We start from the raw sequence: 72089 nt of genomic DNA on the forward strand, positions 1-72089 counted from the left end.
TGAGATAGCCAAGATGATGTCTATGAAATGATGGTAGTCTCACGTTCAAAGCTGTAGTAGATGGTGAGATATGGAACCTGAAAGTCAAAAGTTTAAAACATTGTAAACCTTTTGCTTGTCAGTGTAGGACAGAAAGGGAGCCTAGCAAAGGCGACTCCATCATGAACCCGCACTAGCAATAGGGCCCAATTTTGAATTAGCTATGGGCCCTATTTGTTCTATATATGTCTCTAGCTTGGTGCTCACTATAGGCATAAACAACCAATCAATATTTCCCTTTTTACTTACTATATCAGTGACCTAATATCACTAATGTTTGAACCAATACTCAGATATATAGATCATAACTTAATCACAAATCATTTAAAGATCAATATTATTTACAATTGCGCGGGGTGGCGATGGGTGCGACATGCGCACCTTCGTATGCGAACTTGTTTTTGGGCAACTGGGAGCGACAGTGTGTACAGGCATCCATGGATGAAGTGGCTGGGGAGGTAATTTCATGGATGCGATTTATTGACGATGTTTTGTTTATATGGCAGGGGTCCCGGGAGTCTTTGAATTTATTTTTGGATAAACTGAATGAGAACAATTGGAATATCATCTTAACCAAAACGGTGAGTCAAAAGGAAATTGAATTCCTGGATATTAATATTAAAGTAACAATGACTGGTGACCTAGAAACGTCGGTACATAGAAAATCTACTGCTGTCAACTCACTGCTCCATGCCACCTCTTTCCACCCCAAACATCAGAAAAGCTCAATACCTATTGGTCAATTCCTAAGGGCAAAGCGTATTTGTACATCTAGAGAAGACTTCGAAAGGGAGTCTGATACCCTGAAAAATCGATTTGCACAACAGGGTTATAACCAATCTGACATACAGCATGGTTATACGCGTGCGATTAATACACCAAGAAAGTCTCTACTATCCTCAAAGATTCGAGATGAATCATCAGCACTATCTACTGTACGGATGATAACCAATTATAACACACAGTGGTAGAACATGAGAGGCATTTTCAAGAAGTTTTGGCCCATTTTAAAATCAGATGTTGACTTGGAGAAAGTATTGACACCTACTCCCATGTTTGTGGCCAAACGTAGTAGGAATCTTAAGGATATGCTAGTGAGGAGCCATCACATACCACCAAGATCCATACCGTGTGGACACTGTACAACATGTAGGGCCATCGTCAAAACCAACACGTTTGAGGATTCCTCTAATAGAGCGAGTTACAACATTGTGCACTTTATCAATTGTAGTACCACAGGCGTTATATATCATGCCACATGTTCATGTGGCTTGATATATATCGGTATGACGACCCGTGAACTACGGATTCGCATACAGGAACATCAGAAGGACATCCGGGCGGCAGCCAAGATAGGGGATGAAGATAGGGACAAACTTTTAAAGTTAAAACAGATTGCCAGACATTTTCGTCAGAAACATAACAACTGCTGGCAGGAATTCAGGGGGATAGACAAGATCTCCCTGGGTGCGCGAGGTGGAAATCTGTTTAGACGGTTGGAGCAGATTGAAAGCAAGTGGATTGTAAAATTGAATACGCAAGTGCCACATGGCTTAAATGACAAGATTCCATTTGCTTCGTTTCTGTAGGTTGCAGCATCATCCTTGAATTGTTGTTGTTTTAAACAGTTTAACCAATAAAGATGTATTGTATTTTAGTATTTTCCAGCCGGAGTATTATGGTCATGGTTGCTTGATAGCTACTAATGTATTTTCTTTTTATCTCAATATGTAGGGTATATGTTCATTGGGCCATGGAACATGAATATTGGAAGTCCATTCTTCCTATGAGACTATCATCAATACCAGCCTTGTGTGGGACTCGTGATAGATATAATAACACTAATCAATTTATGTAATTACACATTTTCTGGGTATAACACACATTTGCCCCCCCTTTTTTTTGGTATTTGCTATCACTTATTTGTTGATATGTTGGGGGTGGGGATGGATGTGCTCCGAATTTACTTATATAGATTCTTTATATATTTTTTCTTTAATTTTTCTCACTTGCATTTTTGTTTTATTTTTACACATTTGGATTGTGCTGGACTTTTATTATGTGTTCAGCATAATGGCACACCAACTGATGGAGGTGTGAATTCACTGTTTAACAATGTATTGTCATCTTAAGAAGAACAAAATAATGTATTGTCATCTTAAGAAGAACAAAATAATTTGGATATAATTTGCACTGCACATTATGTTACCACATACACATATACGTATATACATATGATAATTTGTAGAGTTTTATGGTCACTAAAGTTTTTTATGAAAAAAATTCTTTCCCCTATATATACTATGTATACTTATTTTCATTACACAATAATTGTGTGGTATTGTTATCACTTATTATTTGCATATTTCTTTATGATCACTAAAGTCCTCTATGCAAGAGAAGTATATTCTTTTATATATAATGTATATAGTCACTGTTACTATATGCACAATCTGTATTTGACGGAGAAACGTGCCGAACACTTTGCATACATCTGTGTAATGATTTGATGAAATAACATGCTGTATCTTAGGCATATTTTTATGCAATGAATGTAAAATCTACCTTGGGTCCCTTGATATGATGTACATAGATGACGAGCATGTACACTATATGTTTGGGTTGGGTGACACCTATTCCCTCATCAAAGATGGGGCTCGCAGAGCGCGCGTCCTTCTGCGCAGCCGCGGGCGTGCTGACATGGTCGAGGCTCTGACGCGGGACGCTCTGTGCTCTAAGGAGCGCGGCCGTCTTTCGTCATCGCTGCGACCGCGTACGCAGGCATCGACGGTGCGCGGCGAGTCGCGCGCCACATACATAGCGATGCCAACTATTTAAATCGAAACAGGTGAGGACGTGTGTCATCCAGCCCACTTTTTAGCCTAGCTATCATTTATTGGTTCAATATAAGATACTCCGCCTACTCTCCAGGCCATATATACCCGGCTGTTTGATTGATATTATAACCCCTTGAAAAAGCTGACGGCGAAACGCGCGTCGGGGCACAGTCTGACAGTGGTGGGGTAGATACTTGGGTCAGTATGCTAGGTTTTATGCAAACTATATGATATTGATTTATGGCAATGTGCTTTGTAATGCTCATGTGATCCAGGGTCGGAAGTCTGACTCTGTGACCTCTATACTTTGTGGACAGGACAGCACTTTCTGTATGCACTGCTCCTATTATCCCTTATGTATTATTGCACTTGCACTTTTATATGTATGAATTGTAACTACCATACACCCAAAGTCTGAGAAGGATTTTAAATGTTCTTAATTTATGTGAGGCCAGATTTTTGTAACTCCAGTAGTACCTAATAAAATTGATGATTATTTAAATACAATTGTTTGTGGAGTTATGATTTGTGATTAAGTTATGATCTCACTATAGGCATAGTTCCCTTATATAGGTGTATCAAGGAATTGTTATCTACCTTAGGGCAGGTTTGCATTTGCGTTATGGAATTCCGTTATAACAGTTATTTGGCCCCATAGACATGCATTAGGATGGAGCAAATCATAAAGATACCCAAAGGCTTCCGTTTTACATTCTGTCTTAAATTCCCGTTATATTCCATTATAACGCTGGACTTCCTGGTCAGCCAGGCATTGGGTTAGTGGGCTGCCCAAGCAACATGCAAATACTATCTTCTCACACTGCGGCAGCAAGATGCTTCAATATGATTATTATAGGAAAAGTCCCAGGGGAAAAAGGAAACTGGCTGTCCAGCCTTTGTGCCTAGAAATCACCTCTGCCACTGATGCATCTATAATTATAAACTAGGTACTTTTTAAAATAATCTGCCCATTATTTTATTTTTTATATGATCACATAAGTTGCCTTAGTGTATTGTGGCCTGTGCCACTTGTGCAGAGGTTTGGGGATTAGGGGCCCACCTTGCTCAGGGGGCCCGCCGGGGGATTCACCAGTTTCCCTGTGAGCCAGTCACAGCCTGGACCAAGCCATTTCCTGTTTGTCATGCCCCAGACCAGGAAGTGGAGAGCAGTGGGTACTGGGGCAGTTACTGGAACAGCAATGGTGGAGGATCGGTAAGTAAAGATTATTTTGTTATGTTTTAACCCTTACGACCCCACTTTACCAATTTAATTGCTGATATGATTCTAAAGCAATAGACTTATCTATGTGGCTTTATGGCAGTCAATAAAACATAAAAGAAGGTTAATATGTGATGTAAAATATTTAATCTACCCATAGGCAGCAACCACTACTGGCACCCATTTTTCCACAGACCCGGAAAGACACATCTATTTTTATAGAATGTTACGCAGATTAACAATATGGCACTCAATGTTTGGGCAAAGATGGACGTCTAGATATTACCATGAAGAAATACACAGGATAGTACCCATTTATAGACTGTCAATGGGGGACGGATCCGTTTTCTATTGTGCCAGATTGTGTCAGAGAAAACAGATCCATCCCCATTGACTTACATTGTGTGCCAGGACGGATCCGTTTAGTTCAGTTTCGTCAGACGGACACCAAAACGCTGCAAGCATCGTTTTGGTGTCCGCCTCCAGAGCGGAATGGAGATGGAACGGAGGCAAAGTGATGGATTCTGAGCGAATCCTTTTCCATTCAGAATGCACTAGGGCAAAACTGATCAGTTTTGGACCGATTGTGAGAGCCCTGAGCGGATCTCACAAACGGAAAGCCAAAACGCTAGTGTGAAAGTAGCCTAATACAAGGCATTGCGCAAAGACAAGAGTGACGCTGCTTCTGGGAGTAAATCGGACCCCTTTTTATAATCTCCGAAAATCCCTTTAAATGGGTTGACTGATTTGGATAATCCTTACCTGCTAAAAGGGTCCCTTAAGAAAAGATGATTACAAAGTGACCCACTGCTGTGACCTCCGGATATCAGCTGTAATCTGTGGGAGTACCTGCAGTAAAGCTTATATTATACTGGCAGATTGTCTGCCAGATCATCGCTAATGGGCGTTCATAGGAACGCTCGTTAGCGATGATCTGGCAGTGTAATGCTACCTCCAATTACCAGATGAACAGGCAATTGTGATTTTTAAAGGGGTTGTCCGGGTTCAGAGCTGAACCCGGACATACCCTTATTTTCACCCAGGCAGCCCCCCTAATGTTGGCATCGGAGTATCTCATGCTCCGATGCGCTCCCTTGCCCTGCGCTGGACTTGCCCTGCGCTGGATCACGCAGGGCACGGGCTCTTTTGTTTACAATAACACACTGCCAGGCGGAAGCTTCCGCCCGGCAGTGTTTTCGGTGACGTCACTGGCTCAGATGGGCGTGGTTTAGTGCTGCTCTATCCATTTTACTAGCTAGGGCAGCGCTAAAGCCCGCCCATCAGTGCCAGTGACATCAACGGGCTTCCTGGCAGCCCCATGGAGAGCCCGATACGTCACCGGAACTCTTGAAAATGCCTTTTCCCTGCGTGATCTAGCGCAGGGAAAAGGAGAGCATCGGAGCATGAACTGCTCCCATGCTCAAGTCAGGGGGGCTGCCTGGGTGAAACTAAAGGTATGTCCGGGTTCAGCTCTGAACCCAGACAACCCCTTTAAGCATGCTTAAAAATCTGCTACTATGGTTGCTGAACATGATGTGGTCCTGTAACATAGTTAAGTCAATGAGCACAGATAGGAGAACGGAATTTGAAATAGAGCATCCTGTCAGTGGCAATAGACATAGTGGATGTAGAACATACAAATAGGATTATTTGATATAGTCTGTGACTCTCTGCTTCTGACCCAGAGTTTCTGACTACTTGAGACTTGAGAGTGACCACTTTTTTGTTGAATATAAGCCGATCATAGGCAATCCAGTTGCTTAGATCAGCAGTGATCAGCTGTAACCAGTAGGAGACCCTGGCAGCACCGCAGAGGATTTGGATAAATGCAGTCCAATCTGAAGGCACTGTTATACATTGTAAGGGATCGTTGTACTTGGGGGGTCATTCTCACAAGAATCGTCGTCCACCGCAGCTTTCGGGGCCAAACATTGCATTTATTGGGACATTTTTCATACACGGAACAGTCCAGTTAATAATCACTGGGTGTGGTGAGGTTCCCACATACATCAAAACAAAACAAATACCTGCCCGGCTGGGCTCTCACTACACCTGTTAACGTGGCCCTGACTCAGCTAAAGAACCCTGTTCACACACGGAACCCATATGCAGCTTTTTCTCAGCCCGTCGTTGCCCAGCCTCTCCGGCTGTAATCAGTCCCATACCTGTATGGGGACGTGTGGCCCAACAGTCCTCCCGACTCCGGCCTTGTGACCCTTAAATCCCGGCATCATGGCGTTCCCCAAACTTCGGGCTGTCACAGTGTCCCGGGGTCTCTCAGCCTGGCGAGCTGAGACCACACACAGAAACTCTGCTCTGGGTCTCTGTATCTCACAGCGTATCTCTCCCCAGACTGACCTACTCTGAGGCGCTTTATGCCAGCCTGATAACAGCAGGCCTCACCTGCGATCACCTCAGGTAGAAAGGAAAACCCGTACTGGAAGGGTGTGGACTGGCAACTCCCTCTACCAAGCCTAATCACCAGTCCAAGTAAAATCCAGCCCAGAAAACGAGCCACTCTCTGGATTTTATCTGTCTCACCCATCTGAGGTACCTGAAGTGGGACAACACACCTTCCAGCACTGTTCACATTACCACAACATATACAGATATACATATTTGTGGTAAATGATTCAGCATAACTACTAAGTTATTCATTTAAACCTCTGCTCATTTTGGGCCAATGGGTGGTCCAACTCAGTGATTGATGGCTAGTATTATTGATTTACATGTATTTAGGCCTAAAAAATGTTTGTAGCTTTTTATTAAAGTTTTTGTACTGTTAAGCTAGTGGCAAGAGTGTCAGAAAGGGGGAAAAGTCCAACATTTTGGTGCAAACAGGGACCTGCGCCAAGATTAGCGACTTTTCTACTCCATAAAATTGGAACAGAGGTTTGAACTCCCTCTAAGTACAGTATTTTCAATACATGCAACTGTCCGGGATGAGACAACATCGTTACATAGACATTCCTGACTCATCTTCTTAAAGGGACACTGCCATCAACTTTTTTGTCTCACATAATTACAGCCTACATGTAAATTGTGTATGCGATGATTTTCTTGATATAATATTTGAAGTCACTCTATGTATTTTAGTTGTTGTCCTGACTTGTTAACCTTCTCCTTTGTTTGGGCTTTTAGTATGGTAGACAGCCTCTCTAAAAGGGAATGTGTCATCAGAAAATGATCTATTATTTAAATCATGTTTTTATTTATTAACATATTTTTTTAAAAAAATTGGTGATGATATTTTTAATTTTCCATGTCTTTATCTAAACAATAACCATAAAATCCTACCGTTTTTGCACTGGCCACTAAGTATAATAATTGGCGTCACTTCTTGGTCTGTACAGATTGCTTTACTGCACTAACCTGCTTAGCTATACACAGAGGTGATATCATTACAGGCAGGGTTAGAATGACAGATAAGACAGGATCTGCCATTCACAATAGGTGATATCACAGCTTATCTGCTCCCCCCGACCTCTGCACAGGTCACAGAGCATGCCCAGAAAACTCTCCCATAAAAGTCACTGTAGTCCCCCCCCTGACCATTGTGTCTACAGACCATGTGGCTGCCGTAAAGCAATCTTCTTAATGCTTTCTAAATGCTGTTATGAACAGCTAAGGCAGAATGGCTGCCCTCATAATCATGAGCAGGAAATGGAATACAAAAATCTGCAATCAGAAAATAAAAAAAGATTAGAAGAAAAGGATATGTGCTGCTATCTGGTTTTAACTGTCAGATAATATTTTTGCTGACACATTTCCTTTAAACTCCTCAGTCACTGCAGCTAGAGAGGGAGGGAAGATAAGTGACGAAATTAGAGCACCACACATTACACCAAGTGCACTGCTCTTCTGTGGGCATCTCTATTTAGGCCTATCAAGAGAATAATAGAGCTGTCCTACTGTTATCCTAATTCTACTAATCAACTATTAAACTAGTGTAACACCCCAGAGTTGTGTTATGAAACTCTTTACCCCCGCTACAACCTGTTAAGTGTATTTACCTTGCCATCTAATGTAATTTCATATAATGTTCTCACAAATGTGCATAGTAAAGCCTTGTAAATATATATTGCTGTAATTTCTATGTTCACCAGCAGGTGGCAGCAATGTGTTCAGCAAGGACTTAGCCAGTTTAGTGTTTCTGAACTGGAATAGTTCATTCCAGTTCAGCTCCCCCTTCTGTGAGCAGAAATGGGCTGCGCCCATTTCCTGCCTCATTGGGAGAGAAGGAAGTTAAGTTAGTGTGCCAGCCACCCCGGCTTGGGGAAGGCTATGCGTGTAGGAGCTCCCAGATATAGGGATCCAAAGCCAGGATCTTGTCTCGGCTGAGACAATTGATCATCATCCCCAGCCTGAGCCTTGCAGCCTCAGCTGGAAGAAAGCAAGCAGCCACCTCCAGTTACAGGAAGAAGCATACCCTGAGACAATAACTGTGAGTACCATCCAGAGACCCCAGGAGAAGCCAAATTCCTCCTCAGCAAGTCAGTCCCCAAGACAGCAGAAGATAGACAGAGCAGAAGCCAAATTCCTGCCACATTACCGAGCTACTAAGCAGACATCCCTTCCTGTAAAAGCTCCAGGCACATGATAGAGTAGAAGATATATTCCTGCCACACATTGCCAATACCTGCTGGGACCAAAGACTAATGCTGTATCTCGTTTCGATGAAAGCTGCAACTAGTAAAGACAAGTTTGAACTTTATCAAAGGTCTGGATCTCAATTACTGCTGCAAAATTTCTCTATTACTCCTACTAGCACCACACTCATTTTATTGCAAGTGAGCCAGGATTCAGGAGTCCAGCCGCACCCAGGAAAGAAACACCGTTGTCACCATTACCACTACCATACAGAGACATTACACCACTCTGGCATTCCTAACCTGGTACGTGAGTTACAACATCCTTAAAGGGCCCTGTGTTAGTACCCTGTGCACGCTGCAATTGGCGTCACAAGCAAACTATAGACTATTATACCCATATCCTGACCCACTGCATAATTTGGCGTCCGTGGAACCGTACCACGGTCCGGCTCATTGCACTAGCAAATAGCAGAAAACTATTATACTAACAGATAATTAGCAGCGGTAAAATAACATTGGGATCCCTAAGTATTTATCCAGTGGCGTAGCTAGAAATGACCGGGCCCCATAGTGAATTATTAAATGGAGCCCTACCTCAGCAACTTCTTTGCAACTCCCTCCTCCTGTGCAACCCCCACTCTTGTGGCAAGTCAAAATCACTCTCTGAGGCGAGGTGCGGCAGCTGCTCCATCTGTTTCCTACAGTGTCCCCGTATATAATTTAATTTTATAATACTGTTGAGGAGGCCCTGACAATAAAATCTTTTAGTCCTCCTCCTGGATGGGCCCCTTCTGAGTTCGAACCCCAAAACAGCTGCTTCCCCTGCTTCCCTATAGCTATGCCTCTATCTATCTATCTATCTATCTATCTATCTATCTATCTATCTATCTATCTATCTATCTATCTTTCTATCTAGAAAGGCAAATGATGAGGAAGCACTCCAATGTAGTGAAGGGTGTTAGACCCTTCACTACATTGGAGTGCTGCCTCATCATTTGCCTTTCTGGATATCATTTACGGATTTATTGCCTGAAATCCCTGAGGATTTGCACCCACTTACATCGCTGCTGTGCTGCTGTTTTTTCTCTGTTTATTGTATCTATCTATATATCTGGGGCGTAGCTATAGGGGGTGCAGAGGTAGCAGTTGCCACCTGGCCCAGGAGCCTGAGGGGGCCCAAAGACCCTTGTGCATAAAAAGGTATTATAGAAAGTGCATGCAGGTCAAGTTATACCTCTGGCTGGAGGGAAGGGGTTAGCTCAAGAATTTGGCATGGTGGGGGGAGGGGTGGGGATGCCGTTTCAAGTTTTGCCTCAGGCAGCACGAAGGCTATGTGCTTCCCTGCCCCTGGGAACAAAGCACTAAGGGAAGGGGGGCCCAAGCTGAACTCTTGGACCAGGACCCAACGAGCCTTTTAGCTACGTCCGTGCTATCTATCTATTTATCTATCTCATATCCATATATTTATCTATCTTTTATCGCTGAGTTCTACAGATGGACTTTTTTGTATTTAATTATTAATAGCATAATACTGCCAAAATAAAGAAAAACAGTTTACTGTGAATATTGAATAACAAAATGCTTTCTGACAGACATGTTCCTTTAATAATGACGGAAACTGAGCATTACCACATATGTTGCACAATCTCTGGACTGTAAATCCAGCTAAGCTAAGTTGTGTTGCAGCTTGACTATAACAATCAGATTTTTGCATGAACTATTCCGTGAAACATACTGGGACGCTAATTTTCAGTAAAAGGGATTTCCGGGGTCTTAATATTGATGACCTATCCTTAAAGGGGTATTCTGGGAACTTCAAGACATCCACTGGATAGGACATACCTAACTGATCAGTGATGGGTCCTAGCAGACCCGAGAACATACCCCTGTCTTGATGTAGTGGCGGGTCAACCATACGTCCTGGCATTCCATTCACTCTCTATAGAACAAGCAGAAATAGCAGAGTAGAGTACTTGGTTATTTCCCATAGAGAATGAATGGAACGACAGGGAGCATGCTCAACCTGCCGCCTTATCAGAATAGGGATATCGGAACACTTTTCTTGGGATCAGTGGGGTCTCAGTGGTCAGACCCCAAAAGATCAGTTAGTTTTAGAATATCCAGTATAGTATATATGTTATCTTTCTAATCGGTCAATTTTATGCGGTTGCCTTCATGCTGTTCCATTAAGAAAAACTTATTAGACAAACCTATGGATGTCATAGAGGGGGTTCTCCTGATTACTACTCCCTCCCCTCTATTAGAACCTCTGTAACTTGCTTTGGATTTTACCTGTAGAAATACTTTGGCAGACATTACTACTGGGGGACACTGTGGTGAACATTACTGGCAGCACTATAGGAGGAGATATTGGGGGCACTAAATGGGAATTTTTAATACTGGGGAAAGTATAAGGGGCACTACTGGGGGCACTGGGGACTTTTAATGCTGGGGGAGATTATCAGGGCATTTTTTTTATACGGAGGCACTATAGGAGCATTTTTTGTAATGTGGACAGTATTACTGGGGACACTATAATGGGCACTACAATGGAATTTTTACTGGGGGTACAATAGGGGGATATTATTGCTGGAGGCAATGAAAGGACTGTAAGGACATTTCTATAAATAGGGGCATTTTGGAGGACATTATTTCTGGGTGCAATACACAGACATTATTATTAATGGAAACACAATGGGGGTATTATTATTACTGGGGCATTTTTACGGGACATTATTACTGGGGGCATTATTGCTGGAAGTACTATATAGGTATTATTACTATGAAGGGCGCTGTATAGGTATTTTTAATGGAAGCATTTTACGGGCATAATTATACTGGGGGTACTATTTTTTCAACAGTAAAGAAGTTGGGGGCACTGGGGAGCACAGTGGACTCAGTATTGGGGGTGGCTCTAGGATGACACTGTTGGGGCACCAGAATGGGGAGTTTGTGTTTAGAAGGTGGGGAGGATGATAGAAAGTGAGGAATCTAAGATATCTGTGTGGCAAACTCTGCAGAGACAAGACGTGGCTGATAAAAGTTTTAATGGTGGCCTGGGCTGAATGGAGAAGATGAAATAAGAGTATGTCTACATTAGAGGAGGCATTATTAGATGTAAGAGGTATGCAGCACTGTATTCTCTTGTATGTTTGGTAGGTAATATGCTGTTGGTAGAGTTGGCTCACTGTTGTGACCCACGTCTCACTTCTTCAGCTTCCTTCTCCAACTGGAGGAGGAGGATAGAATGTGGTAGCTGATGCTGGCCACCAAAGAGGGGGAGCTTCTGTGGAGGTATGCTTTGCTTCTGGAACAGTATTTTGTGCTGTATTGCGGCATTTGTTTCTGCTGGGGCAGTATTTTGGCCTGCACTGTGGTATTTGGTTCTGCAGCAGAACCAAATACCATAGAGCAGCACAATATACTTCCTCAGCAGAACCAAATACCACAGTGCAGAACAAAATACTAACCGAACTAAATACTACTATACAACAAGAAGATCTGCTGATGTGCTGTACTGTGGTATTTGGTTCTGCTGGGGTAGTATTTTGTGCTGCACTCTGCTATTTGGTTGTCCTTGGGGCGGTATATTATTCAGCGCTGTGGTATTTGGTGCTGCTGGGGCACTATATTGTGTTATATTTTCTGCAGAAACAAATATCAGAATGTAGCATAATATACTGCCCATCTATAGTATTGCTGGCCCCCTACTTGAGTTGACACCACCTACCCATGTTGGCCCCATCTACTGTCTATTTGGGCCCTGATAGGAAGAATTCAGAATTGGTGCCTATTGCGGCACTAGCTATTAATACAACCCTGGTTATCACAGGTTTCAGTATTGAAGGGGTCACCATTACTAATGGGATAACACAGGGGTCAGTATTGGAGAGGTCACTGTTACTAGTGGGATGCCACAGGGGTCAGTATTGGAGATGTCACCGTTACTACTGGGGTGCCACAGGGTTCAGTATTGAAGTAGTCACAGTTACTTGTTGAGTACCAAAGGGGTCAGTATTGGAGTGCTTACTGTTATTAGTGGGATAACACAGGGGACTATATTGGAGGGGTCACTGTTACTTGTAGACTACCATAATGGACAGATTTGGAGGGGTGACCATTACTAGTGGGGGTACCACAAAACCAATTTTGGAGGGGTTAACATTACTAGTGGGGTACCATAGGGTTCAGTATAGTAGGATTACAATTACTAGTGGGTTTCCACAGGAGACAGTATTGGAGGGGGTCATCATTACTAGTGGGGGTACCACAGAACCAGTATTGGAGGGGTTACCATTACTAGTGGGGTACCATAGGGTTCAGTATTGGAGGCATCACATTTACTAGTGGGGTACCACAATGTTCAGATTTGGAAGGGGTCACCAGTACAAGTGGGATACCACACACAGGGAGAAGTCACCGTTAATAGTGGCATAACACAGAGGTCATTTTGGAGTGGTCACTGTTACTAATAGGGTGCCACATGGGTCAGTATTGGAGGAGTCACCATTACAAGTAGAGTGCCACAGGGTTTAGTATTGGAGGGGTCACATTACTAGTGGGGCACCACAGGGGTCCTATTCTCTTTAATATATTTATTTTGTTGTTTATTTATTTAGTTAGGGTATTTACGATCTTGTAAAGATGTCCATGTAAACAGTGATGTCACAATAGAAGGATGATGTACACATTGGTGTCACAATAGAAGAATAATGCACACTGTGATGTCACAGAACATTAATAATACAAGCAGTGATGTCACCATAGATGATTGAGGTTTGCCGTGATGTCATGGTACATGAAAAATATAAGTGGTGATGTCACAACTGAAGAATAATTTTCAGTGATGTTATGGTACAGGAATAATGCACACAGTGATGTCACAGCACAGGAAATCAAATAAAAAAGTTACATGCAGGCATAATGCACTTATGATGTCATAGTGCAGGGATAATTCTGTGTCATTTTAACACAGGAATAATTCTAGGTAATGGATAAGGCACTCAACAGGAGTAATCATGGGGCACAGCCATACTCATCCCTAACGGATCTTATGTATGAATGGAAATGGGTCCTCTTAGTAGTTGGTCCCTTGGAACACCTGCTATACCTGCTACCCTGGCACTTGCACTCATGGTGAAATCCTAGGAAGCGTAAAAGCCATTAAAATTCACATCTGCAATTGGTTACATATCATAATTTTTTCAGGAAATGAGAAAGTCTTCCTGCGTGAGAAGCACTTTATTGATCACATACTTCAAGGAACTAGTAATCCTTATTTTTCATGGTATAAGAGCGACACATCATGATTCAGATAACGTGCCATGCATATTATTCAGGGTATATAAGTTGACACATGTCCCAGGGTTATCATTCAGGTCTGAGACCAAGAGATCTCAGCTCCAGCACCAGAATGTCTCTTATCACATCCGCGCTGATCTGCTTTGCTGCATCAATTTTGGCCTTCCCTGCCAAGCAAAAAGAAGGCCTGGAACTTGCAAAGGTACAGCGACCTTCTATATACTGACCTTTCCTAATATACCCAGACTTTACCTGGGAAATGCCTCTCCCTCTTTTTGTGTATCTCTAGGATTAAGATTGTATATGTATGTATGTTTCTATAAAATTTAAATAACAGATTTCTGGTAACCACCACTAGGTGGGGCTAACTACACAGCAGTATGTACAACTACTATTGTGAACAATATAAATTCTGTCAGCACTTAGCTCCCTCTAGTAGTGGATAACAAGTTGACTGAGCGGCATGCTGTATTTTTTTGTTTTATGAGAAACCAATAAATGTCTGCATTTTATACTATTATTTTTTATACTATCAGCAGTTTTGATCATGCAGTACGGTGGGCAGCACTATGTAGGGTTTAGGGAGAGCAAGACAAACGTATCTATTGTGGTGCTTTATAATCAGGAGTAGTGAGAATATCAACTTTTATTCTGTAATATTCTGCTCCCGCAAGTACCCTGGTGGAGCTTCACTGCGAAGTGCTCTTTACATTGAATTGCTTCCCCTCTTCACTGAGTAACAGCTGTAGTTTTCTCCTGGTTGGATGATACAGTTGTCATTCAGAGCTGAGGGGGAGAGGCTGTGAAGCAGCTCAATGCAGAGACCAGGTCACACAAAACCTCTGCCTCCAGAGCACCTGCAGGTGCAGAATCTGGCAGAATAAAAGTTCATATTCACACCACTCCTGATCATAAGAGCTCCACAAAGGGTATGTTCCTACGGCTTTCCCCACTCCTGCCTAATGCTGTCAGCAATTTTGTATGATCAAAACAGCTAACACTCCCTTTTTTAGAATGTTAAAACCTCTGAAGCATCTGCTGCCACTGGAAGGATCATCAGGCCTGTTCCAGATCCAAAACCATTTGTCTATCTGAAGAAAAAAATTGAAATGGATCCAGATATTACGTTAAACCAAACTAAACGTGATGCTGTCCAGGAGTCACAAATACGTGTATGGAAAAACACCAGCCTAACATACAGGTAAATCTCTGTACAGTATGTTCTCTTTGGATGGAGAAGCAGATCAGTCATTTTTATAAGTGCCCCTGCCGTGGTGAGGACATAGCAGTCACATGACTATCAATAACTGTTTGGTAAAGCTATCATTTACTGGTGCTAGAAATTAAGAAATTAATTGCTAGATGTTTGCAGCGAAGCTGAAGGTCCATCTGTCTGTGAAGGTTCTCATTTATCCAGGTCATGGTATATCTGTAAATAATAAATTAAGGCAACTGCACTTACTGTAGATTTCATGAAAACGTTTCACTCGTTCTTCTAACGAGCTTTCTCAATTCTGAGATTTGAGAAAGAATTGAGAAAGCTCGTTGGAAGAACGAGTGAAACGTTTTCACGAAATCTACAGTAAGTCCAGTTGCCTTGATTTATTCTTTACAGATGAAGGTCCATCTGTATGTTACCAGCTTGGGGAGGGGAGGGGGGGTTCCTTCAGCACTGATTCTATAGTGTCAGGGATTATGAACTGATAACACCGAGATGGACCTTAATAGTAAATTGCTAACAATTAGTGTTGAGCAAACCCAAACTGTAAAGTTCGGGTCCGTACTGAACTTTGCGAGTTCGGGTACCCGGACCCGAACCCGAACTTTGCCAGAAAAGTTAATCCGTCTGTTAGTTAGATTGGTGGGTGACATATACCCATTTTTTGTCTGAGGTACACCTGCGTTGCATACGTGACAGTGAAATTGATATAGTTAATTTGTCTGTTAGTTCGGTGGGTGAAATATACAAAATTTTTGTGTGAGGTACACCTGCATTGCATATGTGACAGGGAAATTAATATAGTTAATCTGTCTGTTAGTTCGGTGGGTGACCTCAAAGAATGAGAAGATCATCAAATAAGGGACGTGGCCCTGGTCGTGGTGCTGCTGGTGTTGGTGGAGCTCCTGTTGCAGGGAAAGGACGTGGTCAATCTGTGCCAGCTACAAGCCCAAATTATACACCTTCCTCAGGTGCACATAGACGACAAAAACGTCAGCGTTATTTGGTAGGCCAGAATACCGGTGTACGAATGGTGAGGCCAGAACAAGTAGAGGCGGTAGTAGATTGGGTTGCTGACAGTGCCTCCAGTTCATTCACATTATCTCCTACCCGGTCCCCTGCTGAAAGCACAGAGTTGACACCTGCAGCTCATGGGCATCTGTCTTTCATCTCACCCCCTTGCAAATCAGCCAAGCAGTCTAAGCCCAAAGTCATGGAGCAGTCTCTTCTGCTTTTTGATTACTTTGCTGGCGGAGTTTCCGTTGACCATCCACCTAGCCCTGCCCCAGAAGTGGAAGAGATTGAGTGCACCGATGCCCAACCACTAATGTTTCAGGATGTGGAAATGGGAGCACCACTGCAGCACGTCTCTGATGACGAAACACAGGTGACAACTGCTGCGGCTTTCTGCAGTGTGCAGACCGGCAAGGAGGGCAGGGGTGAAGAGTGGGTGGAAGATGATATGGAGGATGATGAGGTCCTAGACCCCACATGGAATCAAGGTCATGCGAGTAACGTGTACAGTTCGGAGGAAGAGGTGGTGGTCACACAGTACCAGCCACATAGCAAAAGAGGGAGCAGGGTGCAAAAGCAGAGTGGCTGTCCCCTAGCCAGTACATCTTCTACTGCCCACCACACCTAGGGACTGAGCACACCAAAGTCAGCTCTAAGGAGTTCCCTGATGTTGCAGTTCGGAGGAAGAGGTGGTAGTCACACAGCGCCAGCCGCATAGCAAAAGAGGGAGCAGGGTGCAAAAGCATAGTCGCCGTCCCCTAGCCAGTACACCTTCTACTGCCCACCACACCCAGGGAGTGAGCACACCAAAACCAGCTTCAAGGAGTTCCCTGACGTGGCAGTTCTTCAGACAATGTGCTGACGACAAGACGCGACGCTGTGCAATCAGAGCGAGGCATAAATGTTCTAAACCTGAGCACAACCTGCATGACCAGGCATCTAAATGCAAAGCACGAGCTGCAGTGGAGTAAACACCTTTAAAAACCACAAAAGATCTCAGGCTCCTCCTGCTCCCTCTTCTGCTGCAGTCTCGGCCTCTTCCTCTTCCTCTGGAGTGACAGTGGCACCTGCCATACCACAAACAGAGGATGTCGCAGCAACGCCACCACCTGGGTCACCATCACCAAGCATCTCCACACTGTCCCATGGAAGCGTTCAGCTGTCCATCTCCCAAACACTGGAGAGAAAGAGGAAGTACCTGTAGCGGTCAGAGGAGGGAGAGACCGCAAAGCAGGATTCAAGTACAGTACAGCGGACAAAGAGACTGAAGCAAAAGCCGGCTTTATTAAGGAGCAAAATGAAACTGCCGGAAAAGCTGAGTAACAATACAGTACCACCGCACCAGAGGCACAATGGGTCAATGACAGGAATTGTATGAACAGGTGAACATACAACATTGTCAACAACAACAGTGGTAATTAGATTTTGCATAGACACAGAAGGAGCTAAACAGTAAGCAGTCAGCTTGCAGGCTACTCTCAACACTTATTCTCTATCTAGCCCTGCTACCCAGGGGACGCTTCTACAGCACACTGACTAAGTCCCTGACTCTATAACCTATCACAGGAAAGCACCGGTGCCACTCACAGTTCTGCAGATTCTCTTGGATCCCATAAGATGCAGTCTGAATCCAGGTCCGGTCGCTTGCTTGTCTGTCTTTCTCTCTCTGGTCACAACAGATGCAGCTCTCCACCTCTGGCAGGAAGGATCCGGCTGGTACTCGTCTTGTACGGGTCTCTACACGGTCCCACTTCTTCTGGAACACACAGTGAAGTCTCTTTCTCTGGGTCACAGCTGCAGCACTTCAGTTCAGAGTCTATCTTGGCCTGTCTCCAGCACAGCCAGCTTCTCAGGACTCCATCAGTCAGGCTCCATGTCCCATCACTAGCCTTTACTTGGCTCCTAACATGGCAGCCATCCTCTCACAGCTCCCTTGACACCTCCACCTCCAGCCAGGACTCCAACCCCCGGGAACTTCTGGCTCCTCCTACCTCTTGTGCATCTCAGCAACAGTTCAGCTTCCTCATTCTCAGAGCCACAGTGGCCTCTAGTGGCTGAAATAAGTCATTACAGTCTATGTAGCACCATATTGTAGATATCTGTGCAAAGAACAGTATTCTAGGGGCTGACCCTTACATGCCCCTCCACTTTAAAGGCGGCCGTCCTCGGCCTCGCTATATAGTCCATGGAAAACAAAGGGGTTAATGGAACATTTAAACGGCAGTACAACATTGTCCACCATACCTACAGGCGGACCAAATAAACTCGTCAGCAGCGTACCCGTTTGGTGGAACCCCTGCAGTAGACCTACTGGATCTCCGGAGTTCTTGACTATCTGCTAGGACCTTTCTCCACTGGTAGCTGTTAACCTGGGTTCTTCCTAGACAGGAGATCTGGATGTGGTCGCGGGTTCTTCGGACCGGCATGGCCGTGGCATATTCCTATGTAGAGTCCGTAAGGCAAACTCCTCCTTTTCAACCTTCACTTTGTAAGCCGGACCATCGGGATACACTCCCTTGCTCACTTTGTATGGCCGTACCTCCCAACACTCGCTCAAATCGCCTCTGGGACGTTTCTCTCGCGGAATTACCACAGATTGGTGTGCTGGGACTCTCTTCCGGGTCCCACAAAATCGGATCCGCTGTTGAAATGCTGTCTGGGTAGGTTTGTGTGGAGTGGCTTGCTCCCAATAATCCAGAGGTTCTGGGTGTCCAGGCGGCTTACTCCAACACTCTCTGGCGAAATGTCCTATATTTCCACACCGCCAACACTGTACTCTTCGAGGGCCCCCTCTCCGCCTGCGTGCGGGCGGTGCCCCTAGAACTTGGTGGGGAGGCAACTTAAGGTGAGGACATTCTGGTGTAGGAACCTGCAGGGTCGCCTGATAGGCTTGTTGTCGGGCCGGACAGGCCGCCTCAGGGAGATAACACGACTCCATCCGTTTTTCGAGGTGCGTCAACTTTTCCTGCATAGCACACAGGGAGCTCTGCAAGTCTTGTACCACTTTGACTAGGACCTCTTCGCTCTTTGTAACCCCGAGGGGTGTGACAGTCTGGGTACGTATCAGTCCGGATGCATAACTTTCCTCTTTACTCCGTGCCACAGCCTCTGCCAATATTTGTCGGAAGGTTAGGGCAGGGTCCACCCTGACTCGTTCCCGCAGGGCCTGTCTCAGGGGAGTGCTGTAGAGTCCCAGAATGAATTGTTCCCGCAGTATCCGGTCTACGGGCCCCAGGCCGGTTACTCCGTCTGACTCTTTTTTCTGTATCTCGGCCAATATTCCCTGTAACGCCATCGCATATTGTGAGACCCCTTCCTCTTCTCACTGAATCCGGTAAAAAAACGTTGCCCGGAGATGCCCCGCACTAGTCGTCTCACCGTATATTTCTTCTAGAAATTGCACAATCTCTTCCAACGTTCTACGGGTGGCTTCTGGTTGTAGGAAAACAGTCTTCCGGGCCTCACCCTCTAAGGCGGCCAACGCGATTTCCACCTGGAGTTCTGGGCCGACATTGTAAATCCTAGCAGAGCTCCGTAACCTTATCACTCAGTCCGACAGTGACATATTCTGGCCATCAAATTTGGGTAGCAAGTTAAACAACATGCCCATAGGGAGGGCCCTTGCAGGGGTTCCACCATTGCCTGAGGTGCTTACATTAGCATTATGCACATTACCTTCAGCCGCCTCCATCTCTGTGACTGTACCCTGCTCGCAGCGCCACATGTAGCGGTCAGAGGAGGGAGAGACCGCAAAGCAGGATTCAAGTACAGTACAGCGGACAAGGAGACTGAAGCAAAAGCCGGCTTTATTAAGGAGCAAAATGAAACTGCCGGAAAAGCTGAGTAACAATACAGTACCACCGCACCATAGGCACAATGGGTCAATGACAGGAATTGTATGAACAGGTGAACATAAAACAACAACAGTGGTAATGAGATTTTGCATAGACACAGAATGAGCTAAACAGTAAGCAGTCAGCTTGCAGGCTACTCTCAACACTTATTCTCTATCTAGCCCTGCTACCCAGGGGACGCTTCTACAGCGCACTGACTAAGTCCCTGACTCTATAACCTATCACAGGAAAGCACCGGTGCCACTCACAGTTCTGCAGATTCTCTTGGATCCCATAAGATGCAGTCTGGATCCAGGTCCGGTCGCTTGCTTGTCTGTCTTTCTCTCTCTGGTCACAACAGATGCAGCTCTCCACCTCTGGCAGGAAGGATCCGGCTGGTACTCGTCTGGTACGGGTCTCTACACGGTCCCACTTCTTCTGGAACACACAGTGAAGTCTCTTTCTCTGGGTCACAGCTGCAGCACTTTAGTTCAGAGTCTATCTTGGCCTGTCTCCAGCACAGCCAGCTTCTCAGGACTCCATCAGTCAGGCTCCATGTCCCATCACTAGCCTTTACTTGGCTCCTAACATGGCAGCCATCCTCTCACAGCTCCCTGGACACCCCCACCTCCAGCCAGGACTCCAACCCCGGGAACTTCTGGCTCCTCCTACCTCTTGTGCATCTCAGCAACAGTTCAGCTTCCTCATTCTCAGAGCCACAGTGGCCTCTAGTGGCTGAAATAAGTCATTACAGTCTATGTAGCACCATATTGTAGATATCTGTGCAAAGAACAGTATTCTAGGGGCTGACCCTTACATACCCCCTACCCACACGCGATCCCTGGCCCTGAATGCCAGCATTTCAAAATTCCTGGCCTTTGAAAAGCTGTAATTCTGTCTGGTGGAGACTTTTAAAAACCCTATGGCGGTGGCTGTCCAACAGTAAGTGGTTCCCAGCCGCCACTACTTTTCCAGGCGAGCCATCCCTGCACGACCAAGTGGCGGACAAAATTAGGTGTGCACTGCGCAACGCCATCTGTGGCAAGGTCCACATAACCACTGATACGTGGACCAGTAAGTACGGGCAGGGACGTTATATCTCCCTAACTGCACACTGGGTAAATGCAGTGGCGGCTGGCCTGAGGCGGATAGCAGTTTGGCACATGTCCTTCCGCCACCGAGGATTGCAGGACGTTTCTCTTTGCCTCCTGTTGCCTCCTACTCCACTTCCTCCTCTACTACCTTCTCATCCGGTCAGTATAACACCTTCACCACCAACTTCAGCACAGCCAGGGGTAAACGACAGCAGTCATTTTTGAAACTCTGTTTGGGGGAAAAACCCCACACCACGCAGGAGCTATGGACAGGCATGGAACAACAGATTGATGAGTGGTTGGTGCCACTGAGCCTCAAGCCCGGCCTGGTGGTGTGCGATAACGGGCGATATCTCGTAGCAGCTCTGGGCCTAGCCAGTTTGACGCACATCCCTTGCCTGGCGCATGTGCTGAATTTGGTGGTGTAGAGGTTCCTGCTGATATGTCAGAGCTGCTGCAGAAAGTGCGGGCCGTTACTGCGCTCTTTCTGCGTTCTTACCCTGCTGCAGGTGATAGTGGAGTTTCAGCTGCAGCACGCACATGTGAGTCCCTCTGGGGATCAGCACCACTTTAACACCAAGTGGGCCTCCATGCGGGACGTGTGTGCCGTGTTGCGCTGTTTCGAGTTCTCCACCAACATAGCCAGTGCCGATGATGCCGTCCTCAGCGTTACTATCCCACTTCTATGTGTCCTTGAAAAAACACTTCTGGCGATGATGGAAGAGGATGTGGAGGAGGAGGATGATGATGAGGAGGAGGAACCGTGTTCACAGCAGGGTGGCACCCAAAGCAGCTCATGGGCATCACTGTAGCGTGGCTAGGGGGATACAGAGGACACAGACAATACAGCTCACACAGAAGACAGCTTGTCGTTGCCTCTGGGCAGCCTGGCACAAATGAACGACTACATGCTGCAGTGCCTGTGCATGCCGAGTTGCCCACATTCTTACCAGTGCTGATTACTGGGTGGCCACTTTGCTGGATCACCGCTACAAGGACAACGTGCCATCCTTAATTCCATCACTGGAGCGTGATAAGGAAATTGCGCGAGTACAAGCGCATGCTGGTAGACGCGCTGCTGGTGGCATTCCCACCTGACAGCGGGGGCACAGTGGAAGGACAAGGCAAAGGCAGAGGAGGAGGAAGAAGTCGTCAACGCAGGCTTGGGCATCGCTAGCACCTCAGAAGGCAGGGTTAGCATGGCCGAAATGTGGAAAAGCTTTGTCAGCCCGTCACAACAACCAGCACCACCATCTGATATCGAACGTCTTAGCAGGAGGCATCTTCCCAGATTTATAAAAATAATAATAATAAAAAATAAATAAATAAAGGAAAAAAATTCAAATAAAAACAAAACAAAAACAGTGTTAAAGGGAACCTGTCACCAGTTTTATGGTGTCCTAACTAAGGGAAACATAAATAAGTGACTGATTCTCTTAGCAAAATGCTGGGTCACTTTCTTTAATTGACCCAGTCAATCTGCCAACATCATGTATTGAAAAGCTCCAGCTCATAATGATGAGTCCTGAATATTCATGAGCTCCTGACTCTCCCCGCCTCCCTGCTGCTGATTGACATTTATTTTCCATATGAATCAGCAGCAGGTGGGCAGGGGAGTGGCTATAGCTCTGAATTAAATAAACGCTGGACTCAATGACATCACGCTGGACTCAAATCAGCTCATTAGCATGCGGCATGTGGCATCTTTGTGTGTATATTATGAGGTAACCATCTGTCACACCAGTAAGTGAATACATCTAAGGCACTTTTTAGTAGTTAATGATTGTATATAATTAGTTAGATTATAATCAAATATCCACATGACAGGTTCCCTTTAACTACCTCCACCTCCTCCTCCACCGCCGCTTCCACCTACACCGCCATGTCCACCGCCTCCTCAACCTCCTACTCCACTTTGACCTCCGCCTCCTAGGTCAAGATCATAATTTTTATTTTTTTTCTATTCTATGTTATTTTAAGCCCTTATTTTAAGCCCTTACTATGTTATTTCTAGCCCTTACTATGTCTATTTTACAGGCATTTTAGTGCCCCAAAGTTCGGTTACCCATTGACTTCAATGGGGTTCGGGGTCAAGTTCGGGTCCCGAACCCAAACTTTGATCCGAAGTTCGGCAGAACCCGGCGAACCCGAACTTCCAGGTGTTCGCTCATCCCTACTAACAATTCCTTCACAACAGATACAGATACATTTTAATGAATAACTCTGTGGCTATGCTAAATTTTTTATTACAGATCCAGGTGCTGGTTTAAAAACTGTAGAATATTTTTCGTTGGACTCACCTTTAAGTAAAAACCTTCAGAAGAGTAATGATAGTGAATATTAAGCAAACTTTCTTTTTTTTCCCCTTAGAATTGTAAACTTCACGCCTGACCTTCCTAAAGCTGATGTGGTTTCTGCCATCAAAAGAGCTTTCAAAATCTGGAGCGATGTGACCCCATTGACCTTCAAAAGGGTCCCGAAAGGAATAAGTGATATTGAAATAGAATTTGTCACTGGAGGTAATTTTGTCACTTGATATCACTTTAGTTTTATAGTAATTTCTTTACTTTAAAGGGAATGTGTCATCAGGAAAATGACCTATTGTTAAAATCACATTTTTGGAGAATTTTTGATGATGTTATTTTTAATTTTTCTTGTCACTATCTATATTTAAACAAAACCCCATAAATCCTGCACTGGCCACTAAGCTTAATAATAGGCACTACTTCTTGGTCTGTACAGATCACTTTACTCCAGTTACCTGCTTATCTGTCATTCTAATCCTGCCTGTAATGATATCACCTCTGTGGGTAGACAGGATCCACCATTCACAATAGGTAATTGTCACAGCTTATCTATTCCTTCCTTGTACAGTGACCTCTGGTCACAGAGCATGCCTAGAAAAATAGGGTACCCTCCTGACCATTGTGTCTATGACCCATGGGGCTGCCGTAAAGCAATTTTCTTAATGCTGTGTAAATGCTGTTAAGAACAGCTAAAGCAAGATGGCCGCCCCCATAATCATGTTCAGGAAACAGAAAAAAAAAAGAAAAGAAAAACTGATTAGAAAAAAGGAGATGTGCTACTATCTGGTTTAAAATGGTTGATAACATTTTTGATGACACATTTTCTTTAATTAATGTCTTATTTTGTTTTTTGTTTCTTTAAGATCACAAGGACAACTCCCCATTTAATGACACTGATGAGCAGTTGGCCCATGCGTTTGGACCCGGTCCTGATATTGGTGGGAACATCCATATAAACGATGCTAATAACTTTACTACAACTAACCAGCGTAAGTTATATACTGTACATTTCTATGTACATACATTACTTTGTACAGTGAAGCCCCTAGATATATGGGGTATGTCTAGATATTTGGCAAGTACCTTACTGTCTTTCCAGCATGGCCTTACTGGTTCATTACCTTCAATAAGTGGGTAGTCTTTCGGTTCAGCTGTTCTTTGGCAGTTTTCAGTTTCAGGGATGAAAATTCTAGGGTGGCCAGGCGTCCGGCTTTAGGCCAGACAGTCCAGTTTCTTGGCACCCTGTCTGGCACAGGGCCTGGACAGATGCTGGGGTGTCCTCCTTTTCAGTGGCCCCATTAGATGCAGCGGCAAGTTGTAGGAATGGTAATGCCCGCTCTGTGGTACTACAAGGGTACCATAGGGATTAAGGGTGCCATGGCCCGTGCGCAGCTCACCTTCAGGTCTTCACATGATTTTTATTTATTTTTTTGCCCAGCACCACTACTGGGAGGTGGCATGGCATAGTGAACTTGGGGCATAGTCTGCAGTGTCCTCCTTTTTAGGATGAAGCAAGTGGCCCTCTTAGAAGGTTCCCTGTACTAAGCTTCTCGTTTGGCCTACTTTCAGAAGCTCACAAATACACGTCCTTCCTCTAGGCCTGCTTCCCTAAGACTTACTAACCAGGGGGGTGGGACCAGCCCATCACCCAGGAAACTGAACTAAGGCTGCCAGTGTTAAAGGGGTTTTCTGAGACTCCTCAAGATACAGTAGGTCATCAGTATCTGATCGGTGGGGTCAGACACTCAGCTGTTTGAGAAAACATCAGTGATCACAGAAGCACAACAGACTTCTCTCAGCTTTTCCTAGGCGAGTGACGACATGTTCATCGGTCATGTGACTTAGGCGCAGCTCAACGCCATAGAAGTGAATGGGGCTGAGCACAATAGCAAGCACAGCCACTATTCTTCTCCCTACTTGGCCACCGCCACTGGGGTTCCATATAACATTGGCTGCACTGACCCTCCATCACTATAAAGCCTTCACTGGAGTTGTGTCCAGTCACGCACAACAAATACAGGTAAGCAGGCTACATACCCCACCAGGGTCCTTTCATCTGTACATACTTACCCTATGAGCGCCTTCTCCTCTCTATCTTTCTCTGCCAAACAGCTGATTGGCGGGTGTCCGGGGTGTTGGACCCACACAATCAGATACTCATGACCTATCCTGAGGATAGGTCATTAGTTGCAAAGTCTTGGAAAACCCTTTTAACTAATTGCTGCTCATAGACAACCATTAGGGATACATAGTACACAAGTATAACAAGAACAAATTAACAGTTCAGGCAACAATTGACAACATTTACCTCTTTAGCAGTGATCCTCGGGTCACTGCACACAAACTTTCTAAGAACCACTCAGTTAGATGGTTTCCAGCACCCTTGCTTCAACACACCAGGACATGGAGAGACTTTAGCATCCAGGACTCATTCTTTATCAGACCCCAGACCAGCACCCGGTCAGACTTCAAGTCAGACTAAGGCTCTCCTCTGTCTATCGACTTGGCAAGGCATTTTTCAGACTTACCCATACACATATGTGTATATACCAATCAGCCAAGTGAAGTGAATAACATTGATCATCTTATTACAATGGCGTCTGTCAAGGGGTGGGATACATTAGGCAGTAAGACAACAGTCCGTTATTAAAATTGATGTGTTGGAAGCAGGGAAAATGGGCAAGCGCAAAGATCTAAGTGACTAGATGACTGGATCTCCATAAGGTCTCCAAAACATCAGAGCTACTCTACCACGAATTGCTGAAAACTGACTGCTGGCTATGATACATGGTAGCCCACGGAAAAGTAGCCCGCCTCCAGTGATAGCATGACAAGATGAACGGGGAAGTGAATACATTATTATAATACTAGTCAGACTCTCAATACAATGTTCAGCTGGAGGTTTTGTTCCTGGGTACTTGTTGGCAAAGGTCTCTCGATCTGCTTTGCACATAGCCTTCCACAATCACTACTGTTCCAGGGAGAACACCACGTTTCTGACACAATAGGCCACTTTTATCAAACTGTATACTAAATCAGTCTTAGCTGTCCATAGCAACCAATCAGAGCTCAGCTTTCAGTTCCTAAAGGGCTCAGAAAAAATTAAAACTGAGCTCTGATTGGTTGCTATGGACAACTAAGACAGATTTACTATTAGGCAGCTTCATTTGAAGACATTGGAGACGGGCTACTCTTTCCTGAGCCACCCTGTAGAAAGATGTAAATAATAGGCAGGTGGTTTTAACCCCCTAAGGACTGGGCCTATTTTGGACTTTTTGTATTCTTCATTTTTTGTGTGTTTTCATCATATTTTTCTCCATCAACCTAGTCGTACTGGGGCTTGTTTTTTTGCAGGACAAATTGTATTTTATTAAGTTAGTTTCACACTAGCGTTATAGCATAGCCGGATGTTGCCTTAATGCCCGCCGGCCCCATTGACTATAAGGGGATTCAGCCCAACAGAAAACTCCAAGCACCTTTTTTTAAGCTTTTTTTCCCATTAGGGGATTTGAACCTGCAAATATAAAATACACCCAGATACTTTTGCATTTTAGTATATTATGTCAAAATCTGACAACATGGCAGGCTTGTAGGCCATAGTCAGTCTTCTTTCTGCCATAAAAACCCCTAGGCACTCTGTAATCACATCTCGGAAGAAGGGGATGGTGAACCCCCCACCCTCTGTATAAATACTAACATGCCGAGGTCAGCATTGACTGTGGCATCTAAGGGATTAAATGATCGGGATTGGAGTTATCTCCAATCCTGGCCGTTAGAGCTGGGTTACAGCTGTGCGACATGGCTGGCTCGCGCATGTAAACGAATTCATTCATTGAATACCATATCACATCATCTGCTCGTGTATTCTCTTTCAGGATACAACTTGTTTCTGATGGTTGCTCATGAAATTGGACATTCTCTTGGTTTAAGCCATTCTGGTACTTACGGAGATCTAATGTATGGAGAATACCAGAACACTGATGCCTCAGACTTCCTTCTTCCACAAAACGACATAAACGCAATACAGCTTCTCTATGGTAAGAACCGGCCTTTGAACATACTAACCTGGTGATTACAGCCAATGACATAAAATAAATATCTGTATGCACCCCCCTGTCATCAAGACTAGAAAACTGGTAGATCCAGTGCTGGTGACCATATTTATGACCAGATAGGAATCCTTCAATACCGACCATAGAGGACATGCTTAATTAAAAATGACTAGTGTCTTCATCTCAGTAGAATGTCCTATCAGAGCTGAAATTGTGACTCTAAAAATGTCAATCGGGCAGGAAAATAGTTTGTCACAGATGTCCACACCCTATGGGATCCCTCTTAGGCATCCAGCAGTACCAAGCGACCTCTCATCACATCTCATCACACTCTCATGTTGACCTGGCACAAAAGACGACGTAACAGCAGATTTAGCAATAGGGGAGTAGAGGCTGCAGCCAGACATGGGCCCTAGTGCTCTAGAGAGACCATCAGCTCCTCTCCTACCCAGGACACCATATACTGGTGTGTCTACCCTTAACTTTTAATTATTTGTCATCATCTTTTCAGTTAGTCATTAAAAGGTGTCAACCACTGAGGAGTCTCCATCTTTTTTTCATCAAGGGTTTAAGCAAAACCCTCAACAGGCTGCAGCTCATATCACAACCACTAGGTGGCCACACATGGGTCATTTATCAAACTGGTGTAAAGTAGAACTGGCTTCAAGGAGCAGTCAAAAATGAAAGGTGGAATCTGATTGGTAGCTATGGGCAACTAAGCCAGTTCTACTTTACACCAGTTTGATAAATGACCCCAATAACATAAACATCTCCTGACATGATTATGGCAAAATCATATATTTTTTCCAAAACCAGTCACCTAGTGCCACACATTTTGATATATGTCAAGCCAAGAGGGATAGAAAGGAAGAAAACGTATGTATAACATTTGGGGACCCTGTTCAGAATCTTCAAATTACAGCTTTGAGGTACAGTCCTCTTTTCGAGAGACCCTATTTTTGGTATGGCTGCGGGAACAGACGACAGAGCACCCTATGTGCTATAATATTATGTAGTACCTTTGTGTCACCGAGTTATTTTTGTTTTAAGCGTGTTTTATCGATTTTTCTAATAAAATCATGATTTTATTTATTAATTGTTGGTCTAGTGCAGGGATGCTCAACCTGCGGCCTTCCAGCTGTTTTAAAACCTACAACTCCCACCATGTCCCGCTGTAGGCTGTCCGGGCATGCTGGGAGTTGTAGTTTTGCAACAGCTGGAGGGCCACAGGTTGGGCATTCCTGGTCTAGTGCATTATTTGCGAGTTTTGGTAATACAGGTTGTATAAAATGTCCCTGAGCAGCCATATTGTAGGCGAAACTTTAGGCAGCCATTTTTGCTGATCTTTAACACATCATTAACATATTACCTTCTATCAGACAAGCCTTCGATTCTGTGATGCAGTAAATTCCACTGAATATTATACATACAGTATGCACTGATTATTATTCTACGTTTAACTCAAAAACGTATCTCTATCGTATAAATCGTCTTAGGTCCTTCTCCAGATCGTACAGTTCAGCTGACCGGTCCGACAACCCCATCTATTTGTGATAACAGCACTGTGATTGATGCTGTCACTACTCTTCGCCAGGATCTCTTTTACTTCACACAGAGGTAACTGCTAAAATTATAGGGACCTGATGTGTTTTTTTCCTGATTTGCAGACATCATGTTATAGAGCAGAAGGAACTGACCAAATTGATATCGTTTTATGAGAAATAGTTCAGTATACCTTAATTTTTCATGTAAGTCTCTGCTCTTTCTTTGCTGAAGAGTCAAGTGGACGGTTCTAATCAGTGATTAGGCTGCATACCAAGATGGCTGTCAAGCACTGATAGGACTGACCACTGGACTCCTCAGCACGGAAATCTTTCCTACAAAGCTATATATCAATCTGCTCAGCTCCTCCTGCTCTATAATCTGCTGCCCATAGATAGGACTCCATGTACAAAGTGACAGGTTCCTCCTAAATGAGATGTTTAGCATTCCAGACTCCTTACGGGCTCCCTTTTAAAAACTTTCATCTATAGATTATGCATTCACCAATACATGGACAAACAGAACTACAGCTATTGATAGCTGTAAAATTTTGCTAAACTTTATCAATTTGGCAAGCACTACCGACAAGTCTTCTAAACCATAGTATGCCAGTTCTTTAGAGATGCCCCATTGGGCTTTAAAAACATATTCCGCATCCTCGCACATGAACATAATATCTCAGAAATGTAATGTTAACTTGTCCATGTTCTGGATTGGTAAAAAAGGACGAGTTTTTAAACGAAGCACACATGGACTGCATCTGTGTGCTGCCCATTTTTATTGAGCGCCCATTCACTCAGATGGGTGAATGTTGCTTGAAAATTATTGGAGCTGGATGGTGCATGCCTGGATTTTTCTGCACAGACATCACACATGAGAAATGGCCCATTGACTATCGACTATTTATAGACTATAACCTGTGTGTATGTGTGTATTATGCGTCGATTTTCCACATAGATTTTTTGGGGAAAATCCACAGCGTAATGGTGTTTTAGTTTGAATGCAGCAGATCTGTCCCTAGCTTTATTCCCATTCAATAGGGCGTGTGTGTTGCATATATATGGTATATGTATGTGTAAACCTGTGTCGTGACTCCGCAAGTCTGCCGGTCTCCCAGTCTTGGTGTATCCTCATACTGTAAAGGAGATTGCTGCATATACAGTAAATGCAGTGGTCTCCTTCACCGAACGAGCAGCCGACTGTCAGGAAGGAGCGCTTCCTTCCCAACAATCAGCTGTATCATTGTGTGGTGTAAACCCGCCGTGATACAGTACCAACTAAGTAGATGAGATGAAACTGTCTGAGCATAAATTGACCTGCAAAGCCAATTTTTCAGTCCACAGCAAGTCAGTTTAAGGAGTTGCTCACATGGGGTCTTTGGGTTGCATAATTTGGTGCGGATTCTTCAACCTTACAGAATCTGCCTCCAATTGTTTAACTTTAAAAGTTCAATACATGGGCAGGCAGATATTGCATAAGACGTGGTTTGACCACTATGTCCAGTGCCATCATGCCAAGCTTTTCTGTGCAGACTGAAATCTGTTTGTCACCACTATGGGTAAAGTTTGCAGCTAATGCCCTCTGAACTATTGGCCAGATTCCAAAAAATACCAGGGCTCAACAGAACCTTGGAACGAACCATCTTAATGTGATACCGAATGGAGACCCTCATTGTATTATTCTGTCTTACATGTCTTGATATTAATATTGCAGATTTGTATTACGAAAAGTTTCTGAAATGGAACAAGTGGAACTAGAATTCATCCAGACTTTTTGGCCGTTCCTTCCGAATAATGTTGATGCCGCCTATGAAAACCCTTATATGGATAGTGTTATTGTTTTCAAAGGTAGGTTTATTGGGAATTGTAGGTCACCATAGACTGTCTGAGATAACATAGCATCTACTTTATGTCAGGGGGACAGGATATGCCATAAATGTCTCACCGTTGGGGGCTTTATCTCTGAGACCCCTATTGGGAGACTAGTGGTTCCATGATTGCAGGTGAATAGGAGGCCTCATATTTCATTTATTTTGTATTTATTTTGTGCTCACAATGTAACTTCCCTATTAGTATGTCTTTGGAGTGTGGGAGGAAACCCAAGTACCTGGAGGAAACCCACACAAACACTGGGAGAACATACAAACTCCATGCAGATGTTGTCCATGGTTGGATTTGAACTTAGGACCCCAGTGCTGTCCACTGAGCCACAGCAATCTCTGTTTTAGTTTTCTTCCATTAAATACAGAGGAGATGGCCATAACTCACTGGCTACACAAAAAAATGTAGAATATGTCTCATAGGACAATCCCTTTAATAGACATTAACCTATTTTCTTGCTTTTCCTGCAATGTAGATGATTGGCCACTTAAAATGACATTAAATATTTTCTTACTAGGAACCAAATTCTGGAGTTTTTCTGAGTTAAATGTTCAAAAGGAAGGCAGTATCTATGAATTTGGGTTCCCCAAGAGCGTCAAGTCAATTCACGCAGCAGCCTATGTTCAAGACAAGGACAAAACGTACTTCTTTGTGAATGATAAGTACTGGAGGTAAGTTGGGCACCGGTAGACGACAATATGTTCTAGTTGAGCTGCAGGTATTAATGTGGCCTATACAATCTAATGACTCTAATTTTAAATTATACTCAACCAATATAAACCCTAAAAACTGTAAAAATATCAAGGTTATGTCCACCCTCTTAATGTACTGACTTATCACAACTTTGCATATTGGTACCAGCGTCAGTGCAACCTTCTCAATGCAGCATTGCTCTGGGATCCTCATTAAAATGGTTGATCCATTTCAAAGACTTATCCACCGTTTGATCGCTGGGGTCCAGGCCAGTTACAAGAATGGGACCCCTATGTTCCCCCATCTAAACAGAGCGATGGTCAGACATGCATGCTGCACCTCCATTCAACTCTATGGGACTGCTGGAGATAGCAGAGTGCTTGTATTAAACTATGTCCAACAGTTCCACAGAGTTAAATAGTGCTGCGGTCAACACCAGACACTTATCCCCTATCCTGTGATGAGGAGATAAGTCTTTGTAATGGGACAACCCCTTTAAAGGTGAAGCCAGTCTTTTCTTTACCTTGGACAATGATTTCGTTTGCAGCTTTGGCCCTGTATCTGAATACCCGGACCCAGGCAGAGCTTTTGATATCCTACCTGGCACCCAGGGAAAATGCCACATCCATTCCCTACTAGTTTAGGCCCCTGTGCCCATCAATATGTAGAATCCATGGCAATATGGAAGTGATAGATAGGTCACTCCTTCCTCCAAAATCAGCACACTCCGCTCTTGCTGCTGCTAAAATCATCATTATCTAATTTGTAGCAGGATATTCTATCTTCACTCACTTTATTGAACTGTATTTCACAGGCGATGCTACATGTAAGTAGTTATTAACATAGAAGGGTTACTGTTTCTCACAAAATCAACACCTTCTTCTTCTGCTGGTATCATTATGCTATTTTTAGTTACAGAGTATTCTATTCCTAGAAGAAAAACTTTTAGAGAATCCAGCACTTGCATTAAAATCTTAGATTTATTTTTTCGACAATAATAAAACATGGTGCAGTGTTCTAAGTATGGTCCTATGTGCTTACACATTTCAAACAAATAGGTTCTTCTTACCCATAGCAATTATTGCTGAAAATAAAGCTATGTTTTGATGTAAGTGCTGGATTCTCTGAAAGTTTTTCTTCAAGTACGGTATTTGTTCTTGTTGGCCATGTTTTGGGCATTTGCTCAGAAGGATAGTTTAACATATACACAGCAAGCGGTGGGCACATCTTTTTTATATTGTACTAGCAGAAGGACCCAGCTTTGCACCGGTATATTTTATCTATTTCATTTAATGTTTGTGTGTGTCGTTAAAAAATATTGACAGTATCCACTATAACAGTGACATCTACAGTACCCTGCTGTCACGGCTGTGTCATGGTCTGGTGGTAATGGACCTTGACACTTTAGCCATGCATGCTTGTTGCCGGTGGCAATGTGTCGTTTTTAGCATGTTTAGACACTTCCCTTTTAAGGTTGTTGTCCCTTCCCATTCTGGTGGGTATGGGGTTAAAGTGGGAGCAAGGTGGAGCTGGGTGTGGGCTCTTATAGTACTTGGTCTTTGAGTCTGAGGATAGTGGGACTTCAGCTTCTTGTGGAGCTGGAGTTATGCTGCCATCCTGGATCTTTTCATCTGTCCAGTTTGAGGGCCACCTTGTTGGACATAGATTGTCATCCCTTATGTATACTCCATGTTCCCTACCTTACCTGTGTTGATGTTTGGTGTGGTTTTATGTTCAGGGTGTGGTGTACGTCTTGTTGTAGTTTCATGTCTGGTCTTTTGGTGTTGTTCGTCCAGCATGTATACAAGGCGTTTCCCTGTGTGTTGTGCCTCCGGTGAGGGGACTCCTGCGTTCCTTGGAGGGGAAACTGCATTGACCACTTGCCTGCAGAAGTGGCCTCCAGGGTTTCCCGGAGGGGGAACCACTAGTTAGTAGCAGTTGTTGTTTCATCCAGTTGTTGTGGCAGGTTTGGTCTGTTGTTCCAGTGTGTGTTGTTTGCGCTGGGTGCTTACCTGCCAATCTGGTTTATGCTACTGTCTGCCCCTTTCCTTGTTGCTAGGCCTGCTGGAGACTCCAGTTCATTGGTGTCGTGGATAAACAGGTCATCTCCTAGCCCTGACATTATTACCAGAGATCTCTAGGGTTAGTAGGGCCTGAGGTTCCGAGTATGAGCCCTCCCACTATTAGGGTTTGCTCATACAGTTAAGATGTCAGGGCTAGGATTTAGGGATGTTTTAGAAGTTGACCTGCTCCCTTTATTCCTGTTTCCAGGCCTAGTGGCATATCCTGCCAACCTACATTGTACGGTGTGGAGTTTCCCCCCACTCCCCATCGTGACACCCGCCCCTTTACCAGTGACCTCCACAGCGGCCTGCCCCCTTAACAGTAACATCCACAGCGCCCTCCCCTTTAACAGTGACCTACACAACGGCCACCCCTTATTAGTGACCTCCACAGTACCCCATCTCATTAATGATTTCCACAATAACCCGCCCCCTTAACAGTGACCTCCATAGAGCTCCATTCCCTTAAAATGTGACCTCCACAACACCCCACCCCCTTAACAGTGACCTCTACAGCACCCCAGCCCTTAACACTGACCTCTATTGCGGACTGTCCCCTTAACTGTGACCTCCACAGCACCTGCCCCTTTAACAGTGACTTCCACAGCATCCCGCCCCCTTATCAGTGACCTCCACAGCAGCTCGCCCCTTTAACAGTGAACTCGACAGCATCCCGCCCTCTTAACAGTGACCTCCACAGCAGCCCGCCCCTTTAACAGTGACCTCCACAGCGGCCGCCCCGTTTATTAGTGACCTCCACAGTACCCCATCTCATTAACAGTGATTTCCACAACACCTTGTCCCCTTAACAGTGGCATCTACAGCAATCTGCCCCTTAACACTGAGCTCCATAGCGGACCATCCCCTTAACTGTGACCTCCACAGCAGCCTGCCCCTAGGGTGGCCAGAGGTCCAGTTTTAGGTCGTACAGTCCGGCTTTCAGACTCCCTGTCCTCCATCTGGTGCAGGGCCTGGACGGACACGGGGATGTTCTTTTGAACAGCTCACTCTCAGACAGCATCACTGTGCTGTCTGAGTGTGAGCTGCAGGGAGAAAGTCACCCTCCCTCCCACCCCTGCAGCTGACAGAAGTTAATTTTTACTTCATTTTTTCAATCCCTATCGGCTGTGGAGTGGGAATGGGCGTGACCTAACCAGGTTGGGTGCGTGGCTTAGCGGGACTGGGGGCGGGGTTTTTAAGCCTGCCCCAAACTGCGATCTCCACAGCACTCTGCTCCCTAACAGTGTCATTCACAGCACCTTGCCCCTTTAAAGCTGACCTATAGCAGTGAAGAAAAGTGGCTGGTTATTATGGAAACCAAGTGTAAAACTGTGTGGATGTGGAGACTAAGGACCTGCAAGCTTCTATTGGCTGATAAGGGACATGTGAAGGCTTCTATTGGCTAATGCAGTGTCACACTTCGGTGTGGGAAGGAAACACCACACCGAGCATAGGAGGGAAGGGGGAACAGGGAATCAGGCCTGAGAACTAGGAAAGGAAGATGGACACCTCCTAGTGAAAACCCTAACCAAAATCCTGACTGACTACTAGTATGAGCAGACCCCAAAGGAAGGTGAGTTCATACGCAGGAATACCTATAATATCTAGCCCTATAGGACCCTGGTACTAATGGCAGAGATGAGACTACCTGTTCCCCAAAAGGAAGGACGAACAGGAGTCTCCTACAGGCCTAATACAAACAATAGAGAAATGCAACACACAGAACCCAAACTAAATACAAAAGGGAAAGGAAAGACTTAACTTTAAAAGGGCTATGGAAGCACCAGGAACTCAGCCAAGATCCAACCACAAACTATCCACAGAAGCTATAAACCACACAGCATTGTGGGAGAGGCAACTATAAATAAGAAAGGTTAAATGACCACATAATCAACACCTGGAGGCAAGGGGTGTGGCCATTACCAGAAACAACACAGATGCCTATTGATCCACAAGGAAAATTTGTAAGATCAAACCACGTGTTGCCAGTCTCACAGATCTCCTGCCACCCACTGTCGCCGGGACGTCCATATGTCTCGGTAAGTCCGTGACATGTAGGTCATGTGATGTGCCATATTTGCATTTTTTGGGAATATCTCAGGAACAGTACATGCTAGAGAGCTGAGACCCGGTCTAAAACCTTCCCGGACGCCTGATGTACCTGTGTGCCAAATTTTGTGATTGTAAATGCGACGGTGCGGATTCCTTTAGCGGACATACACACATACATACACTCAGCTTTATATATTAGATATTCTACCTCCATTGTTCTTATTAACATTATCAAATGAGTTGGGAAGTCACTGTCTCCCACAAGATCAGCACAGTCTTCTCCTCCTGCTATCATCGTTCCCAAGATCTTATTATCTATTTCCACTTATTAGGAAAAATGAGAGATCAAGCCAGTGCCAGTCACATTGGGTCCACCAGACTAAATTATTATAACGACTCAACCATTAGCTAGTCAGTACAAGTTTTTATTCACTGTTCATTGCATTGCACACAGAGGTCATAGGAGCAAAAACAGATGTATTAAAAGGCATCTCTCAGCAGATTTGTACTACCTATGACACTGGCTGACCTATTACATGTGCACTTGGCAGCTGAAGACATCTGTGTTGGTCCAATGTTCATATGTGCCCACCTTACTAAGAAAAATGAAGTTTTAATATGTGCAAATAAGCCTCTAGGAGCAATTTTGGGCATTGCCGTTACACTGAGAAGCTCGGCTTTTTCAGCAATTGTCTTGTCCAAATGGAGAGGGCGCCATAGTTGCAGAGAGAGCTGAGCTTTCAGGTGTAACAGCAACGCCCCCGTTGCTCCTAGAGGATCATTTGCATATATAACATTTTCATTTTTCTCAGCAATGCGGGCCAAATGAACATGGGACCAAGACAGATGCCTTCAGCTGCCAAGTGCACATGTAACAGGTCAGCCAGTGTCATAGGTACAAATCTGATGACAGATTCCCTTTAATGAAATATCAAAAAAAGTGATAGACCCTAGTGATGAATCCTATGGATGCTCTCGTAGCTGGGCCTTAATATTGGGTTAGAACCTGAGACCACCTGGACCCTCCGATGAGCTAGTCCAACCCTGGATCAAGCATAAGAATACTATACACATATCATACACTACGGCCCTTGGTTACCTGCATTCTGTTATGTTATCACCTCCCATCAGGCCAAGAATACTTCTATCCTTGCCACCTATGGCCCCTATATTTTCATTGCTTATATTGACTGATGGCACTCCACTTATAGATTTGATGAAGATACCCAGGTTATGGATAAAGGATTCCCCAGGAATATAGAAGATGATTTCCCAGGAATTCAACCAAGAATCAATGGCGCTGTGTTCTACAAAGGTGAGGGTAGCTGCTTATTGGATACACACTGTATCTACAATCTGCTTATCATTTACAGAGTAATTCAGGATTGTATCAGACAGAATTGTGTAATATTTCTGCCAGCTACTCATGTGTAACATCGCTTACTGCACATGCAGAAGTCACATTTCTGGTGGGGCGTGAGAATTTGCAGAACACCAGTGTGGTGGTGATGGTAACTGCACCAGGTTTATAGGCTCATTCTGACCCCTACAACATATAAAAGATCTTGTTAAGCAGATTAGATTGGACTAGACAGCTCCTTTGAAGGAGACCAATCAACTCACTACTTTAGCAAATTCACCATGAAATAATAATTATGGGGGGGAGGGGGCATTTATCAAGTCAGTTTTGTGGCTTAAAAAGGTCCCAAGTCTTCGCTGAGTGGTCTATGTTTTAGCGCTAACAGTGACCTGGATTATGGCTCATTTACTATGTACTAAGTCACAAAACAGTCGCAACCTACTGTACGGCAGGCAACCCCTTGGTCTCCTTTTACACATACAGTATACTGTAGGTGTAAACCACAATACACTCTTGCCTAAGGTCCATTTACAAAATTTGGTGCAGACACACAAAGCAAAGAGAAGTTTAATAGTGACACAAAAACAACCGCAAATGATAAATGTTCTCTTATTCGTTTATATAATTCCCCCAGAAAATGTATGAATAAATGTATGAATAAATTGACAACTGTTACAATACCAATGGAGTATATGCCTATATATTATGACAGCCCGATCAGTGATGACATTGTGAGACAGTGTGGGAATACACCTTTTTGACAAGGGGAATGGCTGTCATGGCCCATGAACAGGTAGGAACAAGAGTTAGGGACCACTCATGAGACAGCCTTGACGCGGTGAGTGGCTTACTATGCTTTGGCCAAAATATAAACCAATGTCTCATCCAGCATGGAGGGCAGAGTGCTGGATGTAGTGTGCGATCACATTTGCATTTTCCGTTTGTATATGTATTTCGCCATAGTGATGTGCACCTGCAGCAGGTTGTGCTGACCCAACCCCTTATTTTTTTCTTTGTAGTATATATTGGAGGCGTGGCGATCTCCTTGGAGTCATTGCACACCTGACCAGTTAATCTGTCCTTGAGGCTGGTTTTAAAGTCAGTATAAAACTGAGTCTGCTTGTATAGAACCTACCATTAGCCATCTGGCTCCAGGAGAAGTATATGGTAGGTTCAGCATGCATGTTGGTACTTGCATCCCTGGATCCGACGAAAGCTGTAATGGCACCGGACGGGGTTACAAGCAAAGTGTACTTGGCTTGCATGCTGACCTGCATTCCCTGGATTTTATGTGGCTGTCATGGCCCATGAACAGGTAGGAACAAGAGTTAGGGACCACTCATGAGACAGCCTTGACGCGGTGAGTGGCTTACTATGCTTTGGCCAAAATATAAACCAATGTCTCATCCAGCATGGAGGGCAGAGTGCTGGATGTAGTGTGCGATCACATTTGCATTTTCCGTTTGTATATGTATTTCGCCATAGTGATGTGCACCTGCAGCAGGTTGTGCTGACCCAACCCCTTATTTTTTTCTTTGTAGTATATATTGGAGGCGTGGCGATCTCCTTGGAGTCATTGCACACCTGACCAGTTAATCTGTCCTTGAGGCTGGTTTTAAAGTCAGTATAAAACTGAGTCTGCTTGTATAGAACCTACCATTAGCCATCTGGCTCCAGGAGAAGTATATGGTAGGTTCAGCATGCATGTTGGTACTTGCATCCCTGGATCCGACGAAAGCTGTAATGGCACCGGACGGGGTTACAAGCAAAGTGTACTTGGCTTGCATGCTGACCTGCATTCCCTGGATTTTATGTGGCTGTCATGGCCCATGAACAGGTAGGAACAAGAGTTAGGGACCACTCATGAGACAGCCTTGACGCGGTGAGTGGCTTACTATGCTTTGGCCAAAATATAAACCAATGTCTCATCCAGCATGGAGGGCAGAGTGCTGGATGTAGTGTGCGATCACATTTGCATTTTCCGTTTGTATATGTATTTCGCCATAGTGATGTGCACCTGCAGCAGGTTGTGCTGACCCAACCCCTTATTTTTTTCTTTGTAGTATATATTGGAGGCGTGGCGATCTCCTTGGAGTCATTGCACACCTGACCAGTTAATCTGTCCTTGAGGCTGGTTTTAAAGTCAGTATAAAACTGAGTCTGCTTGTATAGAACCTACCATTAGCCATCTGGCTCCAGGAGAAGTATATGGTAGGTTCAGCATGCATGTTGGTACTTGCATCCCTGGATCCGACGAAAGCTGTAATGGCACCGGACGGGGTTACAAGCAAAGTGTACTTGGCTTGCATGCTGACCTGCATTCCCTGGATTTTATGTGGCTGTCATGGCCCATGAACAGGTAGGAACAAGAGTTAGGGACCACTCATGAGACAGCCTTGACGCGGTGAGTGGCTTACTATGCTTTGGCCAAAATATAAACCAATGTCTCATCCAGCATGGAGGGCAGAGTGCTGGATGTAGTGTGCGATCACATTTGCATTTTCCGTTTGTATATGTATTTCGCCATAGTGATGTGCACCTGCAGCAGGTTGTGCTGACCCAACCCCTTATTTTTTTCTTTGAATGGCTAAGTCCAGTTGTATATTTATGTAGCTCCAGGAGGAATAACAGAGGAACATCACAATGCAGAGTTCTAAGAAAAGATCCTCCAGCATTATTTTTACAGGTGGAATACAAGTATTTACTAAAACAGACGTGTCAGGAGAGAAAACGGTCTTCTTTAAATTTGACATGATGACTATAAAATAGTTTATAATTCTGATATTAAGTCTAATATTCTAAAGAAAAAAATATTTTCTCACCCACATGAAATTATTTAAAGGGGTTTTCCCATGATTAAGGTAAAAAATGAAAATCAGACATCATATAGTACATGACAATCTCTTTCTAACAAAGCTAGAACCAGCCCTGTACCTCACATGAATGTAGAGATCTCCCCATTCATTGCTCTGCTTTATTTAAATCAAGCTGGCAGCTCAGGGGGCGTGTCTTTTCTGCTGCAGCTCAGGGGGCGTGTCCATTCTTCTGCAGCTCTCTCCCTATCATAGCTCAGGAGGCAGTTGGAGGATGAAACTGAGCATGTGCGACCTTCTCAGTGACCCGGACAAAGAAATAAAAAAAACAGCAGGTGGCGCTATACAGATAGATTTTATTGAATTGTCTGGGAGTCTCCCTGCAGAGAGGCTGCCTGTGGGACCACTAGTGGGGGCGTGCAGCACTTGTGTTTATTTGCTCAGGTTGCCTTTCTTGATAGCTGTATGAATATATGTCACAAATAAATGGGACGCTCAACAGAATTATTGTCGAGTGCTTTGACACTTTCGCTGTTCCCAATGCGATGCAAGCTGTATGACTATATATATATATATATATATATATATATATATATATATAAAAGAAAGAAAGACACCGCAGCACGTCCGTTGAAGTGAAAAAAGTGGGACCCTTTATTCACCTGTGCGACGTTTCAGTCCGCTTACTGGGACCATTTTCAAGCAATGTATATATATATATATATATATATATGCAGAGAGTGCCCCCTGGTGGTCGCTGCAAACAGAAAGAATTTTATTGTCTAAACAAATCAGTCACCAGGAAATTCACTGATTACCCAGGCACTCTACTTTGTAGGGCTAACTTAGCTGAATGCAATGATATCTTTCACTTAGCGATCTGTTGCTTCATTCTGGAGAAAAAGTTATTTTAACCCATAAGCAAATGAGCCCTTAAGTGCCCAAGACCCTCTGTGCATCCTTATTCCTACTGCTCTCTCTATAAACCCCTTCTTCTTGATGGAAAAGGCCAGGTTCCTGCATAGTCATCTCCCTGACCTTGTCAATCAAGAAGGAGAGGGAGGGGCTGGTCGAGGAAACAGAAGAAACAATGGTGCACAGAGTGGCTCGAGTCCACCCTCGGGGCACTTAACTGCTCATTCGCATGTACTCTATTGAGACAGCTTCACCATGTGTTTGAGACCTTACAAATTATGATGGTAGAAATATTCTGCTTCATGTTGACACCGATTGCTCTTTTTTTCCAGGTGGATTGCACTTGTTTAAAGACCATCTGCAATATGAGTTCTGTCTGGATACAAGGAGAATTAAGCAGGTCGCAAGTATTACCAGCTGGATGGGATGCAAATGAAAATGAAAGGCCTTCATATAAATCACTGTAATCTATTGAGTTCGTCTAAACACTGTAAATCCAGATTTCTTATTGTTATAACACGACCATATTTATTTTTATTATGTCTAGTGTCTTGTTTTTGAACCTGGGTTCACTTTCTACATCTTCTGTAGAGCTATAGAATACACCCATTGACATGTTAGAATCAAATAAAACTTTCTATGTGTGATGTAATGATGATATACAGTTGCAAGAAAAAGTATGTGAACCCCTTGGAATGATATTGATTTCTGCACAAATTGGTCATAAAATGTGATCTGATCTTCATCTAAGTCATAACAATAGACAATCACAGTCTTAAACTAATAACACACAAAGAATTAAATGTTACCATGTTTTTATTGAAACACCATGTAAACATTCACAGTGCAGGTGGAAAAAGTATGTGAACCCCTAGACTAATGACATCTGCAAGAGCTAATTGGAGTGAGGTGTCAGCCAACTGGTGTCCAATCAATGAGATGAGATTGGAAGTGTTGGTTACAGCTGCCCTGCCCTATAAAAAACACACACCAGTTCTGGGTTTGCTTTTCACAAGAAGCATTGCCTGATGTGAATGATGCCTCGCACAAAAGAGCTCTCAGAAGACCTACGATCAAGAATTGTTGACTTGCATAAAGCTGGAAAGGGTTATAAAAGTATCTCCAAAAGCCTTGCTGTTTATCAGTCCACGGTAAGACAAATTGTCTATAAATGGAGAAAGTTCAGCACTGCTGCTACTCTCTCTAGGAGTGACCGTCCTGTAAAGATGACTGCAAGAGCACAGCACAGACTGATCAATGAGGTGAAGAAGAATCCTAGAGTTTCAGCTGAAGACTTACAAAAATCTCTGGCATATGCTAACATCCCTGTTAGCGAATCTATGATACGTAAAACACTAAACAAAAATGGATTTAATGGGAGGATACCACAGAGGAAGCCACTGCTGTCCAAAAAAAACCATTGCTGCACTTTTACAGTTTGCACAAGAGCACCTGGATGTTCCACAGCAGTACTGGCAAAATATTCTGTGGACAGATGAAACCAAAGTTGAGTTGTTTGGAAGAAACACACAACACTATGTGTGGAGAAAAAGAGGCACAGCACACCAACATCAAAACCTCATCCCAACTGTGAAGTATGGTGGTGGGGGCATCATGGTTTGGGGCTGGTAGCTGTGTCAGGGCCTGGATGGATTGCTATCATCGAAGGAAAAATGAATTCCCAAGTTTATCAAGACATTTTGCAGGAGAACTTAAGGCCATCTGTCCACAAGCTGAAGCTTAACAGAAGATGGGTGTTGCAACTGCAGTAAGCCGGATGGGACTAATGCACACTGGCGCAACAATATGCACTGACTGGGTCAGGTGTAAATTATGGTTAAGAGTTTTGTTCGTGACGCCAATTGCAGTGTGCGCAGGTTACAGTCTCAGGGCCCTTTAAGGTGTTGTAACTCACGTACCAGGCTAGGAATGCCAGAGTGGTGTAATGTCTCTGTGTAGTAGAAATGAGTGTTGCTAGTAGGAGTAATTGAGGAACTTGGTAGTAATGAATGAGATCCAGACTTGGAATATAATTCAACTTGTCTTTACTGGTTGCAGCTTGAATCCATACGAGATACAGCACTAGTCTTTTAGGTCCTAGCAGGTATTTGGCAATGTATGGCAGGGATCAATATCTTTTCTGCATCTAGCATGTGCCTGGAGCTCTCTTGCAGGATTAGTCGTCTGCTTATGGCTCTGTAATATGTGGCAGGAATCTGTCTTCTGCTCTGTCTATTTTCTGCTGTGTTGGGGACTGACTAGCTGAGGAGGAATTTGGCTTCTCCTGGTCTCTGGATAGTTACTCACAGTTCTACTCACAGGGAATGGTTCGTCCTGGAGTTCTGGAGGTGCTGCTTGCTTGTCAACCAGCTGAGGCTGAAGGCTCAGACTGGGGATGAAGATCTTTGGCCTCAGCCGAGGCACGATGGTGGGTTGGGATCCCTAAAACTGGGAGCTCCTACCAGCGCCGCCTTCCCCTAGCCGGGGTGGCTGGCACACTAACTATAACTTCCTTTCCTCCCCATGAGGCAGGATGTGGGAACATTCCACACCTCCTCAAAGAAGGGGGAGCTAAACTGGAATGTACTATTCCAGTCTAGAAATGCTAAACTGTCTAAGGTCCTGCTAAACATTGCTGCCACCTGCTGGTATACATGGAAATTACAGCAAATATATGTAACAGGCTTAGAATATGCACATTTGTGAGAAGGTGATGTTAAATTACACAAGATGACAGTACAAATACACTTAACAGGATGTAGTGGGGAGAAAGAGTTTAGTAACATAACTCTGGGATGTTAAACAACAGGACAATGACCCAAAGCATAGAAGTAAATCAACAACAGAATGGCTTAAACAGAAGAAAATACGCCTTCTGGAGTGGCCCAGTCAGAGTCCTGACCTCAACCCGATTGTGATGTTGTGGCATGACCTCAAGAAAGCGATTCACACCAGACATTCCAAGAATATTGCTGAACTGAAACAGTTCTGTAAAGAGGAATGGTCAAGAATTACTCCTGACCGTTGTGCACGTCTGAGCTGCAACTACAGGAAACGTTTGGTTGAAATTATTGCTGCCAAAGGAGGTTCAACCAGTTATTAAGACCAAGGGTTCACATACTTTTTCCACCTGCACTGTGAATGTTTACATAATGTGTTCAATAAAAACATGGTAACGTTTAATTCTTTGTGTGTTATTAGTTTAAGCAGACTGTGATTGTCTATTGTTGTGACTTGGATGAAGATCCGATCACATTTTGTGACCAATTTGTGCAGAAATTCACATACTTTTTCTTGCAACTGTATGTAAGTGATTACAATATTAGAGAAAGGGAGAAGTTTATTGGGGAAAATTGTACAATTGAAAGGAGGCTCTTTGACCGTTGGGTCACCTCTAGCCTGTATACAAGATGAGGTACGGTTGGACATGGAGGGTTACAGGTTCCGCATTTTATTCTGCAGCACATTTCCCCACATGTGTCGCAGCTGGGCTTGTAGATCCTGCACTCTTGTAGCTTGCCAATGCTGGCGCCCCAGATGGTCAGATAATAGCTCTATAGGTGATAAATCTGGTGCCAGAGCATGCCAAGGAAGTGTTGAAATCTGGTGGAGATGCTCATGGGAAACCCTTGCTGTGTGTGGGAGAGCATTATCCTGCTGAAAAATGCCAGGAAGCCCTAACGTGTGTCCGCAGGATCTCCTGCACATATCTCTGAGTTGTTGGTGTCCTTCGTATCACTACTAGGGATGATTGACTGTCATATGCGATGGCTCCCCAAATCATCAGACCAGCAGTTGGGGCAGTGTGTTGCTGCACAGAAAGGCAGGATTAAAGGGGTCACCACGAAGTCTCCATACTTGAACCAAAACATCATCACATCCCAAACAGAACCTGCATTTGTCATTATAGACTTTATGGTTCTAGTTCATAGCAGTCCAGGGTTCTCTTTCACAGCACTACTGCAAACGAAGGCGACCTTGGCTGGGCGTCAATGGCAGGACACATAATGGGCGCTGTGAGATCAACTTTCCTTCTGCTAATTGCCTAAAAAAGGTCCCTTACATAACTACTGCTCCCAACACCTCCTAAAAGCTAGGTCAGAACAGTCTAGATGGTGGGCAATTCATCAAAATGACCATCCTGCTTCTCTCAGTCCAATGATGCACCCCCTGTCAAAATCTGTCAACTGAGCAAAATGTCTTCGAGTACATCATAAAGGCATGTCTTGCAAACAATGATCTCTCATCAAGAGGTCTACTACTCAAAAGTAGCCTCTGAGAGCCTTTTTATAGGGCATCAGGGAAGCAGTTTAATGCCCTTTTGTGGCAAGACCCAGACTGTAATCATATCACACCTGTTATCATTTACATAACTGCATGCCAAGTTTTGCACCAATCTGACATTTCTATCTGGGTATGTTATTTTTTTTTGTCAGTGAGTGTACATTACATTACTAATTTTATGTAGATCCTGAGGGACAGATTGTATTATACTCCAGAGCTACATTCACAATGTTGCCAGTTCCTGTTAACAGACATACCCCTAATGTCTTAACTCAGTATATAGTATATAACCATGTGCATGGAGCCTGTGTGGTGCCATAGTGCTGCCCCATGGCTGTAAACTATATAGTCTGGCATATGGTGCTCCCTGGGACGAGGCTTCAACACCAAGTTCCCTACCTAGAAAACACGGCCATGTTTATAATGCAAGATATACACTTTACATAAAACAATGTAATAACTCTAAATACGTTACATATTAAAGGGGTATTCCCCTTTGCAGGTCTCACCTCTGGGACCCACACTTATCTCAATAATGCCTGTCCTTCTATGTCATCATTATCGCACCGCTTGCATCTTAGCTGGGCCAGCTTTAGACAAATTGTGGCCCTTGGGCTAAATGAAAAGTGGCGCCCTAAACGTTAAAATATCATACTAACAATCACATTCATTCAGTTTCACTTTCAGGGGTGTTCCTAGGGTCTTATACAATCAGGGGCACAAGCCTCAATGTATATGCCCCCCATCCATACAAAAAATAAAGTATATATGTAGATCGTTATCAGAGTATGCCTTGGTCAAATATTACCATACAGTGATTTAATATTACCTTCATGCTGTAACGAAACAATACTCACCATACAAAGACCTATATTACTAATGATACCACTATACGAGGCCCAAATAATACCACCACACCAGGACCACTACAATTACCACTACATAGTGACTGAACACTCCCATCATACTGTTACATAGTTGCCAACAGTCCAAAATTTGCAAGGGCTATCCCTAATTTCAGAGCCAGTCCTGGCAAATTCAGGCTGTCCTGTGCTGAAAATGGACAGAGCTTACCGTATGTAAGTTCTCAGAAATACTCTGTTTAACCCCTTAAGGACTTAGCCCTATTTCACCTTAAGGACTTGGCCATTTTTTGCAAATCTGACCAGTGTCACTTTAAGTGCTGATAATATTAAAACGCTTTTATTTACCCAGGCCGTTCTGAGATTGTTTTTTCGTCACATATTGTACTTCGTGACACTGCTAAAAAAATACCAAATTTACCAAAAATTTGGGAAAATTACCAAATTTCAAAGTTTAAGTTTCTCTACTTCTGTAATACATAGTAATACCCCCCAAAATTGTGATGACTTTACATTCCCCATATGTCTACTTCATGTTTGGATCATTTTGGGAATGATATTAAATTTTTTGGGGATGTTACATAGCTTTGAAGTTTAGAGGCAAATTTTGAAATTTTCCAGAAATTTTCCAAATCCCACTTTTTATGGACCAGTTCAGGTTTGAAGTCACTTTGTGAGGCTTACATAATAGAAACCATCCAAAAATGCCAGTCCTGGCAAAAAATCCAGTCCTGGCAAATTCAGGCTGTCCTGTGCTGAAAATGGACAGAGTTTACCGTATGTAAGTTCTCAGAAATACTCTGTTTAACCCCTTAAGGACTCAGCCCTATTTCACCTTAAGGACTTGGCCATTTTTTGCAAATCTGACCAGTGTGACTTTAAGTGCTGATAACTTTAAAACGCTTTGATTTACCTGTCTTCGGAGGTGGCAGGATTGAAGGCGTCGGTCCTCCAGCAACAGCAGCAATTGCAGCAGATCGCAAGTCCTGCAGTTGCTATGGGTAACCACGTTGCTCCGGAACCCAAGGTTGTTCTTCCTGACAGATTTTCTGGGGAAGGGACAAATTTGTGACGTTCCGTGAGGCCTGTAAGTTATATTTTAGGCTGCGCCCCTACTCCTCTGGTAATGAAGAACAGCGGGTGGGGATTGTTATTTCCCTGCTTCAGGGGGACCCGCAATCCTGGGCGTTCTCTTTACCCACTGATTCTCCGGCTCTCCGGTCTGTGGAGGAATTCTTTGGGGCTCATATATGATGACCCTGACCGAGTCACCCTGGCTGAGTCGAAGTTACGGAGACTCCTACAGGGAGATCGGCCAGTAGAGGAGTATTGCTCAGAGTTGCGTAGGTGGGCTACGGATAACCAGTGGAACGATCCGGCTCTCAGGAGTCAGTTTTGCTCTGGGTTATCCGAAAGGGTTAAGGATGCGCTTGCGCTGTATGAGACCCCCTTTTCCCTTGATGCTGTTATGTCCCTTACTTTCAGAATAGATAGACGTCTTAGGGACAGATTAAAAGATCCTGAGCAATTAGTAACCCCTCCCAAGCAGCAGTTAGTCTGTACGGACCTAGACAAACCTATGCAGCTAGGATGAACTACTCGTCAGGTCCGTCCTCCTGAGGCTCGCCGTAGGCGTGGGGTTTGTTTTCTGTGGGGGGAGGGGTAATTTCATTAATGTCTGTCCTTCCATACTCAAAAACAAAAGACGGTCGGAAAACTACTAACCCCAGGCTGTGTGGAGGATGTCAGCCGGGGGGTATACGTTTCCTCCATACGTACATCGCAATTTGTGTTGCCAGCAGTTGTTGTTGGTTGTTAAGAAAGAGACTATTTCTTTCTTCCTAGACAGTGGAGCAGGAGTAAATTTGATAGATGCCCAGTTTGCCCAGACTATGGGTTTGTCTTTCTGTACGCTACAGAGACCTATTCCCATTTTCGCTATCGACTCTGCTCCTCTGTCTCAGAGAAACCTTACTCATATTGTCCATAACTTACACCTTCGGGTAGGGGACCACCATAACGAGTGTCTTTCATGTTATGTACTGGAGGGCCTTCCCACTCCTGTGGTATTGGGTCTTCCCTGGTTGGTAGCGCACAATCCAGTGGTGGATTGGCAGGCCAGGAAGATATTGGAGTGGAGTGAGCATTGCAGAGAAAATAGCTTAAATAGCAATTGCTTAGTCGCCTCCATAGCTACTCTACCTACTTTTGTTTCGGACTTTGAGGACGTTTTCTCTGAAAAGGGGTGTCAGAAGTTACCACCTCACCGTCCTTATGATTGCCCGGTTAACCTGATTCCCGGTGCGAAATTACCCAAGACCAGGTTATATAATTTTTCGGGTCCCGAGAGACAAGCCATGAAAGATTATATCTCTGAGAGCTTGGCTAAGGGACACATCAGACCCTCTTCATCACCTGTGGCTGCAGGGTTTTTCTTTGTTAAAAAGAAAGATGGGGGCCTGCGTCCTTGCCTAGATTTCCACAAACTAAACCGGATAACCATCCGAGACCCATACCCTCTTCCTCTCATTCCTGACCTGTTTAATCAGATTGCGGGTGCTAAGTGGTTCTCCAAACTTGATCTTAGGGGGGCCTACAATCTGATTCGTATCAAGGAAGGGGATGAGTGGAAGACAGCCTTTAACACCCCTGAGGGGCATTATGAAAATCTAGTCATGCCTTTCGGTCTCACCAATGATCCCGCTGTCTTCCAACATTTCGTTAATTATATTTTTAGTCATCTTATCGGCAGGTTTGTGGTGATATACCTAGATGATATTTTAATTTACTCGTCTGATCTGACGAGGTACTGCAGGTCCTATGGACGAATAAATTATATGCGAAAATTGAGAAGTGTGTTTTCACCGTTCAGGAAATACAGTTCCTGCGATATCTATTAGCTGCTTCAGGTTTCCGTATGGATCCTAGGAAAGTCCAGGCAATTCTAGATTGGGATCTTCCTGAGAACCTTAAAGCACTGCAATGGTTTTTGGGTTTTGCAAATTTCTATAGAAAATTCATTAAAAACTAATCTGTGATTGTCAAGTCTGACGCCGCCAAAATGGCATTTTCCTCTCTAAAAGAGAGGTTTACCTCGGCACCGGTACTAATCCAACCTGATGTCTCCCAACCTGATGTCTCCCAAATGGCGTCCTTGTGCTTTCTTTTCTAAAAAACTATCTGCAGCGGAGAAGAACTATGATATTGGCAATAGGGAACTATTAGCTATTAAACTAGCATTTGAAGAATGGCGTCACTTTTTAGAGGGGGCAATCCACCCCGTCACTGTGATTACGGACCACAAAAACCTTCTGTACCTCGAATCAGCTAAGCGTCTCACCCCTAGACAACCTAGGTGGTCTCTATTTTTTACCAGGTTTAACTTTTTCATCACCTATCATCCTGGGGCAAAAAATACCAAGGCAGACGCATTATCTCGTAGTTTCCCTGGAGGGGGTAATGTGGGTGATCCGGTACCCATTCTACAAAGAGGAGTGGTTGTCTCCGCTGTACACTCTGTTCTGGAGGGGAAGGTGTTAGAGGCCCAGGGGGACGCACCGGTCTCTTGTCCCTCAGAGAAATTGTTTGTACCGTTAAACCTGCGTCTCAAATTATTGAAGGAACATCATAATTCGACACTTGCTGGGCACCCGGGTAGTAAAGCAACCTTGGAGATATTGTCTCGTCATTTTTGGTGGCCAAGGTTGCGTCAGGATGTAATGGATTTTGTGTCTACTTGTTCTACTTGTGCACGCGCTAAAGTCTCTCATACACGTCCTGCAGGGTCTTTATTGCCACTTGTCATTCCCAATAGGCCATGGACACATCTGTCAATGGATTTCATCACTGACTTACCTTTGTCTGCGGGTAAAACAGTTATCTTGGTAGTAGTGGACAGGTTTAGCAAAATGGTACACTTTATTGCGTTACCCGCACTGCCTAATGCTAAGACTCTTGCTCAGGTATTCATCAGTGAAATCGTGAAGCTTCACGGGGTCCCTTCCGATGTTGTTTCGGATCGGGGAACCCAGTTTATTTCTAAGTTTTGGAAAGCTTTTTGTTCCCGTTTGGGGGTACACTTGTCCTTTTCCTCAGCTTTCCATTCTCAGTCGAATGGACAGACTGAGCGTACCAATCAAAACCTTGAGACATATCTAAGGTGTTTTGTGTCTGAGAACCAGGAGGTGTGGTCATCATATTTACCATTAGCCGAGTTTGCTATAAATAATTTCCGTCAGGAATCCACTGGCAAGTCACCATTTCTTGGTGCATATAGTTTTCATCCCAATTCTGTACTTTCAAAGAGGGGGGGTCTTCTGGGGTTCCCGAAGAGGAACGATTTTCGTCATCTCTCTCATCGGTATGGCAGAAAGTGCAAGCTAACTTGAAAAATATGGGAGGTAAATATAAATGCATGGCTGATAAGAAACGATCGCCAGGTCCGGACCTAGGAGTGAATGACTGTGTGTGGTTATCTACTAGGAATATTAAGTTAAAGGTTCCCTCTTGGAAACTGGGTCCTAGGTTCATTGGTCCTTACAAAATAGTAGCCATCATTAACCCCGTGGCTTTTCGCCTGGAGCTACCTCAAACTTTTAAAATCCATAACGTCTTCCATAAGTCGTTACTCAAAAAGTATGTTCCACCTCTAGAACCGTCACCGCTGCCACCCCCTCCTGTTATTGTTGATGGTAATCTAGAGTTTCAAATATCCAAAATTGTTGATTCTTGTCGGGTCCGCCGCTCTCTTCAATATCTGGTGCATTGGAGGGGTTACGGTCCCGAGGAAAGAATGTGGGTTCCAGCGTCAGAGGTAAACGCAGACAGGTTAGTTCGGGCTTTTCATGCCTCTCATCCTGAGAGACCTGGTCTTGAGTGTCCGGAGGCCCCTCGTGGAAAGGGGGGTACTGTCACGAGGGTGTCAAGAGCCACGCCTGACTCCGTTATACCCGGGGTCAGGAAGTCGCAGCGGGTGGCTGCGCGCTCTATGTCTAAAGATAGCGCTGTTACTTAATGGTAGCTTTCTGGGATTGCTTTGCAATCCTTTTTGTCTCACTCGGGGATCCGTAGCTTCTTCTCCTCAGCTGTTTCTTGTCTGGCACTCCCAACCTCCTTATATTCCCTTCTTCCACTTCTCTGGTTGCCAGATATAGAGCTTCCTGCCTGGACTTCTATACTGACCCACTGGAGCTGAGTTGCTGTTATCCCTGGTTGTGGTACCAGAGCATTAGCCTCCGGATCCCTGTTGGTTGTTTGTTGTCGCCCACCTGGGACTATATGATTTGTCAGTATTGTCTGTCCTCTCCCTAGTGTTTCCCTTAAGTGTTAGTGGTGCGGACTAGTGTTCCCACCGCCCTATTCACTACGTAAGGCTCATCTTAGGGAAAGCCAGGGTTTAGGCACGTTATCAGCGTACGGGTGAGAAACCCGTCTAGGGACGTCAGGGCAGTCAGGTGCCAGCCTCAAGGTGAGTTAGGGGTCACTATCTTTCCCTCTCCCTTGGACAGGGCCTTTCCCTCCCTTTGCGTCACGTATGTGATCGGCACGCCGGTCGTGATACAAAGTAAAAGATGACTAATGACAGAATGACACAGAAGACAGAACCATAAACGTACCAAGCCGAAGTCAATACCAGGAGAGTCCAAACCAGAATCAGAACCAGTAGCATAAACCAGGGGTAGCTAGAGATCAAAACCAGGAGATCATGTCAAATCCAAGGGTGTCAAACCCAAGTCAGAGTCAGGGTACAAGCTGATGTCTGGAATCCAGCAGCAACTTCACAGAAAAACAGTAGAGTGGTAATGCAGAGGATAAGACCAGTCACAGGCAACCTGTGGCCAGTGAGTGCACACCGCCTGTGATCGGACCTCCCTCTCCTGCATTTCTGACCTGTCTTTTAACAACTAGACACCGGAAGTGCTGCAGGAAAGCACCACGCCGGCATAGGGACGTTACGGCAGCTGCTATCGAAAACCAAGTAACCCCCCTCCTCATTTTTGTGTTTTAGTGGTATTTGTGGATACTGTTTCTCACTGAATGGACACAACTCTGCATGGAGCGTCATTTTTCAACTAATGCCCCATGAGGAAAAAAGTATGCTTATTAGCCAAACCAGAGCTCTGTCTAATGCATTTCATCCAACTAACTAGTGCCTTTCTCTGTAGTGATGAGGGAAAAGAACCCCCAAAAATCAGTCTACAGGTGTGTATCTTGGCAGGTGCGAAATAAGAAAAGGGGAAAGCCTGTGCACACCCTAGAAATGCAGGACAGGATAGCCTGAGTTAGACTCCTCTCATGGTTACAGTTACATTGGCCATTACAATATACAAGCTGTTTTAAAAAAAAGTCTGTCTGCTGATTGATCGGTAGGGATCATAAGGATCCTCAGAATGTAGGGGCCACATTATTAACATAAGCAGTGTAACTCCTAAATATCTTTTCCTCCACACCGACGCTCCAGATTACCATTTTTGCAGGGAACTGCAATACTCACAGCCCCATCCACTCCAATGATGGTGTGCTATAGTTCCCAGCATTGGGTGGCTGGGAGTTCTCCTGAACAGAGATAAACCCAAAGAGGCTTCTACCCCTTTATACCCAGCACTGGCAGAATGTTATAACATTACATGATGGGAATAGCCCTGTAAAATATTCTAATAGGATAACCCAAGGTGTAGCTAGATTCAGTGGTGAACACAAGGAGACCTCATTGCAAAAAAGAGCTACTGAGGACAGAAAGGTCTGGTGTTTGTTTCTGCTTCTAGGACCCTTGGGTCAATTCCCTACCCCTTTGATTGAGAGCAATGCAGTTCCTCTGTAGAGGGGAGTCTTGTGTAGGTATTCACCATCCAAAAGAAATGTCATGGGTTCCTCTAGGGCTGGGCTACCATGGCAGCTGCATGTCCCTCCCTCTGTGGTACCAATAAGAATATATAATTTTTGAATTTCTCCTTAGCAGTTATTTTCATTTAAAGATATTCAATTTATTCTTTCCTTCAAGGGGTTGTCTCACTTCACCAAACAGCATTTATCATGTGTAGAAAGTTAATGCAAAGTTACTCAGGGGCGGATTGGCCAAATAGCTTACAATGAAACTTCCCGGTGGGCCGAGGCCCAGGGGGCCACCGGCCAGATAAGTAATGATCTGACACTTCCCTCCTCACTCCTGAATTCAACTGTATTGCCATCCTGAGGAAAATGGAGTAGGAGGACAGAACATGGCAGCTGGTGCTGGCCACCACAAAGAGGCAGATACTGGGGGGGGGGGGGGTATTTTGTGTTGCTCAGCAGCATTATATTGTGCTGCACTGTGGTATTTGGCTCTACTGGGGTGGTATTATGTCCCGCAATTTGGTAATGTTGGCTCTGTCTATTTGTATTGGTCCTGCCTTCTGTCAATTTGGACCTGCCTACAACATGGGGCCACTTCTAGTTTTTTTTCCAGGGCCATTTTAAGTTACCCCTGCATTTACTAATGTATTGTGATTGTCCATATTGCCTCCTTTGCTGGCTTGATTCATTTTTCCTTTGCATTTTACACTATACGTTAGTAGGTGCCTTGTATTCATTTTGTCTACGTGATAAATGCCATCAGCTGATGTGAGACATCCCTTTGAAATCAAACAAACTCATTTATCCTTTTTCCATCTAATATGACTTTTCTGTGATTAAGATAACCACAGTTTTTTTTTTTTATTGGGTAATGTCCATCCAAGGGTTTTCCCAAGTGAGTTGGCAATCCACTGCTGCCCCCCCCCCGCTGCCATAGCTATGCACGTGGATCCTAGTAACCTCAGCTTGGTTAATAGTCCTCCTGACATAAGTACCTGGAAGGCTTGGGGCGGTGAGTTTCCTGTCAGACACTGTACACAGGGATTGTGTGGTATTACTTAACTGCTGTTGTGTCACATTGCTGGAACGGATCCACATATGTTAACATGACTCATGTTTTATGAGAGGTCCAGGGGCTATATAAAGGCAAGACTCAATGCCTGGTGAGTATCCCACAACAACCTGAGCTACAGCAATAATGTACTGCCTCCCTGTCCTACTGCTGTCTTGGGCTACGCTGTCTGCTGCCTTCCCTGCAGCATCTCAGGAAGATCTGGAAGGCAAATATGGAAAAATGGCACAGGTAAATATGCAGAAGACTGCTTATTGTTATGTTATATTCTATGATGTTATATTCTGTTTTTATGTTGTCTTTTTTATGTTATATTATATTATATTTTTTTATATTCTATTTTATTATTTTATTATGTTATTACTTTATTAGGTTCTTGTGTTATATTCTTATGTTATTGTTGTGTTATATTTTATTATAGTTATTTTATATTCTATTTTGTTATTATTTTATTATGTTATTACTTTATTGTGTTATATTTTATGTTATATTCTTATGTAATATTCTGCTATTATGTTATTATTCTTTAGATTTTACTATAATTATTTTATGTTCTATTTTGTTATTATTTTATTATATTATTACTTTATTGTGTTGTATTTTATTATGTTATAATCTTATGTTATATTCTATTGTTATCTTATATACCATGTTATTTCTTTGCTTTAAAGTTTTTTTTTTAACTGATGACCTATGCTCTGGATAGAGCATCAGTATCTGATCGGTGGTTGTCCGACACCCACGATTCCCACAGATCAGCTGTTTGAGAAGGCACTGGTTCGTATAGCAATGCCAAGGCCATGTGACGTCATATTCATCGGTCACGTGGCCTTGACGCAGCTCAGCCATTGAAGTAAATGGGGCTGAGCCGCGATACCAAGCACAGTCACTATACAATGTGCAGCGCTGTGCTTGATGAGCTGAGAAAGCTGCAGCGCTAGTGCATGCGCCGCTGCCTTCTCAAACAGCTGATCTGCGGGGGTCCAGGGTGTTGGAATCCCACCAATCAGATACTGATGACCTATCCAGAGGTACAATTGTCTACTACTTTCTCTACACTACTCACATAGTGGCTGTGACTATCTATCTATCTATCTATCTATTATCTATCTATCTATCTATCTATCTATCTATCTATCTATCTATCTATCTATCTATAATTTTAGCATGTTTTAAAAGGGTTAACAGATTTAACACAACAAAGAAAGTGCTAGACTAAAGCTGAGTTCACATCACGGTTATTTTTCCGTTCTTCTGATCTTTTAGAACAGAAAAAAAAATTATATGTATCCTGTAAGAAAAGTCTGCCTATTTGGCTACTGCTTTACCTATTTCTGTCTGAGATCCGTTTTTTTAATACAGAAACAAGTACTGCATGCAGGACTTTTTTTTCAGTCTATAATAACAGATCTCTGAGGAAAACGGCTAAAACAGTTGCCAGATGCGCATAATGGATTTTTTTTCTTTATTTTTCTGTTCTGATGCATCTGAAGAACAGAAAAATAACAGTGATATAAACTCAGCCTTAGGCTACATTCACACGTCCGTGGTGTGTTGCGGACCCGCAAATTGCGGGTCCGCAACACACCAGCCCGTCACCCCCAAGCTGCGGCCAAGAATAGGACATGTTCTATCTTTTGCGGAGCTGCGGACCCGAAGAACAGGGCCGCGCTCCGCAAATGCGAATGCTGACAGCACACTGTGTGCTGTCTGCATCCATTCCGTCCCCATAGAAAATGAATGGGTCCGCACCCGTTCTGCAAAATTGGACCCATTTGCGGACATGTGAATGGAGCCTTAGGGCTTGTTCACACGACCGTGACATGTTTACGGTCCGCAAAACATGGATGCCGCCCGTGTGCCTTCCGCAATTTGCGGAACGGAACGGACGGTTCTTTATAGAAATGCCTATTTTTGTCCGCAAAACGGACAAGAATAGGATATGACTCATAACGTTTGCGGGGCCACGGAACGGAGCAACGGATGCGGACAGCACACGGAGTCTTTTGCGGCCCCACTGAAGTGAATGGGTCCGCACCCGAGCCGCAAATCCACGGTCGTGTGAATGAGCCCTTAGATTGACAAGCAACACTATGCATATGTAATCTCATAGTAAACCCCTGTCTTTTGATGTACGGTATATGTTCTAAATGGTTCACATTTTTCTAATTCCCAAGAAATATCTGGAGAAGTTCTATGACATGAAAACTACTGGAAGGCCAGTTGGAAGAAAAACCAACAATAATCCATTTGTTAAGAAGCTTCAAGAAATGCAAGCATTCTTTGGTCTGGAAGTGACAGGAAAACTGGACCAAAAGACTGTAAAAATGATGGAAAAACCTCGTTGTGGTGTCCATGACATTGGGGAGTACAGCACAGTGGATAAAAGTTCTGCCTGGCAGAAAAATGACATCACCTACAAGTAAGCATTTCCTTTATACCGTGTGTTGTTTGATCCGCTTTTCACTATTGATGACCTATCTTCAGGATAGGTCATCAATATCAAATTGGCGAGGATCTGACTCCCGGCACCCCCGACGATCACCTGTTTAAAGAGGAGGCAGCACTCATACGAGGTAAACAGAGCAGAGAATGCAGTGACTGGCAGGAGTGCCGGGAGTCGGATCCCCGCCAATCTTATATTGATGACCTATCCTGAGGCTAGATCATCAATTGTAAAAAGCGGACAACCCCTTTAATTTGTGGGGGAAACTGGCAAGAAGTGTTTACTTTCCCTGCAGCGCCACCACAGGTGAAATAAAGCATTACACAATTCTAATTGATATTGTAATGCACAGACACATCGAGTCCTTCAAAGCAGCAGGCACTCTTTGTAGCTGGTCTCTACAAAGGCACATAGATGTTTAATATTATCCAGTATTTTTCAAAGATGTTAAGTCCCCATAGCAATATTTTTGAACTGTATTTTATAATAATATTTTATATAGTGTATGTTCTGTTACGCTGTTTATGTATATATCTCATAAGAGCTAAAAGTTTACAACTAATACTTATCCAAATTATTATTTTTTCTATCCAAGAATTGTGAATTTCACACCCGACATTCCAAGAGCTGATGTGGAGTCCTCCATCAAAAGAGCGTTCAAAGTCTGGAGTGATGTGACCCCACTGACTTTCACCAGGGTCTATGAAGGAGATTGTGATATTGAAATCCAATTTGTTTCTGGAGGTAACAAGGAATATTTATAATATGATTGCCAACAATTACTTTGCGCTATGATCCTCAACGCTAATTACTGTCTTCTTCATTCTATAGATCACGGTGATAACAGTCCATTTGATGGACCTGATGGAATTTTAGCACATGCTTTCCAGCCTGGGCCTCGGATTGGGGGTGATACTCACTTTGATGATGCTGAAACATTTACAAAAAACAGCCAACGTAAGTAATGGGCCTTATTTTATAGACACATGTAACATCTCACTACTGAAGGTTAAGCGAAGATTCTGAGGGCTGTGGAACTTTAGTGGGTCCTCTGTCCAGTTCATTGTCTACATGGGCACAGCATCATGTCCACATGGGTGGCAGCGCAGATTGGTCCAATTTATGTGATTGGCACAGCAGCTTATGTGGATAAGCCGCTGTAGAAGGGCCTTAGTAGCACCCTGGTCTTTCATTCTGTAGTTAAGCAGGGGTCCCTGAGGAAGGGCCATTATCAAGCAAACAAAAAGATCCCTTTAGTTCAAAGCCTGCTATCCATTACAGGGATTTAAACAACACATACCGTATATTGATGACCTACAGATGTGTCCTTCCAAACATTTCCTTGTGGCTTGAGATATCCAAAAATGAGTGTCATGGGATGACCAGCTTTGAAAAAGAAAACGTTAGAGCTATTCTTAATGCCCAACAGATTAATGCAAAAGTTTATTCATTCCATTTCATGCCTCTCATCTTCAAACCAGAGGAAAGGTAAGGAAGGACATAACTAGGAAAAGTCAACAATGTTGCACCCAATGATGCCTAGAATAAAGGGGCTGTGGCACTGGCTAAAATTGGCAATGTGTAGGACAGTCAAAAACATTGCCGTTCTTTACCTAGTGTTGCAGACCAGTTGTCTTTTTTGCATTTTTTAAGGCACCCTCTCAAGCAGATATTGATGTCTTATACTAGCAACAACCCTTCATGTTATATGTTGGGAAAACAGTTTCAGTGGGGGTATTGATCTATTCTATTGTAAGTGTCAGTAGTAATCATTTTCTTATCATTTCATTCTAGAGTACAATTTGTTTCTGGTGGCTGCTCATGAATTTGGCCACGCTCTTGGCCTTAATCACGCCACGGACCAAGGAGCCCTAATGTATCCCACTTACCCAAGCACAGACCCGGATAATTTCCGACTCCCTCAAGACGATATTGATGCCATACAATCTCTCTATGGTAAGGAGGATGTCATTGATTTATCTATACTGGGCCAAAGATATCATTATTTTAGTTGTGGTTCTATAGATTATTAAATATATATATATATTTAGGAAAGACTTCAAATCCCATTCAGCCAACTGGGCCTACCACACCTTCGAAATGTGACCCCAACATTGTATTTAATGCTGTCACCACTCTTCGAGGAGAACTGCTCTTCTTTTTAAACAGGTAAGTGGTAAATCATTCTTCTATAGTCATTTATTTTACTGGACTATAATAGTATTGATAACAGGACTACCAGGTCTGCAACTATTGGACCGGCCAAAATGGAACAAATGAATATAGCTAAAACATTTTATTTAGTAGGAAGAACATGTTTTATAGAACATGTCTGATTTTAAAGGTGTTGCCTTGTTTAGGCAATCCTTTAGGGTTCTGATCACAGGGTGCCCTGTTACAGAACCCCCCCCCCCCAGCAATCAGCTGTAATCTGTCAGGACTCATGAAGCATTACACCGATTCTAATTAAATCAATTGGTTGCCTGTGTAAAGCATGGACATGGGTCCTCCAGAGAGAAGGTCCTAAAGTTTGATCCCATTTTATTGATTCAAAGCTCCCTAACTGGGTTTTGTAATGGGTGTTCGGGAGCCAGGCAAATAGGTTAACTCTATTGTTTATAACTTGGCCTTCATACCACAGAGACAGAAAATAATTCAATGATAAGAACCCCTTATGTTATAACTTTGGGTGTTAAATACTATGTGGGATCAAGAGAATCAAAAACACTCCGTTGAGTATTAAAGGAAAGTAGAAGCCTAAAGGTCCCTGAAAGACTACTGGTTGGGTTGCAAATGTTTCATAGGTCAAGGTCATAGCCATTGTAAAGTGCTTTCTCATAAAAGACTTTAGGATTTTATAGGGTGTCAGGAACTGGGAATGAATTATATGGCATACGTACAATTATCTTTCCACTAGAATCAGTTATGGGTTCTTGACCTTGGCTTTTATTTTTTGAGACTGAATTTTCCTTATCTTTATTTGATAGGTTTGTATTTCGCAAACATCCTCGAGGTGGTGAATCTGACCTTCTTTTCATCCAGGAACTGTGGCCAACTTTGCCAAGTGACATTGATTCTGCCTATGAGAATCCAATTACTGGGGAAATTCTTGTTTTTAAAGGTAACATAAATGTTTTACTAGATTACTAGAATTGGTAAAAATTGAAAATGTGTTTGAAGTTATGTGATTTATGAGACTGCAATGTTCTTTTTTGACTCCAGAAAAGAAATATTGGACTCTTGACGGCTTTGATGTGTCCCAAGGACCCAGAAGCATTGCCGAACTTGGATTTCCTAGAAATGTAAAAAAGATTGACGCCGCCGTTCATGTTGAGACTCTGGGCAAGACATACTTCTTTGTGAATAATAAGTACTATAGGTAAGAATGACAGCAGTGATCAATAGGAGGCTAGCAGGTGTGTTGGACATGATTGTCTTAAAATGGATGGAAACGGTTGATTATATCTATCTTTGTAAATTGGAGCAGTTTTGACTTGTGTTAGAACCACCCATTTCTAACATGAGCCGTATATAAATTGGCCCACTGTGACCCCATTCAAGACACCACTCATAAATCTGATGGCCTCATTTGTGCGTTAGGGTATTAATGAGTGCAAAAGCATCCAGTGAGCTATTCCATGTAGACCATCTAAGAGATGCTCTTACTTAAAGGAGCCTGTCATGGTGAAAAGCCAAATTATCAAATGTTTTGTATTATTGGACAGCCATAGCAAAATATACTAGTGTGTCCCTGCTCAGTCGTCTTCCGGTTTGCTCATATTCAAAATTATTTTCATTTCCATGCTGGAAACAAAAAATTCTGAATTTATGGACTATTGGCAGATTAAATGACTTGGACTGTATTATGGATAAAAATTACACCATACAATCATTTCATTATTATGGCTGCCACAAGCACTTACATGGTTGTGAGCTGATCCTCATATTTGGTAAGCTTCATAGCAACTGCTTACTCTTGACTGCAATGTAAAACTGGTATCATTTTCCCTTTCAGCTATGATGAAGACAAGCAAGCCATGGATAAAGGATTTCCAAAGTTTATTGCCAAAGACTTCCCGGGAATGAGACCAAACATTGATGCAGCATTTTATTACAAAGGTAAATATAGCTACCAATTTTGGTTGCCAACTTAGTTTTTTTTTCTAGACAACTTAGTAAAAAATCACAGCAGCATTTTTGAAAACCAAAACTGAATGATAAATTAAAATATTTCCTATATCTAAGATACTATATTAATTATCAGCATTTACTGTGGCAGATACACAGTATCTAATTTATATTACAGGAACTGTCCACAGTTTTTATAGAAGGTCATCATTTTACAGACAGTCGGCAACTAAAGTTGCCAGTGGCGTAGCTAGAAATGACTGGGCCCCACAGCAAATTTTTGAATGGGGCCCCCCTCCGCCAGTAATTTTTTCGAAACCCCTTCCATTCATGCCGCCTCCATTCCTGTGGCTAGTAAAGGTCGCTCTCTCAGACCAGGCCCGGCAGCTGTTCCATCCGTTTTATACACGGTCTACACTGCCACTGTATATCATTTCACTGTATAATACTGTTGAGGGGGCCCTGACAAATTCTTTTAGTTCTCCTCCTCCTGGATTGGCCCCTTCTAGGTCAGGGCCCCAAAGCAGCCGCTTCCCCTGCTTCCCCTATGGTTACGCCCCTGAAAGTTCCTAAAAAAAACCTTACATAGTTAATACGGTTGAAAAAAGACATAAGTCCATCAAGTTCAACCAAGGGATAGGTGGGGACGCGAATCCCAGAAGAAAGTGAGACTCAGATTATGATGATTTGGATCATCAAATATGATGATCTAAATATTAACCATCTGTATTAATGTTGATCAATATAGTTTTTCTGTCCAGCATGGCCTCACCACTTAGCCAGTCAGGCACTTCGCAAAAGCCCAACATTAGTTAAAAGATTAATTTTACCTGCCTGGCTCCTCCATTACCTCACTTTATAGAGCTCCTATTAAAGGAGGTGTGTGGTGTTAAAAAAAAGTCTCTATTTTTTCAATACAGAAACGCCCCCACACCTGTCTAGAGGCTTTGCCTGATGTTGCAGCTAAGCTCCATGGAAACTAATGGAGTTAAGTTACAATGCCAGGTGCAACCTGTGGACTGGTCGGGGATTGTTTTTGGAAGTAAGCAGCCATGTTTTTCTAATCCTGGACAACCCATTTCTATATGTTTTTATGTAATAAGCTCCGCCCTAGTGGTGGTTGCAGGAAGCCATCATGGTTATGTAAAAGAAGGTAGATGATTTGATGCTCTTTAACAAGGAACCAAGCCTCAACCCCTATGGTGCAAACCTTCAAAAATTATGAAGAAATTCTAATTCTGTGAACATTCTCATCAGTTCAGTAAAAATGAACCCATAGTGACATAATATCACACCTTCTGTTCACTGTGGACGATGCAACATCATTGGGACCTAGTAGTCACATCAGGCTTGAGGACCGTTGGTGAAGAACCTTTGAGGAACATTGATTATAAGCATATTACAGTGTTTGTTTCCTACTTTTTTGTGGTAGGAGGGTTGTAAAACTAGATAAGGGCCCTATTAGACTGTTCCATTTTTGGGCAGAATGAGCTCCAATTGACAATAAACACATTGAACGGGCATATTCCCAGAAAACCCTTTATCCTGATCATCCCCCGACTCAGACTCTGCCCATGATCTAGCTGGACAAATTGTGTATATTATTACTAATGCACATTAAAAAAAAACTACCACATTCATTATATTGTTTTTTTGTTTTCTTTCAGGTCTTCTTTACTTCTTCCAAGAAAGCGTCCAGTATGAATATAGCATTGAGTCCAAGAGAATCAAGCAAGTTCTCAGAAGTAACAGCTGGCTCGGGTGCTAGAAACATGTTTTGCCTAATTCTTGTATATTGTAGCGTCCGCTCCACGTCACGTAACTATTCACATGTGATTTAGGCAGTGCAGACATTCCCAACTGTGAAAGCGTCTATGTAAGCCTTATAAAGTATTCCGGACATTAGCCATCAAGACAACTGTGCAGCTGTATGTAGCAACGTATTTATAGCCATTCTGAAATATATAGTTTACATATTTTAAACTGACATGATAATAAAGTATGTTTTTTATACTGTTTGTTGAGGTTTTTGGTAATTTTTTTAAAAAGGGGTTCTTAACTTGCTATAATTCTTTTTGTTTGAAAGGGCCCCAATTATAAACTGATCACACAAGGGGAGACAGAAAACATTACACCTTTCTTATTGAAATCACTGGGCTTGTAAGGGTTGGCAGAACCTACCCTTACAGGTTATATTTGTAAGCTTGCCATTTTTGTTATAGGTTATGGGGTATACAGTCTACCGGATGTGTAAACACAGTGTCACCCTTGGTATGCTTTACATTTGGGAACTGTTGATGGCCAATACCCCCTATCATGTTTTACCCCACTGACATCACACAATCCTGTGTTTGCTTGTGACACAATAACATCATCACATTCCTTGACCAGCATGACTGTACATACTTGAAGCCACAGGATATACAGTGCACATATCTAATGTTGTATTTTCATTGGACACTAAGGAGTAAATGTATAAGTAGGGATAGAGGTAGCAGTAGCAGGGGCAATAGTAGCTGCAGCAGAAGCAGCAGTACAGTATAGAACATGATGCATAAGACAGAAGATGTGTGGTTGTGTATGGATAGCGGTAGCAGTAGCAGGGGCAACAGTATCTGCAGCAGCAGTACAGTATAAAACATGATGCATAAGACAGGAGATGTGTGGTTGTGTATGGATAGCGGTAGCAGTAGCAGGGGCAACAGTATCTGCAGCAGCAGTACAGTATAGAACATGATGCATAAGACAGGAGATGTGTGGTTGTGTATGGATAGCGGTAGCAGTAGCAGGGGCAACAGTATCTGCAGAAGCAGCAGTACAGTATAGAACATGATGCATAAGACAGGAGATGTGTGGTTGTGTATGGATAGCGGTAGCAGTAGCAGGGGCAACAGTATCTGCACCAGCAGTACAGTATAGAACATGATGCATAAGACAGGAGATGTGTGGTTGTGTATGGATAGCGGTAGCAGTAGCAGGGGCAACAGTATCTGCAGCAGCAGTACAGTATAAAACATGATGCATAAGACAGGAGATGTGTAGTTGTGTATGGATAGCGGTAGCAGTAGCAGGGGCAACAGTATCTGCAGCAGCAGTACAGTATAAAACATGATGCATAAGACAGGAGATGTGTGGTTGTGTAGGGATAGCGGTAGCAGTAGCAGGGGCAACAGTATCTGCAGCAGCAGTACAGCATAGAACATGATGGATAAGACAGGAGATGTGTAGTTGTGTAGGGATATTGGTAGCAGCAGGAGAGGGGGCAGTAGGTGTGCCAGCAACAGCAGTACAGTATGGAACCTAATAGGCAGACAGCAGCAGTGACATCTTTGGGCTTGTGATAACCAGCCAGTCCCCACCATTAGCAATTGCAGATCTATTCATTGGCATCAGGCTGAGGTGTGTGAAAATCCTCACAGATCCATGCCTGATTCTTTTTTACAAATGTTCTTACTCTTGTATAGGACAATTTTGTTTGAGATGATGCCACCTGCTGTGCTGAGTACCCTCTCCGACAGTATACTTGAGGGTGGATAAGACTGTACACCCATGGCAAACTGGGCTAGTTCCTGACACTTTTCCAATCTGTGAATCCATTTGCTGATATGCATCAGGTTGGCACAGCAGATGAAAAAGCTGTTCCATCATGTTCAGCAGATTGTATTGGCTGCTGATGGTGCTGCTGTGGTTTCAGCGCTTCTGTAGTAGCGCTGGCAGAGGCAGAGCAGCAGCGACTCAGCAGTGAGTGGAGATGGAAAAAGCTGCGGAAGCTGGGGACAGAGCATATCCTGGTGCTACATAACTTTGACTCACAAGCAGCAAAAGATTCCCCTTTTTTGCTTTGATAGCAGGGGTCTAAAAGAATGGCTATTAAATAGTCATCCATTTGCTTGCTGCTAACAATATACTTGTGGGAGGAGCTGAGCGAGGAACAGAATAGGCATGCCTACGTACCGTCCTGACCTAACTGGCTGGAGTGTGCCCGATGCCAGTGACGAGGTAAGGCCTGAATAAGTGGGCCACCCAAGAGGAGAGTATGAAGAAGGGCATGGGAGGGAGGGGCAAGAACCGGGCGCCCTCCTGCTTGTAGGAGGGGGTTTAAATAGGGTAAATGCGCTCCTCCCACAATTACAGGCTGCAAGAAGCCTTCAATATTTGTGGGAGGAGCTGAGCGAGGAACAGAATAGGCATGCCTACGTACCGTCCTGACCTAACTGGCTGGAGTGTGCCCGATGCCAGTGACGAGGTAAGGCCTGAATAAGTGGGCAAAAGAGAACTGGCACGTTGCAGGGTATGGAATATTTATTGAAGCATTGTGGCCTACAATGCCAAGGACAAAGGCTCTGGATACCTCAGCCCGTGGATTCGGAATGTACCTTGCGAAGCAGGACGACCTCCAACAACCCATCTTTCGGATGATGTGCGCCGGTACCTGGTGACTAGAAGCTGCGGACGCGGCCCCTATACGAAAGGAGTGCCCGGACATTGTGCTAGGGTTGTAACCCAACCCTGCGGCCAGGGTGCGGATGTTGGAGATGAACAGGGTTGAAGACAGGGGCTTACCGTTAACCGGGAGCAACGGGTCGTCTAAGCGGGAGATTGGAGGGAGGCCAGGAGCTCCTGGAGCACCTTGATAGGACACCAACAGTTGGCCGTAGGGTAAAATTCCACCTCTTGAGTGGGAGCAGAGTACAATACCTGATGTAACCACAGTTGTCGAGATAATGGATGACCATGTCCAAACCCCCGTGATGACCCGGATCCAATGCAATCAGGGATTCAAACATGCGGAACCCGAACCGGATAACAGGAACCACTGGCTACTGCTGGAAAACCCAGAGCGTTTCAGGCAAATATATCGGATCCCGAGTGATTCAGGCAAATGTGTACCACCAGTGGGAAAAGACCTGAGTGATTCAGGCAAATGCGAACAACCTGTGGGAAAAGACCTGAGCGAATCATGCAAATGCGAACAACCTGTGGGCAAAAAAGACCTGAGCGATTCAGGGAATACGTAACCTGGGTGAATCGGGAAACATACGACCTCGAACTACCGGCAACCTGAAAGAGACAGGAAAAATACAAAACCTGAGCGATTCAGGGAAATACCTAAACCTGAGCGATTCAGGAAAATACCTGACCTGAGCGATTCAGGGAAACACCTGACCTGAGCGATTCAGGGAATACGTAACCTGGGTGAATCGGGAAACATACGACCTGGAACTACCGGCAACCTGAAAGAGACAGGAAAAATACAAAACCTGAGCGATTCAGGGAAATACCTAAACCTGAGCGATTCAGGAAAATACCTGACCTGAGCGATTCAGGGAAACACCTGACCTGAGCGATCCAGGAAACACGTAAAACCCGCGCGACTCAGGGGAATTAGACCTGGGTGAATGGGTAAACACGTGAATTTTTGAGCTAATCTGGGAAATACATGAACCTGAGAATCATAAGGAAACAGGAATGAACATGGTATAGAAAGGATCGCAACCCAACCGAATCAACGGACAGTGCTGCCAACTCTCCGGCGATACTGGAGACCTAGGAATGGAGGCTCGTGATGAATGAAGGAAGGCTCTGAGCTGCGGAGAAGCGTCACGCCGCCACCCGGCTGGAACTTACCTGAAACCCGGCACCGTGGAGTGACCGGGCACGGAGGAGCCCTGCGACACAATTGAGGATGGATCGAAATTCCAGTGGCCTGAGGCCCTGCTTACATGAAAATAAGCTTGCGTTGGTACGAGACCCGGGGAGAGGTGCGATCTGGTGGCACTGGAAAGAGGTGACGGAGAACCAGGATGCAGCCTGGACGCCATGGCCAACTGCTGGGTGACCCTGGAGAGCCAGAATCAGAGCCCAAAGTCGCGCTGCATGCCACTACCTGCGGAACAGGAATCCAGACACGCCGGACACGAATTGGGTAACCAGGAACCAGCCGGACGTTGCTGAACAAACCCCCGAGCGCTACAGGCTGATGCATGGAACCCGCGTAATTCCGGCGATGCACTGAATCCTGAGCGGTTCAGGCAACATGGAATCCTAAGCAAAGCAGGCAATGACATACACCTTCATGAAGATGACGGACACCTGGGTGGGTCGGGCAGAACCTTGAACCTGGTTGGACCTGGCCACCACCTACCCACTGGGAGACCAGGGAAACAGAAGCCTGAGCGGATCAGGCCCACCTGACCTGAGTGAATCAGGGGAATACATAACCAGACTGTTCAGGAAAATGTGCGATCTGGGAACAACCGACCTGGAACAGGAAGGAAAAACAAAACCCGAATGAGGGAGAACATGGCACCTGAGCGACTCAGGGAACATGACACCTGAGCGATTCAGGGAACACACCAGACCTGAGCGATTCAGGGAACACACCAGACCTGAGCGATTCAGGGAACACACCAGACCTGAGCGATTCAGGGAACACACCAGACCTGAGCGATTCAGGGAACACACCAGACCTGAGCGATTCAGGGAACACACCAGACCTGAGCGATTCAGGGAACACACCAGACCTGAGCGCTTCAGGGAACACACCAGACCTGAGCGCTTCAGGGAACACACCAGACCTGAGCGATTCAGGGAGCATCACCCCTAAGTGACTAAGGGGAGGCAACACCAGAGCGATTCAGGGGACCTGACCCCTGAGTCACCTAGGGAAGACATGACACATGCGATTTTGGGAACATGACATTTGTGAAATTGGAGAAAACATAACCCTGAGCGATTCAGGGAAGACATGACACCTGCGATTTCTTGGGTAAATGACACCTGCAATTTGGAGAAAAACACGACGCCTGAGCGAATCAGGGAAGACAAACCTGATAGAATCAGGGAAGACATGACACCTGCGATTCTGGGAACATGACACCTGCGATTTGGGGAAAAACATGACACCTGCGATTCTAGGAACATGACACCTGCGTTTTGAGGAAAACATGACACTTGATCGATTCAGGGATCCGGGAAGACATACCACTTGAGTGATTCAGGGGAGACATACCACTTGAGTGATTTCAGGGGAGACATGACATTTGAGTGATTCAGGGGAGACATAACACTTAAGTGATTCAGGGAGACATTATACCTGAGCGATTCCGGGAGACATTACACCTGAGCGATTCAGGGAGACATTACACCTGAGCGATTCAGGGAGACATTACACCTGAGCGAGTTCAGAGAAGAAATTGCACCTGAGCGATCCAGGGAAGACATTGCGCCTGAGCGATTCAGGGAAGACATGACACCTGGGTGGTACAGGGAACATTTTAACAGAGCGATTTGGGGACCTCATCCTATGAGCGAATCAGGGAGTATATACCTGAGCGAATCGGGGATGACATTGAACCTGAGCGATTCAGGGGACAAATGACCTGGTGGTTGCAGATGATATGACCACCGTGCGGATCGGGAAACACGTGACGCTTGGGCGGAACCACGGAATGACGTTACCCTGAGTGATTTGGGGAGCAGGGTGACCTAAGGACAGCCGCACCGGCGCGAGGCCCAGGCAACGGACCCTTGACCTCAAGGAACGACTGCCCTCAGTCCCCCAGAGGTTTATTGGCCAATGTATTGGCGTGGTTGGCAGGCACTCAGCCTGGTATTGAACAACAAGATGCCATCAGATGACTGCCATTTGCCTTTTTTTTTTTTTGGGCAGTGCAGGGGTTAAGGGCAGCAACCGACAGACAGACAACACCAGCTGCTGACCCGCAGTGGCTGGAGAACGCGGCACATGCTGCATGAGCCTGCTGGAACAGAGGTATTGGCTGTCTGCAGTTGCCAGCCCCGCTTCCCTCGGGATCCCTGGACCATCATGACCCCCGCACGAACCCCAGAGGGAGAGAGTGACTACCGCAGGATCGGCTGTAAAGCCTCTCCCTCCCACTGGAAGCCCAGGCGGTGCCCGAGACCCCGCTGGACCCAGGTCACGACTGCACAGAGTCCCGTTTGCTTCCTGAGCCCAGCCAGCCCTGGATAGTGGGTGCGGCTGCTGAACTCCGCCCCCGTGACGGACAGACCCGCCCGCCGGCCGCGACGTCTGTGCTGGCTGAGTGCCAGGGTACCTGGAGGGGAAGCCGTCTGGCCGCGACGTCCGTGGACGCCGACCGGAACCCCGAGCGATGCCTGAAGGCCCATCCCGGTTGCAGGGCGTGTTCGGGCGGAAGGCAGACAGGGCAGGGGGAAAAGCGCCTGGTGCTGGTGGGAGGCCGCGGCCACATGGATGTGCCGAAGCACTTACTTACCGCTGGCGCCGCTCTGCAGGAACAAACTCAAGTCACGGGAACCGGAAGTGACATCACGGATCTGCCGAGGTGAGAACCATGCAAGAACCGGGCCCCCCCCTGCTTGTAGGAGGGGGTTTAAATAGGGTAAGTGCGCTCCTTCCACAATTACAGGCTGCAAGCAGCCTTCAATATTTGTCAGCATATAAGCAACCAAACACACAGCTTGCCATGCTCTCCAGAGTGTCCGAGGATCCAGTTGATTTGTTCTCCGTCACTGTAACTGTTTTCATAGCCAGTGTCATTGTCATTATCATCATTATGTCTGCCATAATGAGTATCAACCTTATCCCCTACCTGTGCCTGTGAAAAATCCATGTCCTCCTGCACCACCACCAACTTATTGTCATTTTCCTCATCAAGTCTCAGCTTCTCATCCTCTTCCACTTCCTCCTGCATCATCATCCTTGCAGGTCCTCAACAGCCACAGGGCAGCAATCAAGATGTGGAAGCTGTTCTTCTTCCACCATCCCTTATAGCATCCGTGTGCTTGCTTGAATATAAATATCAAGAGATGCCATCCTCAATGCCGCTGTTGTCCCTACTCACAAATCTGGTAACCTTATGAAAGGCCTTAGAGACGACAGGTGTCTTTGATGAGCTGCAACTGCCTAAACTCAAAATAACACATGCCATATCTTACCCTCTACCTGCAGAGCTTGCACAATGTCATGGTTTTGTCTCCTGGCAGTGCAGAGTAAAATTACTACACGGGAGATGCCTGCACAGAGCCACCACTGCCAATGCTCAAACATTTCTTCCACGAACACTATCACTCAAGTTTGGTCTAGGTCTGATAGCTTTTGAGCCTACAAAACAGCGACACCTCCTGTTCGTTAACTGACCACAGTAGAAGCAGATCTAACCCTGGCAGTGTTTTTTTTTTAATGTTTTCGCCATACGGCAGCTCCACTCTTTGTCTACGCCACCAGCCTCTACCTCCGATGTCATCATTACTTCCTCGTCACCCTGATCCACATCCAAGGTCCTGGCTAACATACAGTCCTCATGATCGTTATCATCATCTAATAATATTAATTTTTATAATGCTGACTTTAGCGCTTTACAATCAGGGGGCTCATGTACAAACAAAACCATACATTACATAGCAACAAACAGATCAAAAATTAAGAAGACAGCAGTGAGGGCCCTGCTCACAAGAGCTTACAATCTATGAGGAGATAGGAGTGACAGAGTATATAATAAGTGCTTGATTTGTATAATGGTCCGGCCATCTCACCACAATAGGGGTGTAGATATTAAGCTAAATGAGCCGGTTACGAGCCAATATCTGTAGTGCTTCTGAGTGCATGGGGTGTGGTAGATAGTGTTTGATGATGGATGAGGTTCAGTAGAATGAGGTTGGGGTGGGGGGTGAATGGGGAAGAGTTAGCTTAGGGTATGTGATAGGCTACCCTGAAAAGATGTGTGCCTAATACTGTGGATGTTGTGAATTAACCTAATTGCTTGGGGTCGAGAATTCCAGAGAACTGGTGCAGCTCAGGAGAAGTCTTGGAGATAGGAGTGAGAGGTTCGGATTATAGTGGATGTTAGTTATAGATCATTTGTAGGGTATAGAGCACAGGTAGGATAGTAATGACAGAAATGAGCAAGGAGATGTAGGGGGATACAGCACTGTGGAGAGCTTTGTGGGTGAGAATGAGCAGTTTAAATTGAATTCTGCCCTGTATGGGCAATCAGAGCAATGACTAGCACAGGCGGAGGTATCAGAGTAGCGGTTAGATAGATACGAGAGATGAGTAGATGAGTTTGGCTGCTACATTCAAGATAGATTGGAGAGGGGAGAGTCTGGTCAGGGGGAGGCCAATTAATGGCATGCCAAGGTAAATGCGGGGTGCGGTCTGCCCCGGGTGCAAGCTATCAGGCGGGTGATGGATGCTATGAGTGCTTCAGATGGAAAAGCTGATTGCTAGAGTGCAGGGGAGCTGGTGATCCTTTCACTTACTGACTTCTCAGCTCCCCACGCTCCTTCCCTCCTCCAACTGTCTGCTCCCTTCTTCACCATTCATTCCTGCAGGCACAGCCAGCCCTGTGCCTGCTGGGGAGTCCTGAAGCTGACCTGATAACCAGGAATGGGACAAGGCAAGTATTTACAGTTTTTTTTTTAATTAAAATTTTATTAGCGCTGAGGGGGCATAGAGAGGGCATTACTACTCTGAAGGGGGCACAGAGAGGACATAACTACTGTGCGGGAGGGCACAAAGAGAGCATAACTACTGTGAGAGGCAGCACAATGAGGGCTTAACTACTGTGAGGGGGGCACAATGAGGGTATAACTACTGTGAAGGGGCACAATGTGGGCATAACTACTGTGAAGGGGTGCAATGAGGCCATTACTAGTGTAAGGGGACACAATGTGAGCATAACTACTGTGAGGGGGCACAATGTGAGCATAACTACTGTGAAGGGGCACAATGAAGGGATAACTACTGTGACGGGGCATAATGTGGGCATAACTACTGTGAGAGGGCACAATGTGGACATAACTACTGTAAAGGGTGCACAATACAGGCATAACTACTGTGACGGGGCATAATGTGGTCATAACTACTGTGAGAGAGCACTATGCGGGTATAACTACTGTGACGGGTGAACAATATGGGCACAACTACTTTGAAGGGGCACAGAGAGGGTATAACTACTGTGAAGGGACATAACTACTGTGACGGGGGACCAATGTGGGCATAACTACAGTGAGGGAGGGCACAATAAGAGCATAACTACTGTGTGAGAGGGCACAATGAGGGCATAACTACTGTTAGGGGGGTACAATGAGGGTATAACTACTGTGAAGGGGTACAATGTGGGCATAACTACTGTGAAGGGGTGCAATGAGGGCATTACTAGTGTAAGGGGACACAATGTGGGCATAACTACTGTGAAGGGGCACAATAAAGGGATAACTACTGTGACGGGGCATTATGTGGGCATAACTACTGTGATGGGTGCACAATACGGGCATAACTACTGTGAAGGGGCACAGGGAGGGCATATCTACTGTGAAGGGGCATAACTACTGTGATGGGGGCACAATGTGAGCATAACTACTGTGAAGGGGTGCAGGTAGGGCATAACTACTGTGAGGGGGCACAGTGTGGGCATAACTACCATGAGGGGCACAATGTGGGCATAACTACTGTGAGGGAACACAGTGTGGACATAACTATTGTGAAGGAGTGCATTGAGGGCACATCTACTGTGAAGGGACACAATGAGGGCATTATTACTGTGAGGGGGGCACAACTAGGACGTCACCTAATACTGTTAGGTGGAAAATGAAGGCATAAGAACTGTTAGGGGGCACAATGTCTTAAAATAAGGGA

The 72089-nt window shown here is 44.5% G+C and overlaps 2 protein-coding genes across 2 annotated transcripts; both read left to right on the forward strand.

Moving 5' to 3' along the window:
* Positions 1-1325: 1325 nt before the first annotated feature.
* LOC120994012 (matrix metalloproteinase-18-like) lies at positions 1326-41260 on the forward strand. The gene is made up of 13 exons (XM_040422473.1): positions 1326-1624; positions 4028-4089; positions 13896-13955; positions 14066-14190; positions 15002-15189; positions 23519-23667; positions 24318-24443; positions 27330-27491; positions 29003-29123; positions 30762-30895; positions 31446-31599; positions 36948-37051; positions 41157-41260. Exons 1-13 carry the CDS (start codon positions 1326-1328, stop codon positions 41258-41260), a joined length of 1788 nt encoding a protein of 595 aa, XP_040278407.1.
* Positions 41261-53918: 12658 nt separating this feature from the next.
* On the forward strand, positions 53919-62466 carry LOC120996396 (matrix metalloproteinase-18-like). Its single transcript, XM_040426284.1, has 10 exons — positions 53919-54105; positions 56052-56296; positions 56916-57064; positions 57152-57277; positions 58115-58276; positions 58372-58489; positions 59308-59441; positions 59543-59699; positions 60336-60439; positions 62116-62466. Exons 1-10 carry the CDS (start codon positions 54001-54003, stop codon positions 62214-62216), a joined length of 1401 nt encoding a protein of 466 aa, XP_040282218.1. The 5' UTR covers positions 53919-54000; the 3' UTR covers positions 62217-62466.
* Positions 62467-72089: the final 9623 nt, after the last annotated feature.

The sequence above is a fragment of the Bufo bufo genome, chromosome 3, assembly GCF_905171765.1.
Source record: "Bufo bufo chromosome 3, aBufBuf1.1, whole genome shotgun sequence".
Lineage (NCBI taxonomy): Eukaryota > Metazoa > Chordata > Amphibia > Anura > Bufonidae > Bufo > Bufo bufo.

What these genes read in the sequence shown, in the direction of transcription:
- LOC120994012 (XM_040422473.1), top strand. Translation starts at nt 1,326, where the DNA reads ATGACGACCCGTGAACTACGGATTCGCATACAGGAACATCAGAAGGAC. An exon ending in AAGGCCTGGAACTTGCAAAG is followed by an intron (nt 14,191 to 15,001) that starts GTACAGCGACCT and finishes TCCCTTTTTTAG; the next exon opens with AATGTTAAAACCTCTGAAGC. An exon ending in AACACCAGCCTAACATACAG is followed by an intron (nt 15,190 to 23,518) that starts GTAAATCTCTGT and finishes TTTTCCCCTTAG; the next exon opens with AATTGTAAACTTCACGCCTG.
- LOC120996396 (XM_040426284.1), top strand. Translation starts at nt 54,001, where the DNA reads ATGTACTGCCTCCCTGTCCTACTGCTGTCTTGGGCTACGCTGTCTGCT. An exon ending in AATCCAATTTGTTTCTGGAG is followed by an intron (nt 57,065 to 57,151) that starts GTAACAAGGAAT and finishes TTCATTCTATAG; the next exon opens with ATCACGGTGATAACAGTCCA. An exon ending in GGAAATTCTTGTTTTTAAAG is followed by an intron (nt 59,442 to 59,542) that starts GTAACATAAATG and finishes TTTTGACTCCAG; the next exon opens with AAAAGAAATATTGGACTCTT.